The 72,089-nt window shown below is 45.0% G+C and overlaps 1 protein-coding gene across 1 annotated transcript; it reads right to left on the bottom strand.

Moving 5' to 3' along the window:
* Positions 1 to 44,913: 44,913 nt before the first annotated feature.
* On the bottom strand, positions 44,914 to 69,356 carry TSSK6 (testis specific serine kinase 6). Its single transcript, XM_069765344.1, has 3 exons — positions 68,807 to 69,356; positions 55,871 to 55,878; positions 44,914 to 45,183 (listed from the first exon to the last, which is right to left on the bottom strand). The coding sequence occupies exons 1-3, from the start codon at positions 69,354 to 69,356 to the stop codon at positions 44,914 to 44,916; spliced, it is 828 nt and encodes a 275-aa protein (XP_069621445.1).
* Positions 69,357 to 72,089: the final 2,733 nt, after the last annotated feature.

Genomic DNA, 72,089 nt, shown 5'->3' with positions numbered 1-72,089 from the left:
CCCCTCAGTAAGGGATCAAGTAAAATGTGTGGATGCAGTTATAACAGCAGAAAACTTACCACTCACCATATCTGGCAATATAGATAGATTATATTACGTGAGCAGGCATTTTGTGGCGCTACAGACACATGCGACAGAGAAGCAAAAGAGAGTATACAGACATTACAGCATGGGATCACAGCTGATTCTTCTGTGAGGTAAAACATTTCACTGCCTGTTTTATACTATATTTTACCTCAAAGAAAGAATCGGCTGTGATCCCCATGCTGTAATATGTGTATACTCTTTTGCTTCCCCACCTGCCCAGGAGATGTGGTATGATTAGAACATGTTCCTGCATGGTCAGATACATCCATTACACAGTACACACCAGGGGCACGTTTATAAGATTATCTCGGCACATGAACATTTTATTTAAACACAGCAATGTGTGGAGTTTATTTTTATTCAAACATCCATTGATTGAAATATACTTTTGTTCATGGCACAACTCCTTTAACCCCGTTCTGCCACTGGACGTACTATTCCGTCCATGTTGGGTGGGCCTTACTTCCCAAGGCCGGAATAGTACGTCCAGCGCAATCGGCCACGCTCTCGTGGGGGAGCGTGGCCGGGTGTCAGCTGCCTATCTCAGCTGACATCCGGCACTATGTGCCAGGAGCGGTCACGGACCGCCCCCGGCACATTATCCCTCGGCACACCGCGATCAAACATGAACGCGGTGTGCCGGCGGTATAGGGAAGCATTGCGCAGGGAGGCGGCTCCCTGCGGGCTTCCCTGAGACCCCCGCAGCAACGCGATGTGGTCACATTGCTGCGTGGATCTCTTACCTCTCCTCCCTGCAGCAGGCCCGGATCCAAAATGGCCACAGCATCTGGGTCCTGCAGGGAGGGAGGTGGCTTACCAAGTGCCTGCTCAGAGCTGTGCAAGCTGTCAGATCAGCGATCTGTGATGTCCACCCCGGGGACAAAGTAAAAAAGTTAAAAAAAAAAAATTCCACATGTGTAAAAAAAAATAATTCCTAAATAAAGAAAAAAAAAATATTATTCCCATAAATACATTTCTTTATCTAAATAAAAAAAACACACAAAAGTCCACATATTTAGTATAGCTGCGTCCGTAACGACCCGACCTGTAAAACTGTCCCACTAGTTAACCCCTTCAGTAAACACCGTAAGAAAAAAAGAGGCAAAAAACGCTTTATTATCATACCGCCGAACAAAAAGTGGAATAACACGCGATCAAAAAGACAGATATAAATAACCATGGTACTGCTGAAAATGTCATCTTGTCCCGCAAAAAACGAGCCGCTATACAGCATCATCAGCAAAAAAATAAAAAAGTTATAGTCCTCAGAATAAAGCGATGCAAAAATAATTATTTTTTCTATAAAATTGTTTTTATCGTATAAAAGCGCCAAAACATAAAAAATGATATAAATGAGGTATCGCTGTAATCGTACTGACCCGAAGAATAAAACTGCTTTATCAATTTTACCAAACGCGGAAAGGTATAAATGCCTCCCCCAAAAGAAATTCATGAATAGCTGGTTTTTGGTCATTCTGCCCCACAAAAATCGGAATAAAAAGCGATCAAAAAATGTCATGTGCCCGAAAATGTTACCAATAAAAACGTCAACTCGTCCCGCAAAAAACAAGACCTCACATGACTCTGTGGACTCAAATATGAAAAAATTATAGCTCTCAAAATGTTAGAACGCAAAAAATATTTTTTGCAATAAACGTCTTTCAGTGTGTGACGGCTGCCAATCATAAAAATCCGCTAAAAAACCCGCTATAAAAGTAAATCAAACCCCCCTTCATCACCCCTTTAGTTAGGGAAAAATTAAATTTAAAAAATGAATTTATTTCCATTTTCCCATTAGGGTTAGGGCTAGGGTTAGGGTTGGGGCTAGGGTTAAGGCTACAGTTTGGGTTGGGGCTAAAGTTAGGGTTTGGATTACATTTACGGTTGGGAATAGGGTTGGGATTAGGGTTAGGGGTGTGTCTGGGTTAGAGGTGTGGTTAGGGTTACCGTTGGGATTAGGGTTAGGGGTGTGTCTGTATTAGGGTTTCAGTTATAATTGGGGGGTTTCCACTGTTTAGGCACATCAGGGGCTCTCCAAATGCGACATGGCGTCCGATCTCAATTCCAGCCAATTCTGCATTGAAAAAGTAAAACAGTGCTCCTTCCCTTCCGAGCTCTTCCGTGTGCCCAAACAGGGGTTTACCCCAAGATATGGGTTATCAGCGTACTCAGGACAATTTGGACAACAACTTTTGGGGTCCAATTTCTCCTGTTACCCTTGGGAAAATACAAAACTGGGGGCTAAAAAATAATTTTTGTGGGAAAAAAAAAGATTTTTTATTTTCACAGCTCTGCATTATAAACTGTAGTGAAACACTTGGTGGGTCAAAGTTCTCACAACACATCTAGATAAGTTCCTTGGGGGGTCTAGTTTCCAATATGGGGTCACTTGTGGGGGGTTTCTACTGTTTAGGTACATTAGGGGCTCTGCAAATGCAATGTGACGCCTGCAGACCATTCCATCTAAGTCTGCATTCCAAATGGCGCTCCTTCCCTTCCGAGCCCTCCCACGCGCCCAAACGGTGGTTCCCACCCACATATGGGGTATCAGCGTTCTCAGGAAAAATTGTACAACAACTTTTGGGGTCCAATTTCTTCTCTTACCCTTAGGAAAATAAAAAATTGGTGGCAAAAAGATGATTTTTTTATTTTTACGGCTCTGCATTATAATCTTCTGTGAAGCCCTTGGTGGGTCAAAGTGCTCACCACACATCTAGATAAGTTCCTTAGGGGGTCTACTTTCCAAAATGGTGTCACTTGTGGGGGGTTTCAATGTTTAGGCACATCAGTGGCTCTCCAAATGCAACATGGCGTCCCATCTCAATTCCAGTCAATTTTGCATTGAAAAGTCAAATGGCGCTCCTTCGCTTCCAAGCACTGTCATGCACCCAAACAGTGGTTTACCCCCACATATGGGGTATCGGCGTACTCAGGACAAATTTTACAACAACTTTTGGGGTCCAATTTCTCCTGTTACCCTTGGTAAAATAAAACAAATTGGAGCTGAAGTAATTTTTTTGTGAAAAAAAGTAAAATGTTCATTTTTATTTAAACATTCCAAAAATTCCTGTGAAACACCTGAAGGGTTAATAAACTTCTTGAATGTGGTTTTGAGCACCTTGAGGGGTGCAGTTTTTAGAATGGTGTCACACTTGGTTATTTTCTATCATATAGACCCCTCAAAATGACTTCAAATGAGATGTGGTCCCTAAAAAAAAATGGTGTTGTAAAAATGAGAAATTGCTGGTCAACTTTTAACCCTTATAACTCCCTAATAAAAAAAAAAATGTTAGTTCCAAAATTGTGCTGATGTAAAGTAGACATGTGGGAAATGTTACTTAAGTATTTTGTGTGACATATCTCTGTGATTTAATTGCATAAAAATTCAAAGTTGGAAAATTGCAAAACTTTCAAAATTTTTGCCAAATTTCTGTTTTTTCACAAATAAACGCAGGTAATATCAAAGAAATTTTAGCACTGTCATTAAGTACAATATGTCACAAGAATCAATGTCAGAAACACTGGGATCCATTGAAGCGTTCCAGAGTTATAACCTCATAAAGGGACAGTGGTCAGAATTGTAAAAATTGGCCTGGTCATTAACGTGCAAACCACCCTTGGGGGTTAAAGGGGGAAAACGGGGTAATTTGAACTTTTTTTTTTTTCATATTTTAAACTTTTTTTTTTATTTATATTTTCACTATACTTGTTCGTCCCCTTAGGCCGGGGTCACACTTGCGAGTGTGATGCGATAAACTCTCTCATCAATACCCGGCACTGCCGTCGGCACTTTTACCGGATCGTGCGGCTGCATGTATTTCCATGCAGCCGCACACTCCTGTCCCGAGTGCCTGGTATTGATGCGAGAGACTCGCGCATCACACTCACAAGTGTGATTCTGGCCTTAGGGAGAAGATACAAATTAAATATTAGAAAAAACTTTTTGACAGTGAGGGTGATGAGTGGAAGAGGCTGCCACCAGAGGTGGTGAGTTCTCCTTCAATGAAAGTCTTCAAACAGAGGCTGACCAGATATCTGTCAAAGATGGTTTAGTGAACCCTGCATTGAGCGATCAGCAAGCGATCAGGCATGTTAATAGAATAATAGAATGTTTGAGTTGGAAGAGTCCTTCTGGGGTCATAGTGTCCAACCCCTGTTGGACACTATGACCCCAGAAGGACTCTTCCAACTCAAACATTCTATTATTCTATTAACATGCCTGATCGCTTGTGCTATATTCAGCAATCCCAAATGGGTATACAGTAAAAATCACAGTTTCCTTTGAAGCCTGGCCACAGGCTGGGTTTCAAGGGAGCTCTGTAATGACAAGCACGAAGGCCTTCAACAGACCCTATGTTGTCATAGTGTGAAGGACTAAAATTAAGAAAGAGTAAGGCGGGCTTCATTTTGTGCTTTTCGAGTCCATCTTGTTTATTAGATAAATTCTGTTATTTAACTAGGTAAAAGTACATAGTTGTTGTGGGGCCAGATTGTTCTAGTCTGAATAAGATATGAGACTGAGGGTGTATTGTTCTGCGAGACCTTAACGCACAGGCTGTTATGGTTTTTTCTATGCCACGTAGACATGGCCATATATGTAGTTTCGATTTTCCTGTATTTTTATAGGTTAAGTGCTGCAAGAGTGATTTTATACTATTGGTTGAAGTATAATTTGCTTAATACTACAAAAGAAGTGACATAATAAACGGGGCCTAGAGATCTGCTCAATCCTCCCAAACAGAGATATGTCTCCGTCTGGTCATTCTCAGTTGCCGGCAATGCCCTGTGGATTAATTCGGAAATCACTGCGTCAACCGTGAAGGGTCACTTCAGTGTTATGATGCGGTGGTCTAGGAGCAACATGGAACGAGCTCTGAAGGAAGTGGTAACTGTACTGACCGCCGTCCCTAAGCTCAACACAACACTAGAAGTAGCCGTGGAATGCTCCTAACTCTCCCTAGGCATCTCGCCACAGCCTAAGAGCTAACTACCCCTAAAGACAGAAGCAGGAAAACTATCTTGCCTCAGAGAAAATCCCCAAAGGATAGATTAGCCCCCTACAAATAATGACTGTGAGTGGAGAGGAAAAAGACATACACAGAATGAAACCAGGATGAGCACAGGAGGCCAGTCTAGCTTGATAGATAGGACAGGATGGAATACTGTGCGGTCAGTATAAAACACTACAAAAATCCACGCAGAGTTTACAAAAAAAATCTCCACACCTGACTAAAGGTGTGGAGGGTAAATCTGCTTCCCAGAGCTTCCAGCAAGACAGAATTAATTCATACTGATAACGCTGGACAAACATAGAAAGCACTGAACGGATAAGTCCACAATCTGTGAACAGAAAAGCGCAAGCAAAAACTTAGCTTTGCTGAACTGGTCAGGATAACAGGGAAATCCAAAGAGATGTGAATCCAACCAGGAACCATTTACAAGTGGCACTGGCTGAAGGAACAGCCAGGCCTAAATAGCCGAGCAGAAGAGACAATAGGTGGAGGCAGCTGATGACAGCTAACTCCAAGGAGCAGCCATACCACTTGAAACCACAAGAGGGAGCCCAAGAGCAGAACTCACAGAAGTGCCACTTACAACCACCGGAGGGAGCCCAAGAGCGGAATTCACAACACTTCAGATCCTCCCCCAACAGCTTGGCGCCCAACGTGGGGCCCCCAAATAGGAACGCTTCTGCCCCCCGGAGGACAACAAGACAAAGGACCCTCGGACCGGACACAGGCACTGGAAAATTGGGACTGATCATTCCCCACGACAACCTCGGTAAGTTGGCAGTTATACTGTTCAGACTGACCGTTTGGTGTGGTTTTCCTGTGTTTGTTGCTGCAAAGAGGATCTGAGGTTGTCCTCGATGGTGGGGTGATTCTTGGGTGGAATCATATAGAGGCGTAGTTCCGTTGGGGGCACAGTGTTCGAACCGTACCTCATAAGGGACGGACACCCCGGAATTGACCAGTGATGTAATTCTCTTTTTAGTCAAAATATCCTGAAATCCTGATCACTATTAGAATCTGGCACGGTGAGGTGAACAAAAATTTGGTAGGAAAATATATATATATCTATATATATAATTGTCTAAGGGTTTTTCCGTCTGTCTGTCTGTCTGTTCTGGAAATGCCACGTTTCTGATTGGTGGAGGCCGTCAGGCCTCGACCAATCAGCGACGGGCACAGCATGGCGACGATGATGTCATAAAGGCTGCCTCGACCAATCAGCGACGGGCACAGTCTGCCGCGAATTCACCTCGACCAATCAGCGACGGGCACAGTATCGACGTAGATGTCATAATGGTTGCCATGGCGATGATGATGTCATAATGGTTGCCATGGCGACGATGATGTCATAAAGGTTGCCTTGACCAATCAGCGACGGGCACAGTCTGCCGCGAATTCTGGAATCATCATTGTCCATATACTACGGGGACATGCATATTCTAGAATACCCGATGCGTTAGAATCGGGCCACAATCTAGTATATATATAATTGTCTAAGGGTTTTTCCTTCTGTTTGTCTGTCTGTCCTGGAAATCCTGCGTCTCTGATTGGTCGAGGCCGCCAAGCCTCGACCAATCAGCGACGGGCACAGCATGGCGACGATGATGTCATAAAGGTTGCCTCGACCAATCAGCGACGGGCACAGTCTGCCGCGAATTCTGGAATCATCATTGTCCATATACTACGGGGACATGCATATTCTAGAATACCCGATGTGTTAGAATCGGGCCACAATCTAGTATATATATAACCAGAGGTTTCCAGAGGGATAGTCTAAGACACCCTTCACCTTTCACTGAGTACCGCTTTGGAGTTTTGGGTTGCCCAGTGGGGGACAGACCCGGTGGATCAGACTGAACGGCCGCTCCAGTACTGTGCACAACTGAAGTAAGGATATTTAGTTCTAAAGGAGAAACATGTTTCCGTGGATGAAAAAGAAGAGTTTGGATATGTGTGATGGATCTGATACTGTTAGTCTTATGATTCAATAACAGGGAAAGAAATCTGTCAGGAATGAAAGAAAAATATTCTCAATCATGGGTTTTCCTAATGGCGGGAGGCTACAGCCTACATTATGGGACAAGAGTATCAGGACAAGGGAAGGTTAACTGATAATGGTTTGCTTAAAGACGCTGAGGAATTCCGTGGTCTGGCACATGAATTGTGTGATGAAGGTTATGTGGAAGTAGAAGAGGAAGTGAATTCTGGTTGTTTCTGTTATTGTTATGTTGAAAAAGGAAAGCTGTCTACTACTACAAAGACTGGATGTTGCATTGATTTTCCATGATATGCACTGACTTTACCCAGCTCTCCCTGGCTTCTGAATGTCTCTGTATACTGCATTAATTTTCCATGATATGCACTGACTTTACCCAGCTCTCCCTGGCTTCTGAATGTCTCTGTATACTGCATTGATTTTCCATGGTATGCACTGACTTTACCCAGCTCTCCCTGGCTTCTGAATGTCTCTGTATACTGCATTGATTTTCCATGGTATGCACTGACTTTACCCAGCTCTCCCTGGCTTCTGAATGTCTCTGTATACTGCATTGATTTTCCATGGTATGCACTGACTTTACCCAGCTCTCCCTGGCTTCTGAATGTCTCTGTATACTGCATTGATTTTCCATGGTATGCACTGACTTTACCCAGCTCTCCCTGGCTTCTGAATGTCTCTGTATACTGCATTGATTTTCCATGGTATGCACTGACTTTACCCAGCTCTCCCTGGCTTCTGAATGTCTCTGTATACTGCATTGATTTTCCATGGTATGCACTGACTTTACCCAGCTCTCCCTGGCTTCTGAATGTCTCTGTATACTGCATTGATTTTCCATGGTATGCACTGACTTTACCCAGCTCTCCCTGGCTTCTGAATGTCTCTGTATACTGCATTGATTTTCCATGGTATGCACTGACTTTACCCAGCTCTCCCTGGCTTCTGAATGTCTCTGTATACTGCATTGATTTTCCATGGTATGCACTGACTTTACCCAGCTCTCCCTGGCTTCTGAATGTCTCTGTATACTGCATTGATTTTCCATGGTATGCACTGACTTTACCCAGCTCTCCCTGGCTTCTGAATGTCTCTGTATACTGCATTGATTTTCCATGGTATGCACTGACTTTACCCAGCTCTCCCTGGCTTCTGAATGTCTCTGTATACTGCATTGATTTTCCATGGTATGCACTGACTTTACCCAGCTCTCCCTGGCTTCTGAATGTCTCTGTATACTGCATTGATTTTCCATGGTATGCACTGACTTTACCCAGCTCTCCCTGGCTTCTGAATGTCTCTGTATACTGCATTGATTTTCCATGGTATGCACTGACTTTACCCAGCTCTCCCTGGCTTCTGAATGTCTCTGTATACTGCATTGATTTTCCATGGTATGCACTGACTTTACCCAGCTCTCCCTGGCTTCTGAATGTCTCTGTATACTGCATTGATTTTCCATGGTATGCACTGACTTTACCCAGCTCTCCCTGGCTTCTGAATGTCTCTGTATACTGCATTGATTTTCCATGACTGAATTGGACTGGAATTGACTGGAAGGTAACAGAACACCGACCACTACAATGTTTCGGTTTCTTTTCTCTTTCACCCCCATTCTACTTTCCTTCTTACAATCTCCTGCAATCACTCCACCTAGTAAGGAAATAGTCATTTCTCCCTCAATATTCCCCAGCCATCTCACCTTCTCCCCAGAACTGTTCCTCCACATACAATCCTTTTTCTCCAGACACACACGGCCACATCATGTCCTATCCTGCTCCCACCTTCTAATGATCTGTCTGTTACTCCTCATTGCTGGTGACATATCCCCAAATCCCGGCCCTCCCCAATTCATCCCCACACTCGTTTCTAACCCCCTGCCACGATCCTCCGCACGTTTTCCCAACCACGACAACCTCATACCCATTCATCCAGCCCCCACTCCCCAGCTCCCCCTACTTGGAGTACTATGGAACGCACGCTCCATCTGCAACAAACTGACATTTATCCATGACCTCTTCGTCACCAACAAACTCTCCTTCCTCGGCCTCACTGAAACCTGGCTCACCCCCTCTGACTCGGCCTCTCCAGCTGCGCTCTCCTATGGCGGATTCCACCTCTCACACCCCTCGCCCCAGCAACAAACGCGGTGGAGGAGTTGGCTTGCTCCTGTCCGACACCTGCTCCTTCACTCCAATCCCGCTACCACCCTCCGCTACTCTTCCCTCGTTTGAGGTGCACTCTGTCCGCATCTATTCCCCCTCCAACCTCCAGTTGGCTGTCATCTACCGCCCCCCAGAACTAGCCATCTCCACCTTTCTCGACCACTTCACCACCTGGCTACTTCATTTACTCTCTGTTGACATCCCCACTATCATCATGGGTGATTTCAATGTCCCCATTGACACTTTCACCTCAGCTACCTCTAAACTTTTATCACTGACTGCCTCCTTTGGCCTCACTCAATGGTCCTCTGAGGCCACTCACAAAGATGGCCACACGCTGGACCTCATCTTCACCCGCCTCTGCTCCCTTACTAATCTCACTAACACACCCCTCCCCCTGTCTGACCACAACCTACTGACATTCTCGTCCCTCTCCTCTCCTAGTGTGCAACCCCCACTCCACAAACTCACTCACCCTCGCAGAAATCTCAAACATCTCAACTTACAATCACTCTCTGAGTCCCTTCTCCCTCTCACAGACATAGCTTCCCTTCATGACACAGATGCTGCTGCCACTTTTTATAACACCACAATAACAACAACACTCGATTCGGCTGTCCCACTCATGCATAGTAAAACTCGTACAATTAACAGGCAGCCCTGGCTGACCAGCCTGACCAAAGAATTGAGACGGGCTTCCAGGATTGCTGAGCGGAGATGGAAGCGATCCCACTCTGCCGACCACTTCACTGCATACAAGCAGTCCCTCGCCAGCTTCAAGTCTGCGCTCACTGCCGCAAAACAAACTTACTTCTCATCCCTCATATCCTCCCTGTCCCACAACCCTAAACAGCTTTTCAACACTTTCAATTCTCTACTCCGTCCCCCCGCACCTCCTCCCTCCCCCCTCATTTCTGCTGATGACTTCGCCTCTTTCTTTAAACAGAAGATCGATACGATCAGAGAAAGCTTTGGCCCACAGCGCCCACTGCCCCTCTTAGCTGCTCAACCCTGCTCCTCCAAAACCAGCTTCTCCACCATGACAGAAGATCAGCTCTCCACCCTCCTGTCAAGATCACACCTCACCACCTGCACGCTTGACCCGCTCCCATCCCACCTCATCCCTAACCTTTCCACGGTCTTCATCCCAACCCTAACGCACCTCTTCAACCTCTCACTCACAACAGGTGTCTTTCCCTCATCCTTCAAGCATGCCAAGATCACACCCATCCTCAAAAAGCCCTCCCTCGACCCATCCTCTGTGTCTAGCTATCGCCCAATATCTCTTCTCCCTTATGCCTCCAAATTGCTGGAGCAAGACGTCCATCTTGAACTGTCCTCCCACTTCTCCTCCTGCTCCCTCTTTGATCGGTTACAATCTGGCTTCCGACCCCATCACTCAACTGAAACTGCCCTAACTAAAGTCACCAATGACCTACTAACTGCCAGGAGCAAGCGACACTACTCTGTCCTCCTTCTCCTGGACTTGTCTTCTGCCTTTGACACTGTAGACCACTCCCTTTTGCTACAAATCCTCTCATCCCTTGGCATCACAGACTTGGCCCTTTCCTGGATCTCGTCATATCTGACAGACCGAACATTCAGTGTCTCCCTCCCCCACACCACCTCCTCACTTCGCCCCTTGTCAGTCGGTGTTCCTCAAGGCTCTGTTCTAGGACCCCTACTCTTCTCCATCTACACTTTCGGCCTGGGACAGCTCATAGAATCCCACGGTATGCAGTACCATCTCTACGCTGACGACACGCAGATCTACCTCTCCGGACCTGACCTCTCCTCCTTGCTTACCAAAATCCCGCACTGTCTGTCTGCCATTTCAGCCTTCTTTTCTGCTCGCTTTCTACAACTGAACATGGACAAAACAGAATTCATCATCTTTCCCCCATCTCACTCTACCCCTCCACCAGACCTATCCATCAATGTCAATGGCTGCTCACTATCCCCAGTCCCACTCGCCCGGTGCCTCGGGGTGATCCTCGACTCTGCCCTCTCTTTCAAGCCACATATCCAAGCCCTTGCCTCCTCCTGTCGTCTCAAACTCAAAAATATTTCCCGGATCCGTCCTTTCCTTGACCGCAACACTGCAAAAACGCTAGTGCATGCCCTTATCATCTCCCGCCTCGACTACTGCAACCTCCTACTCTCTGGACTCCCCTCTAGCACTCTGGCACCACTCCAATCCATCCTACACTCTGCTGCCCGACTAATCCACCTGTCCCCCCGCTATTCCCCAGCCTCTCCCCTGTGTCAAGCCCTTCACTGGCTTCCTATCGCCCAGAGACTCCAGTTCAAAACCCTCACACTGACATACAAAGCCATCCACAACCTGTCTCCTCCATACATCTGTGACATGGTCTCCCGGTACCTACCTACACGCAACCTCCGATCCTCCCAAGACCTCCTTCTCTACTCCCCTCTCATCTCTTCTTCCCATAACCGCATCCAAGACTTCTCCCGTGCTTCCCCCATACTCTGGAACTCTCTACCCCAACACATCAGACTTGCGCCTACCATAGAAACCTTCAAAAAGAACCTGAAGACTCATCTCTTCCGACAAGCCTACAGCCTGCAGTGATCCTCAACCTACTGAACAGCCGCACAGCCAGCTCTTCCCTCTCCTAGTGTATCCTCACCCACCCCCTGCAGACTGTGAGCCCTCGCGGGCAGGGTCCTCCCTCCTTATGTACTCGTGTGCCTTATCTGCTTATGTTTAATGTATTTGTCTATATTTGCCCCGTATTCACATGTAAAGCGCCATGGAATAAATGGCGCTATAAAAATGTATAATAATAATAAAAAAAATAAATGTTTTGTGGTGCAAGAAGGAATTGAGAAAGTGACTGAGGGTAATGTGCCAGAAAGACAAGCTAAAAATGAGGATCTGGGACAGGGGGTCTCCCTGCTAGATATGATCCCTCCCCAGGAAATCAAGCCTCTTCTCCCGACTGTAAGCTCCGTGCCCCTCAACCCCAAAGTACCAATATATCATGGGTTGCCAAAACTCAGTGCGCCCCCACCCTGTTATCCTGCCGGGTGGATTTGTGATGTATGTGGAGTTACTAACTCTCAGTGGAGAGAGGTCTGTTACAATTGTGGAGCAAGAAGACCCGGAGTTGTAGCCCCCACCTTTCCCTTGCTAAACACTGATGGCACTTATTATCAGCCACCGCCAGCACCAGTCCCTGCTATGCCTAGTATTTCTAGTGGTTATGAGTATCCACCCCCTTTTACTTTAGTCACCCGGTCAGAGACAGGATACACAGAGGAGATAGAAGATTTCCAGGAAATGTATTCCAATGTTATTCCTGGACTCCACCGTCATGATGTGCTCTTTAGGATAGGGACAGGGGATCTTACGAAGCAGCACGTTGGGGCCATAGTAAATGCTGCAAATAATCAACTCCACCATGCTGGAGGACTGGCCGTAACAATTTCACAGAAAGGCGGACCCATGATACAGGAAGAATCTAGTTGATATATACAAACGTATGGCCAGGTAGAAACAGGACAGGTCGCAGCATCCAGAGCAGGTCAGCTGCCGTGTCAATATGTAATACATGCAGTGGGACCACGATATAATCCTACCAACATTCCTAGGTCCCAACAATTACTTACCGAGGCTGTCCAGAACGCAATCCTGTATGCCTCCTCTGTCCCCCCCCGGTACGATGCCTCAATGTACAATGGCCATACCATTAATCTCTGCCGGTATCTTTCAATATCCCAGGAAGGATGCCGCCATGGTCATAGTATCAGCAATAGAGCGGTGTATACAGGAAAACCCCATAAAATTGGAGGAGGTTGATTTGTCCTCGATAGCCGCCTAACGGCCCATCAGGCAATACAATCTCTAACTGTAACAGAGCCTCCTGACCCACTTCCGCAGCAGATGCCTCTTGTGCCCGTATTACCGCCACCTCCTCCCGCCCCTGAGTCAGTAATATCCGAATTTGAAGAAGATGATGTGGAAACTACTCCTGACAGGCCAAAGTACATCCCCCTTTTCCCCATCCTAAATAAACACCCTTTGCAACCAGTTACCCGATCCAGAAACCTCCCTCATGGCCTTTTATAGACAAATGGCAGCGAATCAAGAGATTTATTCCACTCCCCGGAGAGATCTGTTACACTTACTCCGAGTAAAGGCTGGGGAGGGATATTTTCCAATTATTGAGGGTGGCATAACATATAATGTGAATTTGGACAGAGGAACATATGAGAGTGGTGTTGATTTCTGCAATGCTTTAGAAGTTTGGGCACAAGATAGACTAGCGGACCAAGCTACCTCCCTCACAGATGTCACACAGGACAAGGGGGAGACTGCCGAGAAGTTTTCTGGGCTTCTTATGGTAGTGTTTAAAGATTTGGGGTTTTCACTGTATAATAAAGCCCATTCACACCTTTTTGTGGCAGCTTTGATGTCCGGCCTTAAATCTGAATTGAAAGAGGCAATAATGTCAGTCAGTCACCTGATATTGAGACTTCCACTCCGGATGATACATTGAAAATAGTAAAAAGTTTTCAGAAGAATTTATCCCGCTCTGCATCAGCAGGGAAATTAAAGGTTAAACCAGCAGCTGCAGTGATTCCTAGTCCAACCCCAGCCCCCACCCCAGCTGCATGCACACAGCTCCTTCCTTATCAGTGGCCTGCGCAGCAGCAGCAGATTCCAGTTCCTGCCCTCCCACCGTACACAAATCCAGTCCCCTACTCCAATATCCCTTCCGACCCTATGTCTGGGAACCCCCCTCCCCAGCCCCGCTGCACCAGTTGTCGCTTGCAGTGCTGGCGCTGTGGCCGATCACTTTCAGAGAGATTGTCATACCCCTGCTGACAGATGCTACCCTTAAAGGGACTCTGTCACCTGAATTTGGAGGGAACAATTTTCAGCCATAGGGGCGGGTTTTTGGGTGTTTGATTCACCCTTTCCTTACCCGTTGGCTGCATGCTGGCTGCAATATTGGATTGAAGTTCATTCTCTGTCCTTCATAGTACACGCCTGCGCAAGGCAAGATTGCCTATTAGATTGGTGAGTGATCTCCGAGAAAGTGCATATTTTATAATGGGTTTCCTTCTTCTCCCTTAATAGGGAAAGAAGAGTTTGGAGAAAAATAAAAATAAATCCTGCCCCACCTGTAACAAAGCTTTGCCGGTAGCCTGGAACACAAAGCTTTGTAAATCATGTACAGGTCCTTCTCAAAAAATTAGCATATAGTGTTAAATTTCATTATTTACCATAATGTAATGATTACAATTAAACTTTCATATATTATAGATTCATTATCCACCAACTGAAATTTGTCAGGTCTTTTATTGTTTTAATACTGATGATTTTGGCATACAACTCCTGATAACCCAAAAAACCTGTCTCAATAAATTAGCATATTTCACCCATCCAATCAAATAAAAGTGTTTTTTAATAACAAACAAAAAAAACATCAAATAATAATGTTCAGTTATGCACTCAATACTTGGTCGGGAATCCTTTGGCAGAAATGACTGCTTGAATGCGGCGTGGCATGGAGGCAATCAGCCTGTGACACTGCTGAGATGTTATGGAGGCCCAGGATGCTTCAATAGCGGCCTTAAGCTCATCCAGAGTGTTGGGTCTTGCGTCTCTCAACTTTCTCTTCACAATATCCCACAGATTCTCTATGGGGTTCAGGTCAGGAGAGTTGGCAGGCCAATTGAGCACAGTAATACCATGGTCAGTAAACCATTTACCAGTGGTTTTGGCACTGTGAGCAGGTGCCAGGTCGTGCTGAAAAATGAAATCTTCATCTCCATAAAGCATTTCAGCCGATGGAAGCATGAAGTGCTCCAAAATCTCCTGATAGCTAGCTGCATTGACCCTGCCCTTGATGAAACACAGTGGACCAACACCAGCAGCTGACATGGCACCCCACACCATCACTGACTGTGGGTACTTGACACTGGACTTCAGGCATTTTGGCATTTCCTTCTCCCCAGTCTTCCTCCAGACTCTGGCACCTTGATTTCCGAATGACATGCAAAATTTGCTTTCATCAGAAAAAAGTACTTGGGACCACTTAGCAACAGTCCAGTGCTGCTTCTCTGTAGCCCAGGTCAGGCGCCTCTGCCGCTGTTTATGGTTCAAAAGTGGCTTTACCTGGGGAATGCGGCACCTGTAGCCCATTTCCTGCACACGCCTGTGCATGGTGGCTCTGTATGTTTCCACACCAGACTCAGTCCACTGCTTCCTCAGGTTCCCCAAGGTCTGGAATCGGTCCTTCTCCACAATCTTCCTCAGGGTCCGGTCTCCTCTTCTCGTTGTACAGCGTTTTCTGCCACATTGTTTCCTTCCAACAGACTTACCATTGAGGTGCCTTGATACAGCACTCTGGGAACAGCCTATTTGTTGAGAAATTTCTTTCTGGGTCTTACCCTCTTGCTTGAGGGTGTCAATGATGGCCTTCTTGACATCTGTCAGGTCGCTAGTCTTACCCATGATGGGGGTTTTGAGTAATGAACCAGGCAGGGAGTTTATAAAAGCCTCAGGTATCTTTTGCATGTGTTTAGAGTTAATTAGTTGATTCAGAAGATTAGGGTAATAGGTCGTTTAGAGAACCTTTTCTTGATATGCTAATTTATTGAGACAGGTTTTTTGGGTTATCAGGAGTTGTATGCCAAAATCATCAGTATTAAAACAATAAAAGACCTGACAAATTTCAGTTGGTGGATAATGAATCTATAATATATGAAAGTTTAATTGTAATCATTACATTATGGTAAATAATGAAATTTAACACTATATGCTAATTTTTTGAGAAGGACCTGTATTCAACGGTTATGGTGTGAAGAGACCCCCGATTTTGCATCTGAACTAAAAACGATAATTAGATCTGAGGTTCAGAATGCCCTTACATCTGTCAAAAAAGGAAAGGATAAGAAAAAAGAAACAGTATATTCCCACTCTGTCCGGTCCTCATCTGATGACGTGGATTCTGACAAATCTAATTCCTCCTTATCTTCCTCCGATGAAGATTCGGGCCATCATTGCTTCCCGCTAGAGGAGGTGGATACTCTAGTGAAAGCAGTTAGAGCTACTATGGGGGTTGAGGATCCCAGACCTGATAGAACGGCTCAAGATATAATGTTCGGAAGTCTGGGACAGAAAAAGCAGAGAACATTTCCACTAAATCCCAATGTCCAGACACTGATTAAAAAATGAGTGGGAGAAACCTGATAGGAGAAATTCCTCAGTACCCTTGCTTAAAAGGAAGTATCCCTTTGAAGACGAGGCGTCCACTTCCTGGGACAAGTCACTGAAATTGGATGTAGCGGTGGCCAAAGCCTCGAAAAAAATTTGCGCTCCCGTTTGAGGATATGGGTACCCTTAAAGACCCTTTAGACAAAAAAGCGGATACTTTTCTTAAAGGGGCATGGGAATCGGCTGGGGGTAGCTTGAGACCTGCGGTTGCAGCGACCTGCACCTCCAGATCTTTAACCCCTTCCCGACCCATGACGCCACGTAGGCGTCATGAAAGTCGGTGCCAATCCGACCCATGACGCCTATGTGGCGTCATGGAAAGATCGCGTCCCTGCAGATCGGGTGAAAGGGTTAACTCCCATTTCACCCGATCTGCAGGGACAGGGGGAGTGGTAGTTTAGCCCAGGGGGGGTGGCTTCACCCCCTCGTGGCTACGATCGCTCTGATTGGCTGTTGAAAGTGAAACTGCCAATCAGAGCAATTTGTAATATTTCACCTATTATAACTGGTGAAATATTACAATCCAGCCATGGCCGATGCTGCAATATCATCGGCCATGGCTGGAAATACTAATGTGCCCCCACCCCACCCCACCGATCGCCCCCCCAGCCCCCCGATCTGGCCGGTACACTGCTCCGGCTCCTCTCCGTCCAGTGCTCCGCTCCCCCCCGTGCTCTTGTCCGCTCCCCCCGTGCTCCAATCACCCCCCCGTGCTCCAATCACCCCCCCTGCACTCCGATCCACGCCCCCGTGCTCCGTTCCAGCCCCCCCGTGCTCCGTTCCAGCCCCCCCGTGCTCCGTTCCACGCCCCCCGTGCTCCGTTCCACGCCCCCCGTGCTCCGTTCCACGCCTGCCGCGCTCCGATTCCCCCCCAGTGCTCCGATCCCCCCCCGTGGTCCCCCCCCACCCCATCATACTTACCGATCCTGCCGGGGTCCCGTCCGTCTTCTCCCTGGGCGCCGCCATCTTCCAAAATGGCGGGCGCATGCGCAGTGCGCCCGCCGAATCTGCCGGATGGCAGATTCGTTCCAAACTGCATTTTGATCACTGAGATAGATTATATCTCAGTGATCAAAATAAAAAAAATAATAAATGACCCCCCCCCTTTGTCACCCCCATAGGTAGGGACAATAAAAAAATAAAGAAATTTTTTTTTTCCACTAATGTTAGGGTAGGGTTAGGGTTAGGGCTAGGGGTAGGGTTAGGGGTAGGGTTAGGGCTAGGGTTAGGGTTTCGGTATGTGCACACGTATTCTGGTCCTCTGCGGATTTTTCCGCTGCGGATTTGCTAAACCGCTGCGGATTTATGGCGGATTTACCGCGTTTTTTTCTGCGCATTTCACTGCGGTTTTACAATTGCGATTTTCTATTGGAGCAGTTGTAAAACCGCTGCGGAATCAGCAGAAAGAAGTGACATGCTGCGGAATGTAAACCGCTGCGTTTCCGTGCAGTTTTTCCGCAGCATGTGTACAGCGATTTTTGTTTCCCGTAGGTTTACATTGAACTGTAAACTCATGGGAAACTGCTGCGGATCCGCAGCGTTTTCCGCAGCTTGTGCACATACCTTTAGAATTAGGCTATGTGCACACGGTGTGGATTTGGCTGCGGATTGGCCGCTGCGGATTCGTAGCAGTTTTCCATCACGTTTACAGTACCATGTAAACATATGAAAAACCAAATCCGCTGTGCCCATGGTGCGGAAAATACCGCGCGGAAACGCTGCGTTGTATTTTCCGCAGCATGTCAATTCTTTGTGCAGATTCCGCAGCGTTTTACACCTGTTCCTCAATAGGAATCCGCAGGTGAAATCCGCACAAAAAACACTGGAAATCCGCAGAAAATCCGCAGGTAAAACGCAGTGCCTTTTACCCGCGGATTTTTCAAAAATGGTGCTGAAAAATGTCACACGAATCCGCAACGTGGGCACATAGCCTTAGGGTTAGGGTTGGAATTAGGGTTGTGGTTAGGGTTGTGATTAGGGTTATGGCTACAGTTGGGATTAGAGTTAGGGGTGTGTTGGAGTTAGAATTGAGGGGTTACCACTGTTTAGGCACATCAGGGGTCTCCAAACGCAACATGGCGCCACCATTGATTCCAGGCAATCTCGTATTCAAAAAGTCAAATGGTGCTCCCTCACTTCCGAGCCCTGACGTGCGCCCAAACAGTGGTTTACCCCCACATATGGGGTACCAGCATACTCAGGATAAACTGCGCAACAATTACTGGGGTCCAATTTCTCCTGTTACCCTTGTGAATCTAAAAAAATGCTTGCTAAAACATAATTTTTGAGGAAAGAAAAATGATTTTTTATTTTCACGGCTCTGCGTTGTAAACGTCTGTGAAGCACTTGGGGGTTCAAAGTGCTCACCACATATCTAGATAAGTTCCTTGGGGGGTCTAGTTTCTAAAATGGGGTCACTTGTGGGGGGTTTCTACTGTTTAGGCACACCAGGGGCTCTGCAAACGCAATGTGACGCCCGCAGACCATTCCATCAAAGTCTGCATTTCAAAAGTCACTACTTCCCTTCTGAGCCCCGACGTGTGCCCAAACAGTGGTTTACCCCCACACATGGGGTATCAGCGTACTCAGGAGAAACTGGACAACAACTATTGGGGTCCAATTTCTCCTGTTACCCTTGGGAAAATAAAAAATTCTGGGCTAAATAATTATTTTTGAGGAAAGAAAACGTATTTATTATTTTCACGGCTCTGCATTATAAACTTCTATGAAGCACTTGGGGGTTCAAAGTGCTCACCACACATCTAGATAAGTTCCTTTCGGGGTCTAGTTTCCAAAATGGGGTCACTTGTGGGGGGTTTCTACTGTTTACGCACATCAGGGGCTCTGCAAACGCAACGTGACGCCCGCAGAGCATTCCATCAAAGTCTGCATTTCAAAACGTCACTACTTCAATTCCGAGCCCCGGCATGTGCCCAAACAGTAGTTTACCCCCACATATGGGGTATCACTGTACTCAGGAGAAACTGGACAACAAATATTGGGGTCAAATTTCTCCTGTTACCCTTGGGAAAATTAAAAAATTCTGGGCTAAATAATTATTTTTGAGGAAAGAAAACGTATTTATTATTTTCACGGCTCTGCATTATAAACTTCTATGAAGCACTTGGGGGTTCAAAGTGCTCACCACACATCTAGATAAGTTCCTTTCGGGGTCTAGTTTCCAAAATGGGGTCACTTGTGGGGGGTTTCTACTGTTAAGCCACATCAGGGGCTCTGCAAACGCAACGTGATGCCCACAGAGCATTCTATCAAAGTCTGCATTTCAAAACGTCACTACTTCACTTCCGAGCCCCAGCATGTGCCCAAACAGTGATTTACCCCCACATATGGGGTATCAGCGTACTCAGGAGAAACTGGACAACAACTTTTGGGGTCAAATTTCTCCTGTTACCCTTGGGAAAATAAAAAATTGCAGGCTAAAAGATCATTTTTGAGAAAATAATTTTTTTTTTTAATTTTCATGGCTCTGCGTTATAAACTTCTGTGAAACACTTGGGGGTTCAAAGTCCTCACCACACATCTAGATTAGTTCCTTTGGGGGTCTAGTTTCCAAAATGGGGTCATTTCTGGGGGATCTCCAATGTTTAGGCACACAGGGGCTCTCCAAACGTGACTTGGTGTCCGCTAATGATTGGAGCTAATTTTCCATTTAAAAAGCCAAATGGCGTGCCATCCCTTCCGAGCCCTGCCGTGCGCCCAAACAGTGGTTTACCCCCACATATGGGGTATCAGCGTACTCAGGACAAACTGGACAACAATATTTGGGGTCCAATTTCTCCTATTATCCTTGGCAAAATAGGAAATTCCAGGCTAAAAAATCATTTTTGAGGAAAGAAAAATTATTTTTTATTTTCATGGCTCTGCGTTATAAACTTCTGTGAAGCACCTGGGGGTTTAAAGTGCTCAGTATGCATCTAGATAAGTTCCTTGGGGGGTCTAGTTTCCAAAATGGGGTCACTTGTGGGGGAGCTCCAATGTTTAGGCACACAGGGGCTCTCCAAACGCGACATGGTGTCCGCTAGCAATTGGAGCTAATTTTCCATTCAAAAAGTCAAATGGCGCGCCTTCCCTTCCGAGCCCTGCCGAGTGCCCAAACAGTGGTTTACCCCCACATATGAGGTATCGGCGTACTCGAGAGAAATTGCCCAACAAATTTTATGATCCATTTTATCCTACTGCCCATGTGAAAATGAAAAAATTGAGGCGAAAAGAATTTTTTTGTGAAAAAAAAGTACTTTTTCATTTTTACAGATCAATTTGTGAAGCACCTGAGGGTTTAAAGTGCTCACTAGGCATCTAAATAAGTTCCTTGGGGGGTCTAGTTTCCAAAATGTGGTCACTTGTGGGGGAGCGCCAATGTTTAGGCACACAGGAGCTATCCAAACGCGACATGGTGTCCGCTAACGATGGAAATAATTTTTCATTCAAAAAGTCAAATGGCGCTCCTTCCCTTCCGAGCCTTACCATGTGCCCAAACAGTGGTTTACCCCCACATGTGAGGTATTGGTGTACTCAGGAGAAATTGCCCAACATATTTTAGGATCATTTTATCCTGTTGCCCATGTGAAAATGAAAAAATTGAGGCTAAAAGAATTTTTTTGTGAAAAAAAAGTACTTTTTCATTTCTACGGATCAATTTGTGAAGCACCTGGGGGTTCAAAGTGCTCACTATGCATCTAGATAAGTTCCTTGGGGCGTCTAGTTTCCAAAATGGGGTCACTTGTGGGGGAGCTCCAATTTTTAGGCACACGGAGGCTCTCCAAACGTGACATGGTGTCCGCTAAAGAGTGGAGCCAATTTTTTATTCAAAAAGTCAAATGGCGCTCCTTCCCTTCCAAGCCCTGCCGTGCGCCCAAACAATGGTTTACCCCCACATATGAGGTATCAGCGTACTCAGGACAAATTGGACAACAACTTTCGTGGTTCAGTTTCTCCTTTTACCATTGGGAAAATAAAAAAATTGTTGCTAAAAGATAATTTTTGTGACTAAAAAGTTAAATGTTCATTTTTTCCTTCCATGTTGCTTCTGCTGCTGTGAAGCACCTGAAGGGTTAATAAACTTATTGAATGTGGTTTTGAGTACCTTGAGGGGTGCAGTTTTTAGAATGGTGTCACTTTTGGGTATTTTCAGCCATATAGACCCCTCAAACTGACTTCAAATGTGAGGTGGTCCCTAAAAAAAATGGTTTTGTAAATTTCGTTATAAAAATGAGAAATCGCTGGTCAAATTTTAACCCTTCTAACTTCCTAACAAAAAAAAATTTTGTTTCCAAAATTGTGCTGATGTAAAGTAAACATGTGGGAAATGTTATTTATTAACTATTTTGTGTCACATATCTCTCTGGTTTAACAGAATAAAAATTCAAAATGTGAAAATTGCGAAATTTTCAAAATTTTCGCCAAATTTCCGTTTTTATCACAAATAAACGCAGAATTTATTGACCTAACTTTACCACTAACATGAAGCCCAATATGTCACGAAAAAACAATCTCAGAACCGCTAGGATCCGTTGAAGCGTTCCTGAGTTATTACCTCATAAAGGGACACTGGTCAGAATTGCAAAAAACGGCAAGGTCTTTAAGGTCAAAATAGGCTGGGTCATGAAGGGGTTAATGGTGTGGATTGACCAGCTAGAAAGCCAGATTAAAGATGGGTCACCCAGGAATAAGATGCTGGATTCAATCCCTGTAATTAGAGCAGCAGCGGCGTTCTTAGCAGATTCCTCAGCGGACTCCGTGCGCTTAACATCCAAGGCCGCTGCCCTCTCCAACGCAGCCAGAAGAACTTTATGGCTTAAGAGTTGGCCTGGGGATCTCCAAACGAAACTAAAATTATGTTCTATTCCATGTGAGGGGAATTTCTTTTTTGGGGAGACCTTGAATGACATCCTCCAGAAAGCTGGAGACAAAAAGAAGGGGTTTCCAAATCTGAGACCAGCCCCTTTCAGACAGTCCTTTCGGAACCTGAGATTTTTTTGCCGAAGACCCCCCCCCTCCCCCAGAGAGCAGAATAAATGGGAGGAAGGAAGAAGAAGGGGTAGGTGGTTACCTTTTTGGCAACACTTCCCATGACACAAAACCCTCTAAATGACATTCTCCCTACGGTGGGGGGAAGACTCACCTCATTCCTTCCCGCCTGGAAGAAAATATCCAACAATATCTGGATTTTAAAACTCATATAATCCGGTCTAAAAATAGATTTATTTTTTTTTACCCCCCTGAAATTACGTAGTGACAAAAACAAGATCTTCGGCAGCAGAGCAAGCTGCATTAGAAAAGGAAATTATCTCCCTACTACAGAAATCTGTAATTCGGGAGATCTCCCCTCAAGAAATAGAGGAAGGTTTTTTTCTCCCCACTATTTCCAGTACCAAAACCCGACGAGTCCTTTCGGACGATAATAAATCTAAAAAACTTGAACAAATACGTAAAAAATAAAAAATTCAAAATGGAAACAATAAAATCTACCATAAAGATCCTTTTCCCGAATTGCTACATGGTCGTGATAGACCTAACCCACACATACAGTACTACCATGTGCCCATCCACAAACAATCCCAAAAATTTCTCAGGAAGGCGGTCTCCATAGAGGGACAAATAATAAATTTCCAATACAGGGCTCTCCCGTTTGGGATCTCAATTGCTTCGCGAATATTCACAAAAATAGTAGCGGAAATGATGGCCCAAATAAGGGAACAAAATATACTAATAGTCCCTTACTTGGACGATTTCCTTATTTCAAGCGACTCAAAGTTGCAGGGAACAGCGGGACCGAGTAATGACTATTCTGATGAACTTGGGTTGGCTCAAAGTTGGAACCCTGTCAAATACAAGAGATTCTGGGACTAACGTTAGACTCCCAGGTTCAAGAATGCCGACTTCCAGGTTCCAAAAAGGACAATATATTGACCATGATAGCACGAACGTCGCTACTGGGCTCTCTCTCTTCATGTCTGCCAGCGATACCTTTCGCACAATTCCACACAAGGGAGCTTCAGTGGCACATACTAGAGTGGCAGTCAATACTAAAAAAAACTATTTGGAAAGCCATATCATTCTAAATTCCTCAGTTATTCATTCCCTTCTTTGGTGGGGAAAGAACCAAAAACTTTCAAAGGGAATTCCTTGGGTACCAAAAATATCTCGGGTAATAACAGCCGATGCGAGTCTCAGAGGGTGGGGGGCTCACATGGGAGTGGCTCAGGGAAACTGGACAGTTCACGAACTATCAGCATCCTCGAACCAAAAAGAACTTTGGGCGGTGCATCGTGCTCTTCTATTTTTTCTAACCTACATTCGAGGACATCCTGTCCGAATTTTTTCGGACAACAAAGTGACAGTAGCATATATAAATCACCAGGGAGGAACAAGGTCTCAGTCACTGATGAGTTCCTCAGACAAAATTATCAGCCTTGCAGAAGAAAATATACTATCCCTCTCTGCGCTACATATTCAGGGATCGAACAGCAAGAAAGCAGATTACTTAAGTCGAACCCAGTTGAAACAAGGCGAGTGGTCCCTGAATCAGTCTATCTACAACCAGATTACAGAAATGTGGGGAACTCCAACAATAGACTTATTCGCCAATTCCAAAAACAAAAAAGTAAACAAATTTTGCTCACTAAACCCGGAAGGGAATCCTCATGCTCTAGATGCCTTTCTGATCCCATGGACCCACAAGCTGACATATGCCTTTCCTCCAATCGTTCTGATCCCGGCAGTCATTCGGAAAGTCAGAGAGGACAAAACAAAAATGATTCTTATAGCCCCGTTCTGGCCAAAAAGGATATGGTTTTCCTGGCTAAGGATGCTATCGGTCTCAGACCCATGGATCCTACCGAATATACCAGACCTGCTACAGCAAGGACCGATCTTCCACTAACAAGAGTCGAACTTGCATTTGACAGCCTGGATTTTGAACGGAGACTATTAAAAGAAAGGGGTTTTTCAGACAACTTAGTTGCTATGTTGTTAAAAAGTAAAAAACCTATGACTACTAAAATATATGAAAAAAACGTGGAGAAAATTCTTATCTGTCTCCAAGGTAAAACTCCAGGATGGGCCTTCAATTGATAAAATACTTGAGTTCCTACAAAAAGGTCTGGAACAGGGGTTGGCGGTCAGTACTCTTAAGGTACAGATAGCAGCTCTGGGAGCACTCTATAATCAAAATATTGCGGCTAATCCATGGGTAATAAGATTTATTAAGGCGGTAACAAGATCAAAGCCTTTAATTACTCAAAAAATGCCCTCGTGGGACCTAAATTTAGTCCTGTCTGCCCTAACGGGTCCTCCATTTGAACCCATAGATACGATTTCCATAAAAACACTATCACTTAAGACTATTCTTTTAGTAGCTTTAACGTCTGCGCGCAGAATAAGTGACATTCAAGCCCTGTCCTCTAACCCACCTTTTACAAAAATATTGGATGATAGAGTCACTCTTAGACCCGACCCGGCCTATTTGCCAAAAGTGGCATCAAAATTTCATAGGTCACCAGAAGTATCCCTGCCGTCCTTTTGCCCAAACCCCAAAAATGAGAAAGAGCAAAACTTCCATAATTTAGATGTCAGAAGATGTCTAGTCCAATACTTAGATTCCATCAGGGAGTATAGGAAGGAAGGCTCTTTGTTTGTCTGTTTTCAGGGTCCCAGAAAAGGATTCCGGCCATCCAAAGGTACTTTGGCAAGGTGGATAAAGGAGGCAATAGCCTTGGCATATTCATCCACAGGGAATACGATCCCGGATGGTATAAGAGCGCATTCCATAAGAGCAGTAGCTACCTCATGGGCTGAGAGGTCAGAGGTATCAATTGAGCTGATTTGCAAAGCGGCCACCTGGTCATCACCATCAACCTTTTTTAGACACTATAGATTAAATCTGGCCTCTGCGTCTGACTTGTGAGAGCAAACACCGTGTGCACTGCTATACTCTGGTGCAGAGACTAGGTACCCAAACCATATAGTAGAATGTGAAAGAGTCTCGCACTCAACTTAATTTTTCATATTTGTAGATTTATTAGAAGTAGCACTGGAGTGCTACTTCTAATAAATCTACAAATATGAAAAATTAAGTTGAGTGCGAGACTCTTTCACATTCTGCGTCTGACTTGACCTTTGGGCGAAGGGTTCTCAAGCCGGTAGTCCCTCCCTAACCTTAGTCTTTGCAATTCTCTCCGTAGTGCTGTCATGGGAGACCGAGAAAGTCATAGTTACTCACCGATAACGGTGTTTCTCGGAGCCCATGACAGCACCCGCTTATTCCCTCCCATCACGAGTGCGGTGAGCACCTTTATTTACATATAACTTATATAATATAATATAGGCACGGGGTTCCTCTAATAAGAAATGTTATAATATGTTTTTCTCTGTTGTAACTAACCTGGAGGTCCTCCGATGCTCTGTAAACCAACTGATGCGAGGGAGAGGTACCGCCCTTTTATCTGTAGGTTTTCTGTCCCTGAAGGGCGGATCCCCTCTCTCTGTAGTGCTGTCATGGGCTCCGAGAAACACCGTTATCGGGGAGTAACTATGACTTTTTGGGTCACTGTCTCCTTCAGGGTGTCAGACACCTCACAGAAGAAAGAAAGATAGCCGTTAGCTCCCTTCCTTTTCCAAAAGATGAGACTGAACTCCAGCGTTTTCTTGGACTATGTACTTATTGTCGTCAGTGGATACCGGATGCATCCCGCATAATGCAACCTATTGTCGTCAGTGGATACCGGATGCATCCCGCATAATGCAACCTATTGTCGTCAGTGGATACTGGATGCATCCCGCATAATGCAACTCCTTTACAATGCCTTAAAAGACAGTATAATGAACTATAAGGAAAGATCACTGGTTTGTATTGAAAGCCTTCATCGTGCCTTCTCTGAATTAAAGCGGCTTATTGCTTCCCCGCCTGCCTTGTCTGAGAATGAAGGACACGCAGCAGGGGTACTTACACAATCACATGGCAATCGCAATGACCAGTAGGCTATTATTCAGCCCACCTCGACCCCGTGGCCTGGGCATCACCAAGTTGCATGAGGGCAGTTCACGCCACTCACTCGTTGCTTAACAAGACTGCAGACATAATTCTTGGACATGAAACGCACATTTTTTCCCTGCATGATATTGTGGCAATACTATAAACATAAGGATGAATGACCTTGGGGAGATCAAAACATCCAACACCGCGGAGACACCATCACGTGTTTCTCAACGCAGTGATCCAGAACACTGCCCCCATCCCTTATGGGAAATATGCAAATGCATGTAGAAAAGCCGCGGAGACACCATCACGTGTTTCTCAACGCAAGCAATAAATAGCCAGGTCTTTCACAGGGAAGGAACAACCACGGGAAGGGCAGCATCCAAAAGGAAAACCACCTATGTCAAAACATGGTATCCATCCACAGACAGCTGTTTCGGGGTATTTGCCCCTCATCAGTGTGGAGTAGGAAACTGGCTATTAGGAGCAGTGCCTGGTAAAAGGACTATAAACATAAGGATGAATGACCTCGGGGAGATCAAAACATCCAACACCGCGGAGACACCATCACGTGTTTCTCAACGCAGTGATCCAGAACACTGCCCCATCCTTATGGAAAATATGCAAATGTATGTAGAAAAGCCGTGGAGACACCATCACGTGTTTCTCAACGCAAGCAATAAATAGCCAGGTCTTTCACCGGGAAGGAACAACCAAGGGAAGGGCAGCATCCAAAAGGAAAACCACCTATGCCAAAACATGGTATCCATCCACAGACAGCTGCTTCCTACTCCACACTGATGAGGGGCAAATACCCCGAAACAGCTGTCTGTGGATGGATACCAAAAATTCTACTGGGCTCCAGGTATTTCTACAGTCCTGACAGCACTCAACCGTGCATGTAACTTCTGTCAGATCTGCAATCCCCGTCAACTTCAACGTTTACCCCCCGAAGCATCTTGCTAAGCCAGACTATCCTTCCCAAAGGCTCCAGGTGGACTGTTGTGAATTCTGTGGTCAAGCTCCCTCCTGTGGTCATGAGTGGTACTTCGGCTGGTTCTGTCTATGAGCTTCCGCTGGTGGATGTGAGTGGGGCTGCGGCTTCTGAGTTTCCTTCCTCAGGTGAGGAGGTTAAGTCGTTAGGTGCTGCTCTATTTAACTCCACCTAGTTCTTTGTTCCTGGCCTCCAGTCAATGTTCCAGTATTGGTCTGGCTCTCTCCTGGATCGTTCTTGTGGCCTGTCTGCCCTGCATAAGCTAAGTTCTGCTTGTGTTACTTTTGTTTGCTATATTTTCTGTCCAGCTTGCTATATTGGTTTTTCTTGCTTGCTGGAAGCTCTGAGACGCAGAGGGAGCACCTCCGTACCGTTAGTCGGTGCGGAGGGTCTTTTTGCCCCTTTGTGTGGTTGTTTGTAGGTTTTTGTGCTGACCGCAAAGCTATCTTTCCTATCCTCGGTCTATTCAGTAAGTCGGGCCTCACTTTGCTAAAATCAATTTCATCTCTGTGTTTGTATTTTCATCTTAACTCACAGTCATTATATGTGGGGGGCTGCCTTTTCCTTTGGGGAATTTCTCTGAGGCAAGGTAGGCTTATTTTTCTATCTTCAGGGCTAGTTAGTTTCTCAGGCTGTGCCGAGTTGCATAGGGAGCGTTAGGCGCAATCCACGGCTACCTCTAGTGTGGTATGATAGGATTAGGGATTGCGGTCAGCAGAGTTTCCACGTCTCAGAGCTCGTCCTATGTTAGTAACTATCAGGTCACTTTGTGTGTTCTTAACCACTAGGTCCATTGTGGTTCTGAATCACCTGTTCATAACAGTACTGGAGGCCCAAGGTACTAATGCTTCTCAATAGAGGGAAAAGAGAAGTTCTGAGACCATTTTTTTTTCTTTGCACTGTGTTTTGTCTTTCTTTTCCCCTTTACATCAGGGTGGTTCAGAACACAGGTGTAGACATGGACATTCAAGGTCTGTCCTCTTTGATGGATAATCTCGCTATAAGTGTTCAGAACATTCAAGATTTAGTGGTTCAGAATCCTATGTTAGAACCTAAAATTCCTATTCCTGAGTTATTTTCTGGAGATAGAGCTAAGTTTCTGAATTTCAAAAATAATTGTAAACTATTTCTGGCTTTGAAACCCCGCTCCTCTGGTGACTCAGTTCAACAAGTAAAGATCATAATTTCTTTATTACGTGGCGACCCTCAAGACTGGGCATTTTCCCTTGCGCCAGGAGATCCTGCATTATGTGATATTGATGCGTTTTTTCTGGCGCTCGGGTTGCTTTATGATGAACCTAATTCAGTGGATCAGGCAGAGAAAATCTTGCTGGCTCTGTGTCAGGGTCAAGATGAGGTAGAGATATATTGTCAGAAATTTAGGAAGTGGTCTGTGCTCACTCAATGGAATGAATGTGCTCTGGCAGCAATTTTCAGAAAGGGTCTCTCTGAAGCCCTTAAGGATGTCATGGTGGGATTTCCTATGCCTGCTGGTCTGAATGAGTCTGTCTTGGGCCATTCAGATCGATCGACGCTTACGTGAGCGTAAAACTGTGCACCATTTGGCGGTATTATCTGAGCATAAACCTGAGCCTATGCAATGCAATAGGACTTTGACCATAGCTGAACGGCAAGAACACAGACGACGGAATGGGCTGTGTTTTTACTGTGGTGATTCCACTCATGCTATCGCCGATTGTCCTAAGCGCACTAAGCGGTTCGCTGGGTCTGCCACCATTGGTACGGTACAGTCGAAATTTATTTTGTCCGTTACTTTGATCTGCTCTTTGTCATCCTATTCTGTCATGGCATTTGTGGATTCAGGTGCTGCCCTGAATTTGATGGACTTGGAGTATGCTAGGCGCTGTGGGTTTTTCTTGGAGCCCTTGCAGTATCCTATTCCATTGAGAGGAATTGATGCTACGCCTTTGGCCAAGAATAAGCCTCAGTACTGGACCCAGCTGACCATGTGCATGGCTCCTGCGCATCAGGAGGATATTCGCTTTTTGGTGTTGCATAATCTGCATGATGTGGTCGTGTTGGGGTTGCCATGGCTACAAGTCCATAACCCAGTATTGGATTGGAAATCAATGTCTGTGTCCAGCTGGGGTTGTCAGGGGGTACATGGTGATGTTCCATTTCTGTCTATTTTATCATCCACCCCTTCTGAGGTCCCAGAGTTCTTGTCGGATTACCAGGATGTATTTGATGAGCCCAAGTCCAGTGCTCTACCTCCGCATAGGGATTGTGATTGTGCTATCGATTTGATTCCTGGTAGTAAGTTTCCTAAAGGTCGACTGTTTAATTTGTCTGTGCCTGAGCACGCCGCTATGCGGAGTTACGTAAAGGAATCCTTGGAGAAGGGTCATATTCGCCCGTCGTCGTCGCCATTGGGAGCAGGGTTCTTTTTTGTGGCCAAGAAGGATGGTTCGCTGAGACCTTGTATTGATTACCGCCTTCTAAATAAAATCACGGTCAAATTTCAGTACCCCTTGCCGCTGCTGTCTGATTTGTTTGCTCGGATTAAGGGGGCTAATTGGTTCACCAAGATAGATCTTCGTGGTGCGTATAATCTTGTGCGCATTAAACAGGGCGATGAATGGAAAACAGCATTTAATACGCCCGAGGGCCATTTTGAGTACCTGGTTATGCCATTCGGGCTTTCTAATGCTCCATCAGTGTTTCAGTCCTTCATGCATGACATCTTCCGAGAGTACCTGGATAAATTCCTGATTGTATACTTGGATGATATTTTGGTCTTCTCGGATGATTGGGAGTCTCACGTGAAGCAGGTCAGAATGGTGTTCCAGGTCCTGCGTGCGAATTCTTTGTTTGTGAAGGGGTCAAAGTGTCTCTTTGGTGTTCAGAAGGTTTCATTTTTGGGTTTCATTTTTTTCCCTTCTACTATCGAGATGGACCCTGTTAAAGTTCAGGCCATTTATGATTGGACTCAGCCGACTTCTCTGAAGAGTCTGCAAAAGTTCCTGGGCTTTGCTAATTTTTATCGTCGCTTCATCAATAATTTTTCTAGTGTTGCTAAACCGTTGACTGATTTGACCAAGAAGGGTGCTGATGTGGTCAATTGGTCTTCTGCTGCTGTGGAAGCTTTTCAAGAGTTGAAGCGTCGTTTTTCTTCTGCCCCTGTGTTGTGTCAACCAGATGTTTCGCTCCCGTTCCAGGTCGAGGTTGATGCTTCTGAGATTGGAGCAGGGGCTGTTTTGTCGCAAAGAAGTTCTGATGGCTCGGTGATGAAAGCATGCGCTTTCTTTTCCAGGAAGTTTTCGCCTGCTGAGCGTAATTATGATGTTGGCAATCGAGAGTTGCTGGCCATGAAGTGGGCATTCGAGGAGTGGCGTCATTGGCTTGAAGGAGCTAAGCATCGCATGGTGGTCTTGACTGATCACAAGAACTTGACTTATCTCGAGTCTGCCAAATGGTTGAATCCTAGAGAGGCTCGTTGGTCGCTGTTTTTCTCCCGTTTTGACTTTGTGGTTTCGTACCTTCCGGGCTCTAAAAATGTGAAGGCGGATGCCCTGTCTAGGAGTTTTGTGCCCGACTCTCCGGGTTTGTCTGAGCCGGCGGGTATTCTCAAAGAGGGAGTAATTTTGTCTGCCATCTCCCCTGATTTGCGGCGGGTGCTGCAAAAATTTCAGGCTAATAGACCTGACCATTGCCCAGCGGAGAAACTGTTTGTCCTTGATAAATGGACGAGTAGAGTTATCTCTGAGGTTCATTGTTCGGTGTTGGCTGGTCATCCTGGAATCTTTGGTACCAGAGATTTGGTGGCTAGATCCTTTTGGTGGCCGTCTCTGTCGCGGGATGTGCGTTCGTTTGTGCAGTCCTGTGGGATTTGTGCTCGGGCTAAGCCCTGCTGTTCTCGTGCCAGTGAGTTGCTTTTGCCCTTGCCAGTCCCGAAGAGGCCCTGGACACATATCTCTATGGATTTTATTTCGGATCTCCCCATCTCTCAAAAAATGTCGGTCATTTGGGTTGTTTGTGATCGCTTCTCGAAGATGGTCCATTTGGTACCCTTGTCTAAATTGCCTTCCTCCTCTGATTTGGTGCCATTGTTCTTCCAGCATGTGGTTCGTTTACATGGCATTCCGGAGAACATCGTTTCTGACAGAGGTTCCCAGTTTGTTTCGAGGTTTTGGCGAGCCTTTTGTGCTAGGATGGGCATTGATTTGTCTTTTTCCTCGGCTTTCCATCCTCAGACAAATGGCCAGACTGAACGAACCAATCAGACCTTGGAAACATATCTGAGATGTTTTGTTTCTGCCGATCAGGATGATTGGATGTCCTTTTTGCCTTTGGCTGAGTTCGCCCTTAATAATCGGGCCAGCTCGGCTACTTTGGTTTCGCCGTTTTTCTGCAATTCTGGTTTCCATCCTCGTTTCTCTTCAGGGCAGGTTGAGTCTTCTGACTGTCCTGGTGTGGATACTGTGGTGGATAGGTTGCAGCAGATTTGGACTCGTGGTGGACAATTTGACATTGTCTCAGGAGAGGGCTCAACGTTTCGCTAACCGCAGGCGCTGTGTGGGTCCCCGAATTCGTGTTGGGGATTTGGTTTGGTTGTCTTCTCGTTATATTCCTATGAAAGTTTCCTCTCCTAAGTTTAAGCCTCGTTTCATTGGTCCATACAGGATTTCTGAGGTTCTTAATCCTGTGTCTTTTCGTTTGACCCTTCCAGCTTCTTTTTCCATCCATAACGTATTCCATAGGTCATTGTTGCGGAGATACGTGGCACCTGTGGTTCCATCCGTTGATCCTCCTGCCCCGGTTTTGGTTGAGGGGGATTTGGAGTATATAGTGGAGAAGATTTTGGATTCTCGTATTACGAGACGGAAACTTCAGTACCTGGTTAAGTGGAAGGGTTATGGTCAGGAAGATAATTCCTGGGTCTTTGTGTTATGAAAGGTAATTCAGTACCACAATGGACATAGAGGTCAGCGCACATAGTGACCTGGCAATAACCCAAAAAACAAGAACGAGCTCTGAGACGTGGGAACTCTGTTGACCGCAATCCCTAATCCTTTCCAACCACACTAAAGGCAGCCGTGGATTGCGCCTATCGCTCCCTATGCAACTCGGCACGGCCTGAGAAACTAGCTAGCCTGAAGATAAAAAATAAGCCTACCTTGCCTCAGAGAAATACCCCAAAGGAAAAGGCAGCCCCCCACATATAATGACTGTGAGTTAAGATGAAAAGACAAACGTAGAGATGAAATAGATTTAGCAAAGTGAAGCCCGACTATCTGAACAGATCGAGGATAGGAAAGGTAACTTTGCGGTCAACACAAAACCCTACAAACAGCCACGCAAAGGGGGCAAAAAGACCCTCCGTACCGAACTAACGGCACGGAGGTACACCCTCTGCGTCCCAGAGCTTCCAGCAAGCAGAAAAAAACAAAATGACAAGCTGGACAGAAAAAAACAGCAAACAAATAGCAAAGAGGAACTTAGCTATGCAGAGCAGCAGGCCACAGGAACGATCCAGGAGGAGACAGGTCCAATACTAGAACATTGACTGTAGGCCAGGATCAAAGCACTAGGTGGAGTTAAATAGAGCAGCACCTAACGACTTCACCACATCACCTGAGGAAGGAAACTCAGAAGCCGCAGTACCACTTTCCTCCACCAACGGAAGCTCACAGAGAGAACCAGCCGAAGTACCACTTGTGACCACAGGAGGGAGCTCTGCCACAGAATTCACAACAGTACCCCCCCCCTTGAGGAGGGGTCACCGAACCCTCACCAGAGCTCCCAGGACGACCAGGATGAGCCATATGAAAGGCACGAACAAGATCGGGAGCATGGACATCAGAGGCAAAGACCCAGGAATTATCTTCCTGAGCATAACCCTTCCACTTAACCAGATACTGGAGTTTCCGCCTTGAAACACGAGAATCCAAAATCTTCTCCACAATATACTCCAACTCCCCCTCCACCAAAACCGGGGCAGGAGGATCAACAGATGGAACCATAGGTGCCACGTATCTCCGCAACAATGACCTATGGAATACGTTATGTATGGAAAAAGAATCTGGAAGGGTCAGACGAAAAGACACAGGGTTAAGAACCTCAGAAATCCTATACGGACCAATAAAACAAGGTTTAAACTTAGGAGAGGAAACCTTCATAGGAATATGACGAGAAGATAACCAAACCAAGTCCCCAACCCGAAGTCGGGGACCCACACAGCGTCTGCGATTAGCGAAACGTTGAGCCTTCTCCTGGGACAAAGTCAAATTGTCCACTACATGAGTCCAAATCTGCTGCAACCTGTCCACCACAGTATCCACACCAGGACAGTCCGAAGACTCAACCTGCCCCGAAGAGAAACGAGGATGGAACCCAGAGTTGCAGAAAAACGGTGAAACCAAGGTAGCCGAGCTGGCCCGATTATTAAGGGCGAACTCAGCCAAAGGCAAAAAGGACACCCAGTCATCCTGATCAGCAGAAACAAAGCATCTCAGATATGTTTCCAAGGTCTGATTGGTTCGTTCGGTCTGGCCATTAGTCTGAGGATGGAAAGCCGAGGAAAAAGACAAGTCAATGCCCATCCTACCACAAAAGGCTCGCCAAAACCTCGAAACAAACTGGGAACCTCTGTCAGAAACGATATTCTCTGGAATGCCATGTAAACGAACCACATGCTGGAAAAACAATGGCACCAAATCAGAGGAGGAAGGCAATTTAGACAAGGGTACCAAATGGACCATCTTAGAGAAGCGATCACAGACCACCCAAATGACTGACATCTTTTGAGAGACGGGAAGATCTGAAATAAAATCCATAGAGATATGTGTCCAAGGCCTCTTCGGGACCGGCAAGGGCAAAAGCAACCCACTGGCACGAGAACAGCAGGGCTTAGCCCGAGCACAAATCCCACAGGACTGCACAAAAGTACGCACATCCCGCGACAGAGATGGCCACCAAAAGGATCTAGCCACCAACTCTCTGGTACCAAAGATTCCAGGATGACCAGCCAACACCGAACAATGAACCTCAGAGATAACTTTATTCGTCCACCTATCAGGGACAAACAGTTTCTCCGCTGGGCAACGATCAGGTTTATTAGCCTGAAATTTTTGCAACACCCGCCGCAAATCAGGGGAGATGGCAGACACAATTACTCCCTCTTTGAGGATACCCGCCGGCTCAGATACACCCGGAGAGTCGGGCACAAAACTCCTAGACAGAGCATCCGCCTTCACATTTTTAGAGCCCGGAAGGTATGAAATCACAAAGTCAAAACGGGCAAAAAACAACGACCAACGAGCTTGTCTAGGAGTCAACCGCTTGGCGGACTCGAGATAAGTCAAGTTCTTATGATCAGTCAAGACCACCACGCGATGCTTAGCTCCTTCAAGCCAATGACGCCACTCCTCGAATGCCCACTTCATGGCCAGCAACTCTCGATTGCCCACATCATAATTTCGCTCAGCAGGCGAAAACTTCCTGGAAAAGAAGGCGCATGGTTTCATCACCGAGCAATCAGAACTTCTCTGCGACAAAACAGCCCCTGCTCCAATCTCAGAAGCATCAACCTCGACCTGGAACGGAAGCGAAACATCTGGTTGACACAACACAGGGGCAGAAGAAAAACGACGCTTCAACTCTTGAAAAGCTTCCAGAAGACCAATTGACCAAATCAGCACCTTTCTTGGTCAAATCGGTCAATGGTTTAGCAATACTAGAAAAATTGCAGATGAAGCGACGATAAAAATTAGCAAAGCCCAGGAACTTTTGCAGACTTTTCAGAGATGTCGGCTGAGTCCAATTATGGATGGCTTGGACCTTAACAGGGTCCATCTCGATAGTAGAAGGGGAAAAGATGAACCCCAAAAATGAAACCTTCTGAACACCAAAGAGACACTTTGATCCCTTCACAAACAAAGAATTAGCACGCAGGACCTGAAACACCGTTCTGACCTGCTTCACATGAGACTCCCAATCATCCGAGAAGATCAAAATGTCATCTAAGTACACAATCAGGAATTTATCCAGGTACTCTCGGAAGATGTCATGCATAAAGGACTGAAACACTGATGGAGCGTTGGCAAGTCCGAATGGCATTACTAGATACTCAAAATGGCCCTCGGGCGTATTAAATGCAGTTTTCCACTCATCGCCTCGCTTAATACGCACAAGATTATACGCACCACGAAGATCTATCTTGGTGAACCAACTAGCCCCCTTAATCCGAGCAAACAAATCAGATAACAATGGCAAGGGGTACTGAAATTTAACTGTGATCTTATTTAGAAGACGGTAATCTATACAAGGTCTCAGTGAACCATCCTTCTTGGCTACAAAAAAGAACCCTGCTCCTAATGGCGACGATGACGGGCGAATATGCCCCTTCTCCAAAGACTCCTTCACATAACTCCGCATAGCGGCGTGCTCAGGCACAGATAAATTAAACAGTCGACCTTTTGGGAATTTACTACCAGGAATCAAATTGATAGCACAATCACAATCCCTATGCGGAGGTAGGGTATCGGACTTGGGCTCATCAAATAAATCCCGGTAATCAGACAAGAACTCAGGAACCTCAGAAGGGGTGGATGACGAAATAGTCAGAAATGGGACATCACCATGTACCCCCTGACAACCACAGCTGGACACAGACATGGATTTCCAATCTAATACTGGATTATGGACTTGTAGCCATGGCAACCCCAACACGACCACATCATGCAGATTATGCAACACCAGAAAGCGAATAACCTCCTGATGTGCAGGAGCCATGCACATGGTCAGCTGGGTCCAGTACTGAGGCTTATTCTTGGCCAAAGGCGTAGCATCAATTCCTCTCAATGGAATAGGACACTGCAAGGGCTCCAAGAAAAACCCACAACGCCTAGCATACTCCAAGTCCATCAAATTCAGAGCAGCGCCTGAGTCCACAAATGCCATGACAGAATACGATGACAAAGAACAGATCAAGGTAACAGACAGAAGAAATTTTGACTGTACCATACCAATGGTGGCAGACCTAGCGAACCGCTTAGTGCGCTTGGGACAATCAGAGATGGCATGAGTGGAATCACCACAGTAGAAACACAGCCCATTCAGACGTCTGTGTTCTTGCCGTTCAACTCTGGTCAAAGTCCTATCGCACTGCATAGGCTCAGGTTTAAGCTCAGGTAATACCGCCAAATGGTGCACAGATTTACGCTCGCGCAAGCGTCGACCGATCTGAATGGCCAAAGACATAGACTCATTCAGACCAGCAGGCATAGGAAATCCCACCATGACATCCTTAAGGGCTTCAGAGAGACCTTTTCTGAAAATAGCTGCGAGCGCACCTTCATTCCACTGAGTGAGTACGGACCACTTTCTAAATTTCTGACAATATACCTCTATTTCATCCTGACCCTGACACAGAGCCAGCAAATTCTTCTCTGCCTGATCCACAGAATTAGGCTCATCGTACAGCAATCCGAGCGCCAGGAAAAATGCATCGATATTACTTAATGCAGGATCTCCTGACGCAAGAGAAAATGCCCAGTCCTGAGGGTCGCCACGCAAAAAAGAAATAACGATCCTAACTTGTTGAACTGGGTCACCAGAGGAGCGAGGTTTCAAAGCCAGAAATAGTTTACAATTATTTTTGAAACTCAGAAATTTAGTTCTATCTCCAAAAAACAAATCAGGAATAGGAATTCTCGGTTCTAACATAGAATTCTGAAACACAAAGTCTTGAATACTTTGTACTCTTGCCGTGAGCTGATCCACACATGAAGACAGACCTTTAATGTCCATTGCTACACCTGTGTCCTGAACCACCCAAATGTCTAGGGGAAAAAAAAGGCAAAACACAGTGCAAAGAAAAAAAAATGGTCTCAGAACTTCTTTTTTCCCTCTATTGAGAATCATTAGTACTTTAGGCCTCCAGTACTGTTATGAAAGGTAATTCAGTACCACAATGGACATAGAGGTCAGCGCACATACAGTGACCTGGCAATAACCCAAAAAACAAGAACGAGCTCTGAGACGTGGGAACTCTGTTGACCGCAATCCCTAATCCTTTCCAACCACACTAAAGGCAGCCGTGGATTGCGCCTATCGCTCCCTATGCAACTTGGCACAGCCTGAGAAACTAGCTAGCCTGAAGATAGAAAATAAGCCTACCTTGCCTCAGAGAAATACCCCAAAGGAAAAGGCAGCCCCCCACATATAATGACTGTGAGTTAAGATGAAAAGACAAACGTAGAGATGAAATAGATTTAGCAAAGTGAGGCCCGACTTTCTGAACAGAGCGAGGATAGGAAAGGTAACTTTGCGGTCAACACAAAACCCTACAAACAACCACGCAAAGGGGGCAAAAAGACCCTCCGTACCGAACTAACGGCACGGAGGTACACCCTCTGCGTCCCAGAGCTTCCAGCAAGCAGAAAAAAACAAAATGACAAGCTGGACAGAAAAAAAACAGCAAACAAATAGCAAAGAGGAACTTAGCTATGCAGAGCAGCAGGCCACAGGAACGATCCAGGAGGAGACAGGTCCAATACTTGAACATTGACTGGAGGCCAGGATCAAAGCACTAGGTGGAGTTAAATAGAGCAGCACCTAACGACTTCACCACGCACCTGAGGAAGGAAACTCAGAAGCCGCAGTACCACTTTCCTCCACCAACGGAAGCTCACAGAGAGAACCAGCCGAAGTACCACTTGTGACCACAGGAGGGAGCTCTGCCACAGAATTCACAAAATCTTTGCCTCTGATGTTCATGCTGCCGATCTGGTTCGTGCCTTTCATTTGGCTCATCCTGGTCGGCCTGGGGGCTCTGGTGAGGGTTCGGTGACCCCTCCTCAAGGGGGGGGGGTACTGTTGTGAATTCTGTGGTCATGCTCCCTCCTGTGGTCATGAGTGGTACTTCGGCTGGTTCTGTATATGAGCTTCCGCTGGTGGATGTGAGTGGGGCTGCGGCTTTTGAGTTTCCTTCCTCAGGTGAGGAGGTTAAGTCGTTAGGTGCTGCTCTATTTAACTCCACCTAGTTCTTTGTTCCTGGCCTCCAGTCAATGTTCCAGTATTGGTCTGGCTCTCTCCTGGATCGTTCTTGTGGCCTGTTTGCCCTGCATAAGCGAAGTTCTGCTTGTGTTACTTTTGTTTGCTATATTTTCTGTCCAGCTTGCTATATTGGTTTTTCTTGCTTGCTGGAAGCTCTGAGACGCAGAGGGAGCACCTCCGTACCGTTAGTCGGTGCGGAGGGTCTTTTTGCCCCTCTGCGTGGTTGTTTGTAGGTTTTTGTGCTGACCGCAAAGCTATCTTTCCTATCCTCGGTCTATTCAGTAAGTCGGGCCTCACTTTGCTAAAACCTATTTCATCTCTGTGTTTGTATTTTCATCTTAACTCACAGTTATTATATGTGGGGGGCTGCCTTTTCCTTTGGGGAATTTCTCTGAGGCAAGGTAGGCTTATTTTTCTATCTTCAGGGCTAGTTAGTTTCTCAGGCTGTGCCGAGTTGCATAGGGAGCGTTAGGCGCAATCCACGGCTACCTCTAGTGTGGTATGATAGGATTAGGGATTGCGGTCAGCAGAGTTTCCACGTCTCAGAGCTCGTCCTATGTTAGTAACTATCAGGTCACTTTGTGTGTTGTTAACCACTAGGTCCATTGTGGATCTGAATCACCTGTTCATAACAGTGGACATCATCACGTGGCCTAAGTCTGGAAGGTATGAATATTGTCCGGTGGTTGTTGACATATTCTCCAGCTGGCCGGAAGCATTCCCCGTTACCAACATGACTGCAAAAACTACAGTAAAGAAACTGGTGATGGAAGTCATATGCAGATATGGTGTTCCAAAAGTTGTAGAAAGTGACCAAGGTCTGGCCTTTTCTTCTCATGTGTATCAGGAGGTTCTGACAATGCTTGGATCCACTGTAGCCCTCCATACTCCGTACCATCCACAATCCAGTGGGAAAGTTGAGAGGCTGAATGGCACACTGAAGGGACAATTGAGCAAAATGATGCTGGAGACTACGGCTCCATGGCCAGAGCTCCTACCCATTGTACTGTACCACATTCGTACTACCCCTATTGCAAAACATGGCCTGTCCCCATATGAGATATTGTTTGGTACCAGGCCCCCCAGTTGCAAATTTCCAGCCTCAGCAATTATCAGAAGAAACTGACCGTGCTGTTCAATATGTTATTCAGCTTAGTAAAAATCTTGCTAACACCCATGCTCTAGTTTCTTCTTCCCTTCCAGATTCAGCAGAAACCGACACCTGTCACAACTTGAAGCCTGGTGATTTTGTGGTGACAATGTGCTGAATTGTTTGATGGTCAGCTCCACAGTCACAGGCAGTGGAGACAATATTGTTAGAAAGAATGATACTTTATACATCATCGAAATGTTCTAGTCTGTTTTTACAAGGTTTTAAAGACATCTGAGCTAGTATTCCTGGCAATATACTTTGTAATGAGTCCTCTGGATATGTGCCAGGAAACCCCACTTGCGGGAATCCTGATGTGGGTTATTGTAGTCCTTTGGGACAGTCTCCGACTTGGTGTATACTTCAGAATGTGTCTGCATTTATAGACTTAGTCCATAGATTGGTACTACAACATTCAGCCTTATGGGATTTACCTGTTGATATGTTCTGGGGGCCAACTAACGCCCTATTAGGGGTCCTTATACTTCTGCCTGCGGTAAGTCCTTTCTGTAAAATTGTTTCAAACGATAGTGATATTACTTATCAGAATGGGGATCTTACCCTAATAATATGATGCACTTTTGCACAGGCACTTTAAATGCATATGTCTCCATCTACTCTATTAGGCAGTAGTAGTGAAGTACCCCCTTATTACCATTGCTGCCTTTTCCTGTATTTGTTCTTACGTATTTTTTGATGGATTGTGATGATATACTGGGTTTTTTGAATTTTCAATAAAATTTGTATTTATTAATTGTACCTGATTACTTTTGTTTCTCTGGTTATATATATGACTTTTTGAGTGGGTACTCATTTGTTCTGATGAGCTATTGATAGCTCGTCTCTGTGACCTGAAGATGTCACTGAGGTATATGTGTTTATTATGGGATTTACCTGTTGATATGTTCTGGGTGTGTGGAGACAATGCTTATAAATGGTTGCCAGTAGGGGTAAAGGGTACTTGTATTCTAGGTTGATTAACCCTGGCCACCTTTGTCCTCTCAAATAAACAGTTGGATACACAGACTATACCCAAACATACATTATATAAATGAGCCTCAGGTAACTCACCCTGCCCTTCGGGGAGACCACATGTAGTACAGATGGGTATAGCCAATAAAATTGTCAGTTCTATTTTCATTTACCCTATGATTACACAAATGTGGGATAAATTGGTTAGGGCCACAGACTATCTAGATGACCAAATTTGCGATATATTGGATATACTTAATACTACTGTTGCTGTTCAAAACCAACTTATCATAGTCACTAATCAACATACTATAGTACTGGATTACTTAACAGCAGCACAGGGTGGTATGTGTCAGGTTATTGGACCCACTTGCTGTCATTATATAGATCCCAATAACGCTATGAAGTTAAAGTTAGAAGACATTTAAAGTCTGAGATCAATATAATAAAGACAATGATCGTAATAAGGACAGTTGGTGGGCAGACACCTTCTCCTTTCTCAATCCAGCCAATTGGTTCAAAGGAATTGGGGGCTGGATAGCTGGAATCTTGCAAAGTTTGTTACACATCGCTGCCTTTATCCTTGTCATGTATGTAATACTAAAAATTGTTCTTTGGTGTATTTCTGTATGTATTAGGAAATTCTGCACTAAAACAGCTAATGATGATACCAAAAGCGTTGCCACCCCTGCTCTTCTCTACACCGATTTCACAAAGTTATCTGATGAAGATGTTGAAGCCAAGCACATGGCTACCTTCAAAAGATCCCCACCACCATCATCAAAAATTGTTATTCCTAAATTCTAGCATACAGGGGGATGGGTACGCCGCAACAGCTATGGCTGGTAACATGGCACCAGTCATGTGAAGACCAGTACCCCTCGAGCTTATAGCTTTGGATAGTACCTCTGATGCTAGACGTTAACAAAATTTATCTAGGGGGGATTGTGACGGACTAAAATTAAGAAAGAGTAAAGCGGGCTTCACTTTGTGCTTTTCGACTCTATCTTGTTGTTTATGAGATAAATTCTGTTATTTATCTAGGTAAAAGTTCACAGTTGTTGTGGGGCCAGATTGTTCTAGCCTGAATAAGATATGAGACTGAGGGTGTATTGTTCTGCGAGACCTTGACACACAGGCTGTTATGTTTTTTTAATATGCCACGTAAACACGGCCATATATGTAGTTTCCGGTTTTCCTGTATTTTTATAGGTTAAGTGCTGCAAGTGTGATTTTATACTATTGGTTGAAGTATAACTTGCTAAATACTACAAAAGAAGTGACATAATAAACGGGGCTTAGAGATCTGCTTGATCCTCCCAAACAGAGATACGTCTCCATCTGGTCATTCTCAGTTGCCGGCAACGGCCTGTGGATTAATTCGGAAGTCACTGAGTCAACCGTGAAGGGTAACTTCAGATCCTCCCCGAACAATAGCAACCTAGCATAGAATGATGCCTAGGCATATCAGTCTAAGGCTGGTTTCACATTTGCGTTTTGTTTGGGTGCGTTTTTGCGGTAAAAAACGCATGGTGAAAAAACGCATGTAAACGCATGCAAACGCTGCGTTTTTTTGACGCATGCGTTTTTGCATGTGGTGTAAAAAACGCGGCGTTTTACCGCGTTTACATGCGTTTTTTCATGCGTTTGCGTTTTTTAAACGCATGCTGAGAAATGTGTGACAGCTGCCAATCATTAAAAAAAAGTAAAAAACCCACTATAAACAGAAATAGTTAGGGTTAGGGGTAGGGTTAGGGGTAGGGATCATAACCCTAACCCTAAAGGGATCCTAACCCTAACCCTACCCCTAACCCTAAGGGATCCTAACCCTAACCCTACCCCTAACCCTAAGGGATCCTAACCCTAACCCTACCCCTAACCATAAAGGGGTTAGGGGTAGGGTTAGGATCCCTTAGGGTTAGGGGTAGGGTTAGGATCCCTTTATCACCTTTACGTTGGGTGGTGGCATATTAGTGTGTTTTCAGGGTTTTTAATAAAAAAACGCATGCGTTTTTTAACGCAAAAAACGCATGCACCAAAAAACGCATGCGTCCCCATTGACTCCAATGCATTTTTTGACCCAAAAAAAACGCATGAAAACGCATGCGTTTTTTTTTGGTCCAAAAAACGCTTCTAAAAATACTACAAGTAGCATTTTAGAAAAAAAACGCATGCAGTAAAAAAACGCATGCGTTGCAAAACGCGACCAAACGCATACACAAAAAAACGCATGCGTTTTCAATGTTAAATATAGGGAAAAAAAACGCAGCAGACAAAAACGCAAGTGTGAAACCAGCCTAAGTCTATTAGTGAAAAATTAAGAAACTCATGTATTTTCAACTTTTTCCCCCATGAGGAAACCCTTGTAAAATGTTTGTTACATTCAGCCAGAGCCGAATGTAACAGTATATGGATCCAGAACAGCCCAGCTCCGACCACTGTGTAGTAGCTCCACCCAGATACTGTGCTCAGATTCTGTTCGCTAGATTGAGTACCTTAGTTCATCTCCTATTCATGGCATACACAGACATTTTTGATGAAATGGCCAGTTCATACTCCAGCCTCACTGTGCCCCAGGACCTGCTTCAGGTTTTAGTGGGCCACGGGCGAAAGAGTATCAGTGGGCCCCTTTAACACATACCACAATTTATGATGCACAGATACAGCAGAGAAATGTAGGTATAGTACAATGCCAGAGATTTCACTTACGTCTTACATTACATGAGTGATATCAATAGTTCAGAAACCGGACAGTATAGTCCTGCATACAGTATTATAGGCACCACACAGTCCTCCATACAGTATTATGGGCATCATATAGTGCTCAATACAGAATAATGAGCCCCATATAATGCTCCATATAGACTAATGAGCCCCATATATTTCTCCATACAGTATTATTGGCACCACATTTTGCTCCATACAGTATGAGCCCAATATATTGCTCCATACTGTATAATGGGCCCCATATATTGCTCCATACATAATGGGTCCTATAAAATGTTCCATACATTATATGATGGGCTCCATATAATGCTACAGTATATGATGGGCCCCATATATTGCTCCATATATAATGCTCTATAAAGTATAGGATGGGCCCTATATATTGCTCCATACAGTATGAGTCTCATCTAATGCTCCATATATAATGACCCCATATGATGCTCCATGTATGATGCTCCGTGATGAGCCTCATATAATGTTCCATATATAATGGGTCCCATATATGATGCTCCAGTGTATGATGGGCCCATATATGATGCTCCAGTGTATGATGAGCCCATATATGATTCTCCAGTGTATAATGGGCCCCACATATGATGCTCCAGTGTATAATGGGCCCCCTATATAATGCTCCATATATGATGGGCCCCATATATGATGCTCCAGTGTATGATGGGGCCTATATATGATGCTCCAGTGTATGGGCCCATATATGATGCTCCAGTGTATAATTGGCTCTATATTGATGCTCCAGTGAATGACGAGCCCAATATATGATGTTCCAGTGTATAATGCGCCCAATATATAATGCTCCATATGTGATATGCTCCATATATGATGCTCCAGTGTATGATGGTTCCCATATATAATGCTCCAAATATTAAAAAAAAATGAAATTCCTCTCATAGCTGGCTGCTGCTCTGCTCCGGACTCCTTGGCATTGCCATCTTCTGGCTCTCTGTACTGTGACTGTTGAGGCAGAGGGCGCACAGACGTGACATCGCGTCCTCTGACCTGAACATCACTGTCAAGACGCGGAAGACGGCGCAGCGTTGGAGCGGGGAGAGTTAAGTATTGTAAGTGTCGTGGCCTGGAGCAGGCGGGGGGGCCCACTTGCAGGTGCCGACACAGGCACAGACACCGAACCCCCATAGCGCGCCGGTGTCCCCATGGCGAGTCGGCCTCCCTGCCTGCTCAGGGCCCCGGCACTTGCGCAGGTACGCTGGGTGCTGACGCCGGCCCTGCTGTGCCCCTGTGTACAAAGACTAAGCAATGAAAACATGAATTGATGTGTAGAAAGTGTGTCCTGAACAGAGCCCTGACCTCCATGCCAAACATCTATGGGCCACTTTTCTTGTTCAACATCGGTATTTGACCTTCCAAATGCTACGCTGGATGAATTCGTACAGGCACTCGAAAGTCTTGTGGAAAGGCACAATCACCTGGAGCTATAATAAAGCAATGTGAAATATATTTTGGCATGTTTAGATTCCATCTACAAATGATATCATTCTGTGGCTTTCACCCTTGTCTTTATTGACGGATTTAGAGGTTTTGTGCTGCTTGTAGCCAATCTTGCTTTGTGACAGTGTGGATGTCAGGTCGATCACCAGGGTTGTACTGCAGCATTTCTTTGATCAGACTTTTGCATTTTTCTTCCACTTTTATATCTACGGGAAACCTCACTTCTTCTTTCTGTTGAATTTGTAACAGTGTATTCAAGTATGTCCTATTAAATGGCATTTCTCCGGTCACCATTATGTAGAGGATTACTCCCAGGCTCCAAATGTCAGTCTTTTGTGGGTCATGCAGCACCTACAATAAAAGCACTTCTTTCTTTACTCCAATATGGAAGTATTTCCTCTCATTGCATCTCTCATCCTCACAGGAGATCACAATAATCTTGTCAGTACAGCAATTAGCCAATCATTTTTATCATAAGTGTTTTAGTGGCTGGTAGTTTACAGTACTAAACAAATGGATTATAATTTACAATTTCATCCACATGCTGCCGCCATATTCTATTTATAAAGAACAAGCATGCCACAGATTTTCATCAGTTGAAAACTATCCGAGGTGAAAGTGACATTAGCTTAATTTGATAATACCAGACTAATCTTTCAAGCCCCTTGCACACTGACTGTTATAGTGTTACGTCATTGTCAATGTGCACATGTATGGAAAGTGATCAGGAACCAAGTCTGCTCAATACTGGGCAGATTACCAGCATCTACCAAAAACATCTGGAGCTAGCTTGTGTTAGGGTGCTGTCACACTGCATTTTGGCACTCGTTCGTTGGTGTCATCAGGGCTTACGTCCAAATCCCCCCTGCAAAACAGGATTTTGGCATATGCACCAAACAGGGCCATAGGCTATTTTGGTGTTGACTGAGTGAACTTGTGCTCTGTCGTGCATCATTTTCGGGCGAGTACGCCTACTGGAGGTCGACACTCAAATGACCATTATTGTCTATGGCCCCCCCCTGGCGCATAAGCCCGAATCATATTTTGCAGTGGTAGGGGAGGCAGTTCGGACTGAAGTCCTAGCAGGAACAATGAACGGATGCCGAGATGCAGTGTGAAAGCATCCTTCACCATTTAGATGCCACTGGCAGCAATATTTACAGTGGGTATGGAAAGTATTCAGACCACTTTAAATTTTTCACTCTGCTTCATTGCAGCCATTTGGTTAATTCAAAAAAGTTCATTTTTTCTCATTAATGTACACTGCACCCTATCATGACTAAAAAACAAAAAAATGTAGAAATTTTTGCAAATATTATAAAAAAGCAAAACTGAAATATCATATGGTCAGAAGTATTCAGATCCTTTACTCAGACACTCTTATTTAAGTCACATGCTGTCCATTTCCTTGTGATCCTCCTTGAGATGGTTCTACTCCTTCATTGGAGTCCAGCTGTGTTTAATTAAACTGATAGGACTTGATTTGGAAAGGCACACACCTGTCTATATAAGACCTCACAGTGCATGTCAGACCAAATGAGAAGCATGAGGTCAAAGGAACTGGCCAAGGAGTTCAGAGACAAAATTGTGGTAAGGCACAGATATCTTCAAGGTTACAACAGAATTTGTGCAGTACTCAAGGTTCCTAAGAGGACAGTGTCCTCCATAATCCTTAAATGGAAGAAGTTTGGGCCATCAGAAGTCTTCCTAGACCTGGCCATCCAGCCAAACTGAGCAATCATGGAAGGAGAGCCTTGGTGAGAGAGCGAAAGAAGAACCCCAAGATCACTGTGGCTGAGCTCCAGGGATGCAGTAGGGAGATGGAAGAAAGTTCTGTAACACCCCAGGTAACCGGTTGTTACAGTGATGTTGCCTTCCTTTCGGGGAGGGCTATATCATGCTTGGAGGCAAGGAGGATTCCCTTTACCAGGTAACACACCTACATACAACACATTCCGAATCCAGGCCAGAAGGGGGAGCTCTGAACCCAGATTCAAAGGAGCTTCCCTCAGATATTTATATCCTGGTCTGGAGTAGGATTTAGCCAGTTGTTGAGAGACACTGAAGAGTGAGAACAGAGAGCAGACTGTGGGGCCGTGCAGCCACGTGTGAGCTGCAGCTCCAGGAAAAGGAAGGGAACCTGAAGAGTTGCATGTCAGTGAACACCTGAGGAAAGAAGTACAGGAGAAAGAAAAGGGCTTAGAGGGGAACTATGACCAGGCACCCTCTGAGCCGAAGCGCAGGGACCGGGCATCGGGAGCCCAAGGCTGTGTTGTACTCCAGGACACACTGCAGAACTGGAGGGCATAGGACTTTATGCAATTTGCCCACACCTGAAGGTGCAGCAGTACACTAGGAGCCCGCGTCATGATAGAGACCCTATAAAACGGCTCACACTGCCCACTATAAGGGTAACTGTCCAAGAACAGGAGAGAGAGGACTTTGCCAGCAAGCTACAGGCAGCAGGGACCTTTCATACAAGTATGAGTAGGAAGGCTTACGGACCTCACCTGGGAGTGGGATCAACCTTTGCCTCCAGGCTGGCCGGACCATATCACCACCTGTTCCTGGTGCCCTGGACTGCGGCTGCTTACAACCATTAAACCAGGTAAAGATGTTACAACCTTGTGTCCTCCGATTATTTGCCGGCATCCACCATCCCTGCCAATGCACACTGGGAGCCCTGGGGACCCCGCTTCACCTGTAGGAAGCGCCACCATCTTTGCTGCAGTAACATCACCCCAGAAGACCCCTTTAAGCATTGTCGGTTACCTCTGACCGAGAACTACAGGTGGCATCATGAACACAAACTTTATTACTACTCCCTTTAAAAGACCTTTCCCTTTATCTGGGCACCCAGGGCCATGGACCAGGTCACAGCCACCGTGACATCCCCTTTAAGTGCGACCAGACCTGGTACCGAGTGCCCCACTGCCCTGGAGGGTGACTCAGTTCCACAAAGTCTGCTATCACTGCAGCCCTCCACCAGTCAGGCCTTTATGGCAGAGTGGCCCGACGGAAGACTCTCCTCAGTGCAATACATATGAAAACCCGCATAGAGTTTGCTAAAAAACACATGAAGGACTCCCAGACTGAGAAATAAGATTCTCTGGTCTGATGAGATGAAGATAGAATTATCACCAAAACAGTCTAAGTGGTATGTGTGGAGAAAACCAGGCACTGCTCATCACCTGCCCAGTACAATCCCAACCGTGAAACAAGGTGGCAGCATCATGCTATGGGGGTGTTTTTCAGGTGCAGGGACAGGATGACCGGTTGTCATTGAAGGAAACATGAATGTGGCCAAGTACAGAGATATCCTGGATGAAAACCTCTTCCAGAGTGCTCTGGACCTCAGACTTAGCCGAAGATTCACCTTCCAACAAGACAATGACCATAAGAACACAACTAAAATAACAAAGAAGTGGCTTCAGAACAGCTCTATGACCATTCTTGACTGGCCCAGACATAGCGCTGACCTAAACCCAATTGAGCATCTCTGGAGAGACCTGAAAATGGCTGTCTACCAACGTTTACCATCCAACCTGACGGAACTGGAGAGGATCTGCATCATTCCCAAGAAGACTCATGGCTGTACTAGCTCAAAAGGGTGCTTCTACTCAATACTGAGCAAAGGGTCTGAATACTTACAGTATAACCATGTGATATTTCAGTTTTTCTTTTTTAATAAATTTGAAAAAATTACATTTGTTTTTTTCAGTCAAGATGGGTGTGCAGAATGTACATTAATGAGAGAAAAATGAGCTTTTATGAATTTACCAAATGGCTGCAATGAAACAAAGAGTGAAAAATTTATAGGGGTCTGAATACTTTCTGTATCCACTGTATATATTAAATATCCAAATTTGACATTTTACAGTTTCTATGCTTTCCCACTCAAAAAAACATGCAATAAAAAGCAATCAAAATGTTGTCTGTACATGGAATGGTATCAAGAATATTGTCAGCTTGGTAACACAAACCATTTTGTTTTGCTTATCAATTTGGTTAACCAGTAAGAAAAAAAAACCCTATAGGTCTCATCTCCGTAATAATACGGCTCAGAAGAAGCATATTTCCAGGTCACTTTTACAGCACAATAAACACCCATCCCCCCAAAAAAAAACTTAAAAACTAAACTTTTCACCTCTTATTTCAATTTATTAAATGGTAAAATGATTTGTGTTATTGAAATCTGCAACTAATCCTGCTTAATTTTTGCCTCTTAGAAAAATTAACATACAAAAATGAAAAAAAGAAAAACTTCTCCTGTGGAATCTTTCAATAAAAAGAGTTTTAAAAAAAGCCAGTCATGAACGGGTTGATTGCAGTTAAAAAAGTCAGTGTTGATGAGAATGGATCCATGCACAAAATAAACGGGGGCTGCAGATGATAGTCATGGCAACCAGAGGTCAAATTATTAGCTCTAAGGCCTGTTTCAAGCCACGTTCACACGTTCAGTATTTGGTCAATATTTTACCTCAGTATTTGTAAGCCAAAACAAGGAGTGGAACGGTCAGAGGAAAAGTATATTAGAAAAGTATATTAGAAACACGTAAGCACTTCTGAATTTCCACCCGCTCCTGGTTTGGTCTTACAAATACTGAGGTCAAATACTGACCAAATACTGAACGTGTGAACGTGGCCTTAGAAGTCAGTGTGTCTGGCACGTGTGGTGACATTTTTCACACTTACCGGAGACACTTACACATGTAGACACATTCAAGTGAATGGGTCTTTGCAAATGATAGTGTGTTTCCACAGACTGTGTCCATGGGCAAAATACACTGACATTTCCGTTTATTAACAGCAGCATGGGCTGCAAAACGTACCGCATATGTGCACACTGATGATACACGGATGATAGTCGTGTGTCATCAGTGTGACATGTACGGCGCCTGGGAATCAGCATAACTGTTCACGCTGATCCCTGGTGGCGGGTGCTGACGAAAGCTCACATCATTGTCCCCTGCTTGCACTGCGATCAGCACTAACAGGTGACAGTGATGTGAGTTGTCTTCAGAGCTGGGGAACACCATGAACCGCACAGCTGATTCCCAGACACCTCTATGTGTGATACTGATGCGGCACACGATTGCCACAAGTATGCCACAAGTATTAAAAACACGGACACTAATATCTCCGGTGCTGGTTTTTCCAGTACTGGAAATATCAGGACATGTGAAAGAGCCCCAAGTCTGACAACTACAGTGGCCTATTATTATTATTTATTATTATAGCGCCATTTGTTCCATGGGGCTTTATATGTGAAAAGGGTATACATAAAAAAACGAGTAAAGTAATCTTAAACAATACAAGTGTATTGGGTGAGGATAGACTATGTAAGGGTAGAGCTGGTCGTGCAGTGGCTTGGTCGATTGGTGGTTAATGCAGGTTGTAGGCTTGTCGGAAGATGTAGTTCTTCAGGTTCTTTTTGAAGGTTTCCATGGTAGGCGAGAGTCTAATATATTGGGGCAGAGAGTTCCAGAGTAGGGGTGATGTGGGAGAGAAATCTTGTATGCGATTGTGGGAAGAGAAGATAAGAGGGGAGTAGAGAAGGAGATCTTGTGAGGATTGGAGGTTGCTTGTAGCGAAGTACCGGGAGACGAGGTCAGAGATGTATGGACAATACAAGTTGTGGATGGCTTTGTATGCCATGGTTAGGGTTTTGAACTGGAGTCTTTGTGTAATGGGGAGCCAGTGCAGGGATTGACAGAGGGGAGAGACCGGGGAATGGGGGGGGGAGGTGGATTAGTCGAGCTGCAGAGATTAGAATAGATTGGAAGAGTGTTAGAGGGGAAGTCACAGAGCAGGAGGTTGCAGTAGTCAAGGCGGGAGATGATGAGGGCATGGACTAGGGTTTTTGCGATTCTTGGTTGAGGAATGAACGGATCCATTAAATATTTTTGAATTGAATTTGGCAGGAAGTGGAAAGGGCTTAGACATGTGGTTTGAAAGAGAGATCAGTGTCAAGGATTACCCCGAGGCAGTGAGCTTGCGGGACTGGGGAGAGTGGGGAGATGTGATCTTGAGAGTAGAGTGGAGAGTCGATCTTCTGTAATGGCGGAGAAGTTGGTTTTGGAGGAGGAGGGCTGGGCAGTTAGGAGGAAGGGCTCTGGGGGTTGTCAGCCAAAACTGTCTCTCATGTTATCAATCTATTAGACTATGCCAAGAGCATGGTCTAAATCAGGGGTCTCAAACACGCGGCCCCTCCGGCTGCTTCATGCGGCCCGCAGGCACATAGGCCCCGTAACGATCGCGCTCGCTCCAGCAGCCGCCGACATCCGCGCATTGTATAAATTATGTAAATTTATTTGCATTTTGCAGTGAGAAGTAAGTATTTGATCCTCTACCAATCATTAAAGGTACTGTCACACTGAACGATATAGTTAACGATATCGTTGCTTTTTGTGACGTAGCAACGATATCGTTAACTAAATCGTTATGTGTGACAGCGACCAACGATCAGGCCCCTGCTGGGAGATCGTTGGTTGCTGGGGAAAGTCCAGCACTTTATTTTGCCACTGGATCTCCCGCTGACATCGCTGAATCCGCGTGTGTGACGCCGATTCAGCGATGTCGTCACTGGTAACCAGGGTAAACATCGGGTTACTAAGCGCAGGGCCGCGCTTAGTAACCCGATGTTTACCCTGGTTACCGTTGTAAATGTAAAAAAAAAAACACTACATACTTACATTCCCGGTGTCTGGTCAGGTCCCTCGCCTTCAGCTTCCCGCACTGACTGGTGAGCGCCGGCCAGCCGTAAAGCAAAGCACAGCGGTGACGTCACCGCTGTACTTTACGGCCGGCGCTCAGTCAGTGCTGGAAGCTGAAGGCGAGGGACATGACCAGACACCGGGAATGTAAGTATGTAGTGTTTGTTTTTTTACATTTACAACGGTAACTAGGGTAAACATCGGGTTACTAAGCGCGGCCCTGCGCTTAGTAACCCGATGTTTACCCTGGTTACCCGGGGACTTCAGGATCGTTGGTCGCTGGAGAGCTGTCTGTATGACAGCTCTCCAGCGACCAAACAGCGACGCTGCAGCGATCGACATCGTTGTCGGTATCGCTACAGCGTCGCTTAGTGTGACGGTACCTTAACCCCTTAGTGACAGAGCCAATTTGGTACTTAATGACAGGCCAATTTTTGCAATTCTGACCACTGTCACTTTATGAGGTTATAACTCTGGAACGCTTCAACGGATCCCGCTGATTCTGAGATTGTTTTTTCGTGACATATTGTACTTCATGTTAGTGGTAACATTTCTTCAATATTACTTGCGATTATTTATGAAAAAAAACGGAAATATGGCGAAAATTTTTAAAATTTTGCAATTTTCAAACTTTGTATTTTTATGCCCTTAAATCAGAGAGATATGTCATGAAAAATAGTTAATAAATAACATTTCCCACATGTCTTCTTTACATCAGCACAATTTTGGAAACAAAATTTTTTTTTGTTAGGGAGTTATAAGGGTTAAAAGTTGACCAGCAATTTCTCATTTTTACAACACCATTTTTTTTTAGGGACCACATCACATTTGAAGTCATTTTGAGGGGTCTATATGATAGAAAATAATGAAGTGTGACACCATTCTAAAAACTACACCCCTCAAGGTTCTCAAAACCCTTTACGTTTATTAACCCTTTACGTGCTTCACAGGAACTGAAACAATGTGGAAGGAAAAAATGAACATTTAACTTTTTTTTGCAAACATCTTAATTCAGAACCATTTTTTTTATTTTCATAAGTGTAAAAACAGAAATGTAACCATAAATTTTGTTATGCAATTTCTCCTGAATACGCCAATACCCCATATGTGGGGGTAAACCACTGTTAGGGCGCACCGCAGAACTTAGAAGTGAAGGAGCGCCGTTTGACTTTTTCAATGCAGAATTGGCTGGAATTGAGATCGGACACCATGTCACATTTAGAGAGCCCCTGATGTACCTAAACAGTGGAAACTCCCCACAAGTGACACCATTTTGGAAACTAGACCCCTTAAGGAACTTATCTAGATGTGTGGTGAGCACTTTGAACCCCCAAGTGCTTCACAGAAGTTTATAACGTAGAGCCGTGAAAATAAAAAATCGCTTTTGTTTACACAAAAATGATCTTTTCGCCCACAAATTCTTATTTTCACAAGGGTAACAGGAGAAATTAGACCACAAAAGTTGTTGAGCAATTTCTCCTGAGTACGCTGATACCCAATATGTGGGGGTAAACAACTGTTAGGGCGCACCGCAGAGCTTGGAAGAGAAGGAGTGCCGTTTTACTTTTTCAATGTAGAATTGGCTGGAATTGAGATTGGACGCCATGTCGCGTTTGGAGAGCCCCTGATGTGCCTAAACAGTGGAAACCCCCCACAAGTGACACCATTTTGGAAACTAGACCCCTTAAGGAACTTATCTAGATGTGTGGCGAGCACTTTGAACCCCCATGTGCTTCACAGAAGTTTATAACATAGAGCCGTGAAAAAAAAAATTGCATTTTTTCTACAAAAATGATCTTTTTGCCCACAAATTTTTATTTTCACAAGGGTAACAGGAGAAATTAGACCACTAAAGTTGTTGTGCAATTTCTCCTGAGTACGTCGATACCCAATATGTGGGGGTAAACCACTGTTTGGGCGCACCGCAGAGCTTGGAAGAGAAAGAGTGCCGTTTTACTTTTTCAATGTAGAATTGGCTGGAATTGAGATCGGACGCCATGTCGCGTTTGGAGAGCCCCTGATGTGCCTAAACAGTAGAAATCCCCCACAAGTGACCCCATTTTGGAAACTAGACCCCCCATGGAACTTATCTAGATGTGTGGTGAGAACCTTGAATGCCCAAGTGCTTCACAGAAGTTTATAATGCAGAGCCGTGAAAATAAAAAATATTTTTTTTTCCACAAAAAAGATTTTTTAGCCACCAAATTTTTATTTTCACAAGGGTAACAAGAGAAATTGGACCCTAAAAGTTGTTGTCCAATTGGTCCTGAGTATGCTGGTACCCCATATGTGGGGGTAAACCACTGTTTGGGCGCACGGCAGAGCTCGGAAGGAAGGAGCGCCGTTTTGGAATGCAGACTTTGATAGAATGGTCTGCGGGTATTATGTTGCGTTTGCAGAGCCCCTGATGTACCTAACCAGTAGAAACCCTCCACAAGTGACCCCATTTTGGAAACTAGACCCCCCAAGGAACTTATCTAGATGTGTGGTGAGAACTTTGAATGCCCAAGTGCTTCACAGAAGTTTAGAATGCAGAGTCGTGAAAATAAAAAATATTATTTTTTTCCACAAAAAAGATATTGTAGCCCCCAAGTTTTTATTTTCACAAGGGTAACAGGAGAAATTGGACTGCAATAGTTGTTGTCCAATTTATCCCGAGTACGCTGATGCACCATATGTGGAGGTAAACCACTGTTTGGGCGCACGGCAGAGCTCGGAAGGGAAGGAGCGCCTTTTTGGAATGCAGACTTTGATAGAATGGTCTGTGGGCATTATGTTGCGATTGCAGAGCCCCTGATGTACCTAAACTGTAGTAACCCCCCACAAGTGACCCCATTTTGGAAACTAGACCCCCCAAGGAACTTATCTAGATGTGTGGTGAGAACTTTGAATGCCCAAGTGCTTCACAGAAGTTTAGAATGCAGAGTCGTGAAAATAAAAAATATTATTTTTTTCACAAAAAAGATTTTGTAGCCCCCAAGTTTTTATTTTCACAAGGGTAACAAGAGAAATTGGACCCCAGAAGTTGTTGTCCAATTTATCCCGAGTACGCTGATGCCCCATATGTGGGGGTAACCCACTGTTTGGGCGCACGGCAGAGCTCAGAAGGGAGGGAGCACCATTTGACTTTTTGAGCGCAAAATTGGCTGTCGTATTTGGAGACCCCCTGATGTACCTAAACAGTGGAAACCCCCCAATTCTAGCTCCAACCCTAACCCCAACACACCCCTAACCCTAATCCCAACCTCATCCATAATCCTAATCACTAACCCTAACCATAATCACAACCCTTACCCCAAAACAACCCTAATGTCAACCCTAACCATAACCCTAATCAAAACCCTAAATCCAACACACCCCTAATCCTAATCTCAACCCTAACCTCAAACCTAACCCTAATCCCAATACACCCCTAATCACAACCCTAACCTTAACCCTAATCCCAAACCTAACCCTAATCCCAAGCGTAACCCTAATGCCAACCCTAACCCTAATACGAACCCTAATCCAAACCCTAACCCTAATCCCAGCTCTAACCCTAACTTTAGCCCCAACCCTAGCCCTAACTTTAGCCCCAACCCTAACCCTAGCCCTAGGGCTACTTTCACACTTGCGTCGTTTGGCATTCCGTCGCAATCCGTCGTTTTGGACAAGAAACGGATCCTGCAAATGTGCCCGCAGGATGCGTTTTTTGCCCATAGACTTGTATTGCCGACGGATCGTGACGGATGGCCACACGTCGCGTCCGTCGTGCACTGTATCAGTGTTTTGGCGGAGTGTCGGCACAAAAAAAGTTCAATGAAACGTTTTTTTGTACGTCGCATCCGCCATTTCTGACCGCGCATGCGTGGCCGTAACTCCGCCCCCTCCTCCCCAGGACATAGATTGGGCAGCGGATGTGTTGAAAAACTACAGCTGCTGCCCACGTTGTGCACAATTTTCACAACGTGCGTCGGTATGTCGGGCCGACGCATTGCGACGGCCCCGTACCGACGTAAGTGTGAAAGAAGCCTAACCCTAAGTTTAGCCCCAACCCTAACCCTAAATTTAGCCCCAACCCTAACCCTAAATTTAGCCCCAACCCTAACCCTAAATTTAGCCCCAACCCTAGCCCTAACCCTAGCCCTACCCCTAACCTAACCCTACCCCTAACCCTACCCCTAACCCTACCCCTAACCCTACCCCTAACCTAACCCTACCCCTAACCTAACCCTACCCCTAACCCTACCCCTAACCCTACCCCTAACCCTACCCCTAACCCTACCCCTAACCCTAACCTAACCCTACCCCTAACCCTAACCTAACCCTACCCCTAACCCTACCCCTAACCCTAATTTTAGCCCCAACTGCTGTTCTCCTGCCGGCCGGCAGATGGAGACAGATGGCGGGCGCACTGGGCATGCGTCCGCCATGTTCTGCTGCCGGCGGCCAGGAGGAGCAGCAAGAGGATCCAGGGACCTAGGTGAGTATGCTAGGGTCCCCGAATCCCCCTATTTCTCTGTCCTCTGATGTGCGATCACATCAGAGGACAGAGAATTACACTTTACTTTTTTTTTTTTTTTTTGCGGTCGCCGGTAAACAGTTAATTACCGGCGATCGCAAAACAGGGGTCGGTAATACCGACCCCGATCGTGCTCTTTGGGGTCTCGGCTACCCCCGGCAGCCGAGACCCCAAAGATTCTCCCGGTGCCGGCCGGCGGGCGCACTGCGTATGCGCCCGCCATTTTGAAGATGGCGGCGCCCACCGGGAGACACGAGGAGCATCGGGGGAGCTAGGTGAGTATTGGGGGGCCACCTGGGACCCCTTTTCTCTGTCCTCCGATGTGCGATCACATCGGAGGACAGAGAAATTAAAAAGAGATCGTTTTTTTTTTTTTTTTTTTTTTTTTTTTTTTGCAATCGCCGGTAAACGGTTAATTACCGGCGATCGCAAATGCGGGGTGGGTTAAAAAACCCCCGAATCATGTTCTCTGGGGTCTCGGCTACCCTCGGCAGCCGAGACCCCGGAGAAAATCGGCCTCTGGGGGACGCTATGGACTTTTTCCACAGCGCCGTTAATTAACGGCGCTGTGGTTTAAGTACCCTTAACGGCCGCCGTTAAAAGGCGTATCGGCGGTCGCTAAGGGGTTAAGGCTGCCGTCACACTAGCAGTATTTGGTCAGTATTTTACATTAGTATTTGTAAGCCAAAACCAGGAGTGGAACAATTAGAGGAAAAGTATAATAGAAACATATTCACCACTTCTGCATTTATCACCCACTCCTGGTTTTGGCTTACAAATACTGATGTAAAATACTGACCAAATACTGATAGTGTAACGGCAGCCTAAGGGTATGTGCACACATTCAGGAATTTTTGCGTTTTTTGCGTGTTTTTCCGTGATAAAAACGCTATAAAAACACTTAAAATCATATCATTTAGAATGCATTCCGCATTTTTTGTGCACATGTTGCATTTTTTCCCGCAAAAAAAAACGCATTCCGGAAAAAGAAGCAACATGTTCATTATTTTTGTGGATTTTTTGCGGAGTGTCTGGGAAAAAACGCGTAAAATCTGCAAAAAACGCAAAAAAAACGCATGCAGAATTCCTGCGGAAAACCTCAGGTTTATGTCAGGAAAATTCTGCATGCATTCCGGACGTGTGCACATACCCTAAGAGTTCTGGCTCCTACAGACCAGCTAGATACTCCTAATCAACTTGTGGGGTGCACATTATCAAGCATTTGGCGGTACTGGAACATTTTCCCCTATTTTCATAAGTAAGTGGCTATTTGATAGCATTATGCACAGTATGCATCCTTAGAAGCAAGTGGCCTTTGAGAATACGGCACATAGCACTTTTTGCACCTTTTGCACGATTGATTGTGTATTTTTGGTATGATATATATATATATATATATATCTATATATACATATATATATATATATTGATATTTTATACACACGTTTTTTATGGTTTCTTTAATTTTATCACTTTTTATAGCATATGCAATACATGGTCCCCCTTCTTTTCTTCTTTTGATATTTGTTTTGCCTATTGGGGTATATAGTATATAACAGAAACTGACCTGCCTTATGTAATTGGATATTACATTATATTTCTCTTGATATGTGCACATGTAGAATATATATATACATATTTACATGATTTTATTATTTTTTGTATATTTTAATGGTTTTCTCTATTGCTATTAAATTAAACATATATACTTTTATATACTCCCTGTCATCTCTCTATTGGTCCGGTTTATGCTTGGAGCATGGTCTCTTGTTCTCTTTAGTGGTCTCACTATACCTCTGACACATGTGGTGACTCTGGGATTATTAATAGGATTGAATTATAATAACTTTTGAAATAAGTATTGAAGATTCTTTATATATAGTGCCTGGGTGTCATTTCTGTGTTCATTTGATTATTGTATAAATTATGTAAATTTATTTGCATTTTGCAGTGAGAAGTAAGTATTTGATCCTCTACCAACCATTAAGGCCGGCGTCTCACTCAGCGTATAAAAATACGGTCCGTAATTTACGGCCGTAATACGCAGAAAAGTCCCCAAAATAGTGGTCCGTAGCTCCTCCGTAGGCAGGGTGGGTCAGCGTATTTTGCACATGGCATCTTCCGTATGTAATCCGTATGGCATCCGTACTTCGAGATTTTCTCGCAGGCTTGCAAAACCGACATACGAACATACAATGGATCCATGTTCTCAAAAAATCATAAAAACATATATACTGTCTATCTATCTATCTATCTATCTATCTATCTATCTATCTATCTATATATATATATGTGTCATTGAGACATATATATATATATATATTAATATTTATTTCAGCGCGATATAGCAGAAAGCCGGTAATTCAATTGCCGGCTTTTGCTATCTCCTTCCTAAACCCGACATGAAATGAGACATGGTTTACATACAGTAAACGATGTCATATCCCCATTTTTTTGCATATTCCACACTACTAATGTTAGTAGTGTGTATGTGCAAAATTTGGGCGCTCTAGCTATTAAATTTAAAGTTTAAATGGCGGAAAAAATTGTCGTGGGCTCCCGCAAAATTTTCTCCGCCAGAGTAGTAAAGCCAGTGACTGAGGGCAGATATTAATAGCCTGGAGAGGGTCCACGGTTTTTGGCCCCCCCCTGGCTAAAAACATCTGCCCCCAGCCACCCCAGAAAAGGCACATCTGGAAGATGCGCCTTTTCTGGCACTTGGCCACTCTCTTCCCATTCCCGTGTAGCGGTGGGATATGGGGTAATGAAGGGTTAATGTCACCTTGCTATTGGAAGGTGACATTAAGCCAGATTAATAATGGAGAAGCGTCAATTCTGACACCTATCCATTATTAATCCAATAGCATGTAATGGTTAATAAAAACACACACACATTATTAAAAATTATTTTAATGAAATGAACACACAGTTTGTTTGAATATTTTATTGTTCTCTCAATCCACCTGAAGACCCTCGCTCTGTAACAAAGGAAATATAATAAACCAACAATATACATACCTTCCGATGATCTGTAACGTCCCACGATGTAAATCCATCTGAAGGGGTTAAAATATTTTACAGCCAGGAGCTCTGCTAATGCAGCTGTGCTCGTGGCTGTAAAACCCCAGCGAATGAATGGAAACTAGGTCAATGACCTGTAGTTACCTTCATCCGCGGTGATGCGCCCTCTGCTGGTTGTCCTCATATGAATTCGAGCCTGGGAACTTGTCTGATTTTTTTCCCACGCTCGAAGGACATCCAGCAGAGGGCGCATCACCGCAAATGAAGGTAACTACAGGTCATTAACCTAGTTTCCATTCATTCGCTGGGGTTTTACAGCCACGAGCACAGCGGCATTAGCAGAGCTCCTGGCTGTAATATATTTTAAACCCTTCAGATGGATTTACATCGTGGAACGTTACAGATCATCGGAAGGTATGTATATTGTTGGTTTATTATGTTTCCTTTGTTACAGAACGAGAGTCTTCAGGTGGATTGAGAGAACAATAAAATATTCAAACAAACTGTGTGTTCATTTCATTAAAACAATTTTTAATAATGTGTGTGTGTTTATTAACCATTTCATGCTATTGGATTAATAATGGATAGGTGTCAGAATTGACGCTTCTCCATTATTAATCTGGCTTAATGTCACCTTCCAATAGCAAGGTGACATTAACCCTTCATTACCCCATATCCCACCGCTACACGGGAATGGGAAGAGAGTGGCCAAGTGCCAGAATAGGCGCATCTTTCAGATGTGCCTTTTCTGGGGTGGCTGGGGCAGATGTTTTTAGCCAGGGGGGGGCCAAAAACCGTGGACCCTCTCTGGGCTAATATCTGCCCTCAGTCACTGGCTTTACTACTCTGGTGGAGAAAATTGCGCCGGAGCCCACGCCAATTTTTTCTGCCATTTAACCCTTAAATTTAATAGCTAGAGCGCCCAAATTTTGCACATACACACTACTAACATTAGTAGTGTGGAATATGCAAAAAAAATGGGGATATGAGATGGTTTACTGTATGTAAACCACATCTCAAATCATGTCGGGTTTAGGAAGGAGATCGCAAAAGCCGGCAATTGAATTACCGGCTTTAAAGCTATCTAGCGCTGTATGAAATGTTAATATATATACATATATGTGTCTCAATGACATATATATATATATATATATATATATATATATATATACACCTATTCTATGTGTCCACATTTATTCTACCTATTCTACAGTCATGGACAAAAATTTTGAGAATGAGACAAATATTAATTTTTCCAAAGTCTACTGCTTCATTTTTTCTAATGGCAATTTGCATATACTCCTGAATGTCAGAGTGATCAGCTTAACAGCAATTACTGTACTTGCAAAGTCAATATTTGCCCATAAAATGAACCTGAACCCCCAAAACACATTTCAACATCATTGCAGTCCTGCCTTAAAAGGAGCAGCTAACATCGTTTTAGTGATTGATCCATTAACACAGGTGTGGGTGTTGATGAGGACAGGGCTGGCGATCAATCAGTCATGATTAAGTAAGAATGACATCACTGGACACTTTAAAAGGAGGCTGGTGCTTGGTATTATTGTTTCTCTTCAGTTAAACATGGTTATCTCTAAAGAAACACGGGCAGCCATCATTGCACTGCACAAAAATGACCTAACAGGGAAGAGTATCGCAGCTCCAAAGATTGCACCTCAGTCAACAATCTATCGCATCAGCAAGAACTTCAAGGAGAGAGCCTCCATTGTTGTCAAAAAGGCTCCAGGGCGCCCAAGAAAGACCAGCAAGCGCCAGGACCGTATCTTAAAACTGTTTCAGCTGCGGGATCGGACTACCAGCAGTGCCAAGCTTCCTCAGGAATGGCAGCAGGCTGGTGTGAGTGCTTCTGCCCACACTGTGAGGCGGAGACTCTTTGAGCAAGGCCTGGTTTCAAGGAGGACAGCAAAGAAGCCACTTCTCTCCAGAAAAAACATCAGGGACCGACTGATATTCTGCAAAAGGTACAGGGAGTGGACTGCTGAGGACTGGGGCAAAGTCATTTTCTCTGATGAATCCTCTTTTCGATTGTTTGGGACATCTGGAAAACAGCTTATTCGGAGAAGAAGAGGTGAGCGCTCCCACCAGTCTTGTCTCATGCCAACTGTAAAGCATCCTGAAACCATTCATGTGTGGGGTTGCTTCTCAGCCAAGGGAATCGGCTCACTCACAGTCTTGCCTAAAAACACAGCCATGAATAAAGAATGGTACCAGAATGTCCTCCAAGAGCAACTTCTCCCAACCGTCCAAGAGCAGTTTGGCGCCCAACAATGCCTTTTCCAGCATGATGGAGCACCTTGCCATAAAGCAAAGGTGATAACTAAATGGCTCATGGAACAAAACATAGAGATTTTGGGTCCATGACCTGGAAACTCCCCAGATCTTAATCCCATTGAGAACTTGTGGTCAATCATCAAGAGACGGGTGGACAAACAAAAACCAACAAATTCTGGCAAAATGCAAACATTGATTATGCAAGAATGGACTGCTATCAGTCAGGATTTGGTCCAGAAGTTGATTGAGAGCATGCCAGGGAGAATTGCAGAGGTCTTGAAGAAGAAGGGTCAACACTGCAAATATTGACTTGCTGCATTAACTCATTCTAACTGTCAATATAACATATTGGTACTCATAATATGATTGCAATTATATTTCTGTATGTGATATAAACATCAGACAAACACTAATAAAAACCAGAGGGCAGAAGATCATGTGAAAATATTATTTTGGTGTAATTCTCAAAACTTTTGGCCATGACTGTATTGTAAGCTGTCAGTGTGATTTTACTGTACACCGCACTGAATTGCCGGCTTTTCTCTCTAACACCGCTGCATATTTCTCGCAAGTCACACTGCTGGTCCGTGTGTAATCCGTATTTTTCTGGCCCCCATAGACTTTCATTGGCGGATTTTTTGCGCAATACGGTGACAAACGCAGCATGCTGCAATTTTCTACGGCCGTAGAAGACCGTATAATACGGATCAGTAAAATACGGCTGATAGGAGCAGGGGCATAGAGAAGCATTGTACCGTATGTAATCCGTATTTTCAGCACCCCTCTTACGTCCGTAAAACACGGTAGTGTGACAACGGCCTAAGGCTGCCGTCACACTAGCAGTATTTGGTCAGTATTTTACATCAGTATGTGTAATCCAAAACCAGGAGTGGAACAATTAGAGGAAAAGTATAATAGAAACATATGCACCACTTCTGTATTTATCACCCACTCCTAGTTTTGGCTTACAAATACTGATGTAAAATACTGACCAAATACTGATAGTGTGACGGCAGCCTGAGGCTATGTGCACACGTATGCTTTGCCACTGCGGATTTTTCCGCGGCAGATTTGATAAATCTGCAGGGCAAAAACGCTGCGTTTTTGCTGCAGATTTATTGTGGATTTACCGCGGTTTTTCTGCGGTTTTCACTGCGGTTTTACAACTGCGGTTTTCCATAGGGGCAGTTGTAAAACCGCTGCGGAATCCGCAGAAAGAAGTGACATGCTACGGAATGTAAACTGCTGCATTTCCGCATGTTTTTTTCCGCAGCATGTGCACAGCGTTTTTGGTTTCCCATAGGTTTACATTGTAATGTAAACTCATGGGAAACTGGTGCGGACCCGCAGCTGCGGAAACGCTGCGGATCCGCAGCAAAATCCGCATCGTGTGCACATACCCTGAGGGTATGTGCACACGATGCGGATTTTGCTGCGGATCCGCAGCATTTCCACAGCTGCGGATCCGCAGCAGTTTCCCATGCATTTACAGTACCATGTAAAGCAATGGGAAATTAAATCCGCTGTGCACATGCTGCGGAAAAAAACGCAGCGGTTTATTTTCCACAGCATGTCAATTCTTTCTGCGGATTCCGCTGCGGGTTTGCCCCTGCTCCAATAGAAATCTGCAGGTGCAAACCCGCAGAGGAAATTGCAAAAGAAACCGCGGTAAATCCGCAGTAAAAACCGCAGCGGTTTTTCACTGCAGATTTAGCAAATCCGCTGCGGAAAATTCCGCAATGGAATCCGCAGCGTGTGCACTTAGCCTAAGGGTATGTGCACACGTTGCGGATTCTCTGCGGATCCGCAGTGTTTTTTTGCAGTGCAGAAACGCTGCAGATCCGCAATTGATTTACAGTACAATGTAAATCAATGAGGAAAAAAAAATGCTGTGCACACTTTGTGGAAAATCCGCTGCGGAAACGCTGCGTTTAAAAGAAGTAGCATGTCATTTCTTTTTTGTGAATCTGCAGCATTTTTGTACCCATTCCATTATAGAAAACCGCAGGGGTAAAAAACGCAGCAAATCCGCAAGAAAACCGCAGCAAAAATGCACAAAAAACGCTGCAGAACCGCACAAAAACGCAACAAATCCACAGGTGCGATTTCTGCCAGGAGAGGCAGAATCCGCACCAGAAATTCCTAAGCCTAATCTGCAACGTGTGCACATAGCCTTAGGGTATGTGTCCATGTTCAGGCTTGCTTCAGGCTTTGGTCAGGATTTTATGCAGGTAAAATCCTGACCAAAACTGCACGTCAGGTCACTGGCAGGTCACCTGCGTTGTTCTTGCGTGTTTTGCTCATTGTAGCAACATGCTGCGTTCTGAAAAAAAGCGCCGCATGTGCGTTTTCGCGGCAAAAACACATGCATTTTTTCCTGCATAGTGGAGACAGGATTTCATTAACCCCTTCATGACCTTGGGATTTTTCGTTTTTCCGTGTTCGTTTTTCACTCCTCTCCTTCCCAGAGCCATAACTTTTTAATTTTTCCGTCAATTTGGCCATGTGAGGGCTTATTTTTTGCAGGACGAGTTGTACTTTTGAACAACATCATTGGTTATAGCATGTCGTGTACTAGAAAACGGGAAAAAAATTCCAAGTGCGGTGAAATTGCAAAAAAAGTGCAATCCCACACTTGTTTTTTGTTTGGCTTTTTTGCTAGGTTCACTACATGCTAAAACTGACCTGACATTATGATTCTCCAGGTCAGTACGAGTTCATAGACACCTAAAATGACTAGGTTATTTTTTACCTAAGTGGTGAAAAGAAATTCCAAACTTTGCTAAAAAAAAAAAATTGCGCCATTTTCCGATACCTGTAGCGTCTCCATTTTTCATGATCTGGGGTCGGTTGAGGGCTTATTTTTTGCGTGCCGAGATTACGTTTTTAATGATAGCATTTTGGTGCAGATACGTTCTTTTGATCGCCCGTTATTGCATTTTAATGCAATGTCGCGGCGACCAAAAAAACGTAATTCTGGCGTTTCGAATTTTTTTCTCGCTACGCTGTTTAGCGATCAGGTTAATGCTTTTTTTTAGTTGATAGATCGGGCGATTCTGCGCGAAAGGGGGGTGATTTAAACTTATATTTTTTTATTTTTTTCACATTTTTTTTAACTTTTTTTTTTACTTTTGCCATGCTTCAATAGCCTCCATGGGAGGCTAGAAGCAGGCACAGCACTATCGCCTCTGCTACATAGCAGCGATCTGCTGTTCGCTACTATGTAGTAGAAAATCAGGTGTGCTGTGAGCGCCGACCACAGGGTGGCGCTCACAGCTGCCGGCGATCAGTAACCATAGAGGTCTCAAGGACCTCTATGGTTACAATTCTGAAGCATCGCCGACCCTCGATCATGTGACGGGGGTCGGCGATGACGTCATTTCCGGCCGCCCGGCCGGAAGCGGTAGTTAAGTGCCGCTGTCTGCGTTTGACAGCGGCATTTAACTAGTTAATAGGCGCGGGCAGATCGCGATTCTGCTCGCGCCTATTACGGGCACATGTCAGCTGTTCAAAACAGCTGACATGTCCCGGCTTTGATGCGGGCTCACCGCCGAAGCCCGCATCAAAGCAGGGGATCTGACCTCGGACGTACTATCCCGTCCGAGGTCAGAAAGGGGTTAAATCCCCTCCACTATGCTGTAACATCTGGACGCTGCATTTTTTACGCTGCAGAAAAACGCAGCGTCAAAAACGCAGCGTTTCCTGAACGTGGAAACATACCCTTAGAGTTCTGGCTCCTACAGACCAGCTAGATGCTCCTAACCAACTCGTTACCTGCATTAAAGACAGCTGTCTTACTAGTCACCTTTATAAAAGACTCCTGTCCACAGACTCAATTAATCAGTCAGACTCTAATTCCACAACATGGGAAAGACCAAAGAGCTTTATAAGGATGTCAGTGACAAGATCATAGACCTGCACAAAGCTGGAATGGGCTACAAAACCATAAGTAAGACGCTGGGTGAGAAGGAGACAACTGCTGGTGCCTTAGTAAGAAAATAGAGAAATGCAAAATGACTGTCAATCGACATCGATCTGGGGCATCATGCAAAATCTCACCTCGTGGGGTATTCTTGAGCATGAGGAAGTTGAGAGATCAGCCTAAAACTACATGGGGGGAACTTGTTAATTATCTCAAGGCAGCTGGGACCACCGTTACCAAGAAAACCATTGCTAACATATTACGCCGTAAAGGTTTAAAATCCTGTAGTGGCCGCAAGGTTCCCCTGCTCAAGAAGGCACATGTGCAGGCTCGTCTGAAGTTTGCCAATGAACATCTGGATGATTCTGTGAGTGATTGGAAGAAGGTGCTGTGATCAGATGAGACAAAAATTGAAGTTGTTGGCATTAACACAACTCGCCGTGTTTGGAGGAAGAGAAATGCTGCCTATGACTCAAAGAACACAGTCCCCACTGTCAAGCATGAAGGTGGAAACATTATGTTTTGGGGGTGTTTCTCTGCTAAGGGCACAGGACTACATCACCGTATCAATGGGAGAATGGATGGAGCCATGTACCATAAAATCGTGAGTGAAAACCTCCTTCCCTCTACCAGGACATTAAAAATGGGTCATGGCTGGGTCCAAGGCAACAAAGGAGTGGCTCAAAAAGAAGCACATTAAGGTCATGGAGTGGCTTAGCCAGTCTCCAGACCTTAATCCCACAGAAAACTTATGGAGGGAGTTGAATCTCCGAATTGCCAAGCGACAGCCTCAAAACCTTAATGATCTAGAGATGATCTGCAAACAGGAGTGGGCCAAAATTCCTCCTGACGTGCGCAAACTTTATCATCAACTACAAAAAAAGGCTTGTTTGCCAGAGGGATCAAATGCTTATTTCTCACTCGTGAGACCGCTACGTCATCATCTTGCGAGACCGCAATGCACTCTTCAGACTGGAGCGCACGAGGAGCGTCGGTAACCGCTTCGATCCGGGGGCCAACGGAGGGTGAGTATATAACTATTTTTTATTTTAATTCTTTTTTTTAACAGGGATATGGTGCCCACATTGTTATATACTGCGTTGGCTGTGCAATATATTACGTGGGCTGGGCAATATACTACGTGGGCTGTGCAATATACGCTGTGCAATGTACTGCGCAATGTACTGCGTGGGCTGTGCAATGTACTGCGCGGGCTGTGCAATGTACTGCGCGGGCTGTGCAATGTACTGCGCAGGCTGTGCAATGTACTCCGCGGGCGGTGCAATGTACTCTGCGGGCTGTGCTATATACTCCGCGGGCTGTGCTATATACTCCGCGGGCTGTGCTATATACTCCGCGGGCTGTGCTATATACTCCGCGGGCTGTGCTATATACTCCGCGGGCTGTGCTATATACTATGTGGCTGTGCTATATACTACGTGGGCTGTTATATACTACGTGGCTGTGCTATATACCACGTGGCCGGCCGCGAACAATCAGCGACAGGCGCAATCCGGCCGGACGGATTGTATTCAATGTATTATTCTAAAATCTACATAAATAAACTACATACATATTCTAGAATACCCGATGCGTTAGAATCGGGCTACCATCTAGTGTATTTATATGTCTGCATTGATGTTTTTAATGTTTAATAAATAGCATACTGTACATTATACCAAAAGTGCTGGATCATTAATTCCTAAGAACACTGCGAGCTGCCAGTTTCCTTTGCACTTGCATAAATTAGTGATTACCATGACCAGTAAGAAAGCATCTGTTAACTTCTGATAGGAATATGCAACTTTCTCTAAAGACCCCCGATACACATTACACTAATATTGTTCAAACTCGCTGATGCAGACAGCTGATTGTCTGGGTATGGGGGTCACCTCCAGATGACGTCAGGAGAAATAAGTACTGGGCACATCTGATTTCAGACTGATGATCCTTTTATTTTCTATGGCCACGTTCACATGTTCAGTATTTGCTCAGTATTTTACCTCAGTATTTGTAATAAAAACCAGGTGAGGAGCAATCAGATGAGAAGTATAGAAATACGCACCACGTCTGTATTATCACCCACTCCTGGTTTTGGCTTACACATACTGATAGTGACTGCAGCCTTAGGGCACCGTCACACTATAACATTTCGATCGCTACGACGGTACGATTCGTGACGTTCCAGCGATATCGTTACGATATCGCTGTGTCTGACACGCAGCAGCGATCAGGGATCCTGCTGAGAATCGTACGTCGTAGCAGATCGTTTAGAACTTTCTTTCATCGCTGGATCTCCCGCTGTCATCGCTAGATCGGTGTGTGTGACACCGATCTAGCGATCTAGCGATGCGATCCAGCGATGCGTTCGCTTGTAACCAGGGTAAACATCGGGTAACTAAGCGCAGGACCGCGCTTAGTTACCCGATGTTTACCCTGGTTACAAGCGTTAAACTAAAAAAAAACAAACAGCACATACTTACATTCTGGTGTCCGTCAGGTCCCTTGCAGTCTGCTTCCAGCACTGTGACTGCCGGCCGTAAAGTGAAAGCAGAGCACAGCGGCTGTGCTTTCACTTTCACTTTACGGCCGGCAGTCAGTGAGTGCGGGAAGCAGACTGCAAGGGACCTGACGGACACCAGAATGTAAGTATGTGCTGTTTTTTTTTTTTTAGTTTAACGCTTGTAACCAGGGTAAACATCGGGTAACTAAGCGCGGTCCTGCGCTTAGTTACCCGATGTTTACCCTGGTTACCCAGGGACCTCGGCATCTTGGTCGCTGGAGAGCTGTCTGTGTGACAGCTCCCCAGCGACCACACTACGATTTACCTACGATCACAGCCAGGTCATATCGCTGGTCGTGATCGTAGGTAAATCGTATAGTGTGACGGTACCCTTAGAGGTGCCCCGCCGCCAGAGATGTCTGGCAGCAAATATCTCTTGGGGAGCACAGGCACGCTTTGACAAGTGTTTATGTGTATGGGAGAGCATAGTTCCCAGCCAAAAGAACTGCCAAACCACAGTTTGGCTGACAACTATCTAATGTGTATTTGGGGAAGGGCTTAAAAGAAATCTGTTACCAGGTTTTTGGTACCCAATCTGAGAGCAGCATGATGTAGGGGCAAAAACCCTGATTCCAGTGATGTATCACTTACTTTACTGTGTGCTGCAGTTTTGATAAAATCACAGTTTTATGAGCTCTCCCAGTTCTCTGAATGCTGAGCTCTGTAAATCCCCGCCCCCAACACCGATTGGCTGGCAGGTTTCAGTGGTGGGGTGTGGTTATGCTACCAGGAAGCAGATTTACTAGTCCTCTAGTGATAAAACTACAGCAGTTTATCATAACTACAGCAAGCAGCCCAGTAAGTGACGCATCGCTGGAATAAGAGTTTCTGCCCCTACACCATTTTGCTCTCAGATTCCCTTTAAGTTCTAGGTAGATAGAATAGAACCTTATCTGTTGCTAAACATCAGGGCTTCCACAACATATCTATAAAAGATAAAACACTACTTGCATACTGACTCACCTCAGGAGAAGCATATTGTGGAGATCCACAGTAAGTGGTACACACACTGGAGCTGTTCCCATCGAACATGATCCCAAAGCTGAGGTCTGAGATCTTTGCATTGATATCTGACGTGATAAGTACATTTTCACACTTAAGATCTCTGTGTGCCATATGATGGTTATGCAGATACCTGAGGCCTCTGGCGATCTGCCTAAAAAGGTGTCTGGCCATTTCAGCTGACAGCCGTACTGCGTTAAGCACAAACTGCATGAGGTCTGAGACACACAATTCCGTTACTATAAACTGTGGGTAATTACTTATCTCAATAAACTCAAAAGCAGTGATCACAGTGGGATGTTTCACCTTTCTCAAAATTGCCAACTCACGGGGGAGAAATTTCCTGGCATAGTCAGCTGAGACCTTTTTCTTGTCGATCACTTTAATGGCCACTGTGCGCTGGTGATTCCTAGATGTGGCCATTTTCACGTTTGAATAGGCTCCTTCCCCAATGGTACCTAATGTATCGTATCCCAGCTGCTTTAGCAGATGGTCAGCAGTGGGCATGATGCCAGAAAGAGACCAACCAACCATCAGGCTTGATGGACACCGTGGGTAGTGACCTGCTTCCCTCCTGTATTAGATTTTTTCTCCTCCAGAGTGCAATGCTAGAAATGGAAGCTACCCCACTGACAGTGAGGTCACACTAGACAGGTAATAATGGGCTGATCTATGACCTGTATTTGGTTGCCATAGTTACGAGTATAACTGTCATTCAATTGTCCCATCTATTAATACCTGGACCTAGGACTGTATCATAATATGGCCACATTCACACTCAATATTTGATCAGTATTTGTAAACCAAAACCAGGAGAGGAAAGGTCAGAGGGAAAGTATAAGGCTGCGGTCACACTATCAGTATTTGGTCAGTATTTTACATCAGTATTTCTCAGCCAAAACCAGGAGTGGGTGATAAATACAGAAGTGGTGCATATGTTTCTATTATACTTTTCCTCTATAATGGTTCCTCTCCTGGTTTTGGCTACAAATACTGATGTAAAATACTGACCAAATACTGATAGTGTGAATGTGACCTAATGGTTATTGATGGCTTAATGCTTGAATAGTGGCACGGTGCCTGGTCAATGCATAAAAGGACAGCAGTTCCTGTGATTAGTCTGACCTGCACATAGTAATAGCACATGGTAGTAAAAAAATACCAACAATTATAGTCCAGAACGACTTTAATGCATCTGAGAGTAGGAGTGCAGGCATATTGAGAAAGCCGCTCTCTAAATATCTTTACAGGAGACTGGTCTAACAATTTTCTTTCCTTGGCATCTGCCAGGGGCTGCTTTCTTGTCCTGAAGAATTAATTACATGTTTGGGTATGTGCCTACGATGTCTTTTTCAGTCAAGTCCGCTCCTAAACTCACCTGAAAAAGCTAGAACTGTAGAAGAAAAGACGTGGAGCGCACATCCAAAAATCATAAATAATCTAATGAGCCAGGGAAAAATTTACAAAACTGACATGAGGTTCTTAGTTTTACATTCTAAGCAGACTGTATGGCGCCCACTGCCATGTCATGGTGAACCTCTAAGTGGGTCCTAGCTTTTTGTAGCCTTGTAGTTGCGACGTTGTGCGCTAACCACCATGGCAGTGACAACGCACCAGCAGGGCGGCAACCTGGTGCCTCACAGCGCCCATGCTGCAAGACTGAGTCCCCATGACTCCAGACCATGCAGGCCCACAGGCACAAAACCACAGCAACAATGGCCGCCACACAGCACCAACGCTAAGTGAAAGGAGCAAAAGACTTTCCGGAGCTCTCAGGCCTCATTCACACGTCCGTGCTTTCAGTACATGTGATATCATTTTTTTTTCATGGATACCACATGTACCCATTATCCCTTTAAGGACCAGGGGTTTTTGCGTTTTAATTTTTTGCTCCCGTTCTTCCCATGGCCATAACTTTTTTTTTTTTCTGTCAATATGGCCATTTGAGGGCTTGTGTTTTTGCAGGACGAGTTGTAGTTTTGGACGACACCACTGATTTTTTTACCATATCATGTACTGGAAAACGGAAAAAAAAATTCCAAATGCGGTGAAATTGCAAAAAAGTGCAATTCCGCAATTGTTTTTTAGATTTGTTTTTACCATGTTCACTAAATGCTAGAACTGACCTGCCACTATGATTCTCCAGGTCAGTACGAGTTCGTAGACACCAAACATGTCTAGGCTCTTTTTTTATTTAAGTGGCGAATAAAAAATTCCAAAGTTTGTAAAAATAAATAAATTTAAAAAAAAGTTACCATTTTCCAAGACCCGTAGCGTCTCCATTTTTCGACATCTGGGGCCGGGTGAGGGTTTACTTTTTGTGTGCCGAGCTGTCGTTTCTATTGATACCATTATGGTGTGGTATGTATGGCATGGTAGCTTTTTGATAGCCTGTTATTGCATTTTTTTCTCGCTACACCGTTTGCCGATTAGAATAATTCTTTATTTATATTGCTAGATCAGCAATTCTGAACGCAACGATACCAAATATGTGCATATTTGAATTTTTTTATTGTTTTATTTTGTATGGGGTGAAAGGGGGGTGATTTGAACTTTTCTGCATTTTTTATTTTTTACATATTTTTTAAAACTTTTTTTTACTTTTTACTTGCTTCATGGGAGACTAGAATCCGCGATTATCCGATCGCTTGTGCTACACAGAGTGGGGCTGCAGCCCTGCTCTATGTAGCAGAAATGCTCACTTGCTATGAGCGCCGACTGCTGGGCGGCACTCATAGCTATCCGGCTATGACAGCCACAGGGGTCTCCTGCTAACCTCGGGTTGTCATGTCAACCCATTGGTGACCTGCGGTCATGTGATAGGGGCGCCAATGGGCGGGGTTAATGATATGCTTCCTGCGCTTGCATGTTAAATGCCGCTGTCAGAGTTTGACAGCAGCATTTAACAAGTTAACAGCCACGGGTGAATCGCGATTCCACCCGCAGCTGTTAGGGGCACATGTCAGCTGATCAAATCAGCTGTCATGTGCCGGAAAAAGTGTGGGCTCATCGCCGGAGCCAAACGGGGAGGAGTCCAATGACAGACTGTCAGTCATTGGATGTTAAGGTGCTAAAACCCATGCTGCTATTTACAAGTCCGTGATTTTACATGGACAGTGTGTCCGTGCAAAACCCACAGAGACATGTCTGTTTTTTCCTGACAGCATGGATGACAAGTGCCAAGGCAAGTCTATGGGTCCATCAAAAACATATACAGCCCATGGATGGCATTTATATGCT

Source organism: Ranitomeya imitator, chromosome 1 (assembly GCF_032444005.1).
Source record: "Ranitomeya imitator isolate aRanImi1 chromosome 1, aRanImi1.pri, whole genome shotgun sequence".
Lineage (NCBI taxonomy): Eukaryota > Metazoa > Chordata > Amphibia > Anura > Dendrobatidae > Ranitomeya > Ranitomeya imitator.
The sequence above is the reverse complement of the archived record's forward strand: the minus strand, read 5'-3'. Positions and strand labels throughout refer to the sequence as shown.

Excerpts from the sequence above, each read along its gene's own strand:
- TSSK6 (XM_069765344.1), bottom strand. The coding sequence starts at position 69,356 with ATGCCCACTGCTGACCATCTGCTAAAGCAGCTGGGATACGATACATTA.